This window comes from Hippopotamus amphibius, chromosome 3 (genome assembly GCF_030028045.1).
Source record: "Hippopotamus amphibius kiboko isolate mHipAmp2 chromosome 3, mHipAmp2.hap2, whole genome shotgun sequence".
In the NCBI taxonomy this organism is placed as follows: domain Eukaryota; kingdom Metazoa; phylum Chordata; class Mammalia; order Artiodactyla; family Hippopotamidae; genus Hippopotamus; species Hippopotamus amphibius.
The window spans coordinates 111,267,204-111,339,292 of record NC_080188.1 but is presented as its reverse complement, the minus strand read 5'-3'; the positions used below and the strand labels follow the sequence as shown (position 1 = coordinate 111,339,292).

The 72,089-nt window shown below is 36.5% G+C and overlaps 3 protein-coding genes and 3 pseudogenes across 3 annotated transcripts; 2 read left to right on the top strand and 4 right to left on the bottom strand.

Annotated features, from left to right (window-relative positions):
* The first annotated feature begins 7,027 nt into the window (after positions 1-7,027).
* Positions 7,028-8,332, top strand: LOC130849611 (S-phase kinase-associated protein 2-like; annotated as a pseudogene).
* Positions 8,333-33,427: 25,095 nt separating this feature from the next.
* LOC130849810 (olfactory receptor 1038-like) lies at positions 33,428-34,380 on the top strand (annotated as a pseudogene).
* Positions 34,381-37,884: 3,504 nt separating this feature from the next.
* Positions 37,885-38,824, bottom strand: LOC130850378 (olfactory receptor 5AL1-like; annotated as a pseudogene).
* A 6,422-nt stretch (positions 38,825-45,246) lies between these two features.
* Positions 45,247-46,188, bottom strand: LOC130849974 (olfactory receptor 5AL1-like). Its single transcript, XM_057729249.1, has one exon. It carries the CDS (start codon positions 46,186-46,188, stop codon positions 45,247-45,249), a length of 942 nt encoding a protein of 313 aa, XP_057585232.1.
* A 13,402-nt stretch (positions 46,189-59,590) lies between these two features.
* On the bottom strand, positions 59,591-60,550 carry LOC130849722 (olfactory receptor 5AL1-like). The gene has a single exon (XM_057728847.1). The coding sequence runs from the start codon at positions 60,539-60,541 to the stop codon at positions 59,591-59,593; it is 951 nt and encodes a 316-aa protein (XP_057584830.1). The 5' UTR covers positions 60,542-60,550.
* Positions 60,551-63,099: 2,549 nt separating this feature from the next.
* Positions 63,100-64,068, bottom strand: LOC130848667 (olfactory receptor 8U9-like). The gene has a single exon (XM_057727089.1). It carries the CDS (start codon positions 64,066-64,068, stop codon positions 63,100-63,102), a length of 969 nt encoding a protein of 322 aa, XP_057583072.1.
* Positions 64,069-72,089: the final 8,021 nt, after the last annotated feature.

The following is a 72,089-nucleotide window of genomic DNA, read 5'->3' as shown; positions in this document are numbered from 1 at the left end:
TCTCAAACTCTCCTCTCTGGTTATTTATAATTTTATGAGGTCCAAAATTGGTGGTCAGTAAAAATAATGCTTGTAAAGGTATTTACTATTTTAGATTTAGATAGTTTTATCTTATATTGAATAAAGAGAAGAAAGCAGTTTTAAATTTCTTGCTCCCATATTTTATTTTGGTGGAATGAAACTTTAATGTGCTAATTTCTTATCTGTTTGAATGGACATTTATTTTATTCTAACAAATATATATTATGCTAAAGGCAAAGTTAAGCAGTATATTCAATGTGTAGAAAAAGGAAGCCATTAAATATTTCTACTTGTGGATCAGGAAAATGTTGAATTCATATGTAATTTATTCATTTTCAAATACTGCTTTCTAAAAAAATAAATAAATACACTTGGAACACGTCTAGAATCTACATATTTTAAAATATATAGTTCTCTGTATTAAAATGTTCTACATTTTGGATCTTAATTATTTTCAACAGCTGTAATCAGGAATGTTTCTACAATCTCTTGTAAATTTTCAGTGAAACGACAGCATGCATTCCTGCTTTTGAAAGTTAACATCTTTAACTAGAGAAAAAAAATTCTCAGAGAGTAATACTCCTATCTTATGATGTTCAACTTGCATGGTGTGGTTATTGTGATTCTGTACCTCTTTACTTCTGAGGCTTATTTCAGGATGAAAGTAAAAAAAAAAAAAAAGTCTCACCATATCAAATTAGAATAAAGTGTACAAAATAGAAAGAATAGTCCCCTTTTCTCCCCAAATATGTTAACTAAAGGGAAACTTTTTGTTTTAAACAGTTTGCTGTGAACAGTCAGAAAATGTGTCCTTTTAGTTTTTCTTTCACTCTCTATTGACTCAGCTTAACACTATGACTTGGATCTAATGTGTTCTCCAAAAACAAACAACACACACACACACACACACACACACATACATAATATGCATACAGATATATACATATATATGTATATATACAAGCACACACACACTTACTAAGTACATACATAAAATCTGACATGGAAACAGTTTTCCCCCCATCCATTTACTTCCCTCTTGATGGAGTCAAAACCCACCTTGTGAGAGGTGTGTTTGAACTGACTTGTCTTCCTGAACTGGCATCTTAACACAGCTATTGATACTATAGCTCACTATTCTGGGAATAGAATAGAAGAAATGAGAAAGTATTGATTGGGCTGCCATTTGCCCACTTCCACCTGTGATAACATACTGACTCTCATCCCACTTTTGGTTTTCAATGATAAATATCACTTTGGATATTTTAGAGATAATTGGTAGAAATTTCAGTATTGAGTTACTTTTCTTTGTGCATGCACTGGAATCAGGCTTACTTTCTTATTTTTCTTCTTTGTAATAAAAGGAAAAATTGCAAAACCCAGACACTCTTATCAACAGAAACAGATCCTATTTTGTGAATTTCTTTCACCTACAAGTGTCTCTTTTTTACATTTTTTAAACCATCAAGTTTCCCCTGAGAGAAAGGCAACTCTCACACACACAAATGCTCTTCATCCTTAGGAACTGCCTTCTGAAGTTTTATCAATAGATAAAAAGTATTTTCTTCTTCTAAAGGAAGCCCAAGTCTCAGGCAGCAGTTGAAAGAGATATTTTATTTGGAGTGAGTTGAGAAAGATATTTCATTATTGTATATAGATGTCAGCTTCATCCAGTTGGAGCAGAGCCAGGCCAAGTCATCTATTTTCTTTTAAATGGGGAAAATTGTGGATGACTTGGAAAAGAAGGGTTATAGAAATGACCAACAGTCCTCTTAACCCACCTGGTAGTGGAAGAAATCTTCCCCTGAAGGTACCCCCAGAGGGTCTCCTTAGCAAGGACTCTCTTGAATAGCCAGGGTATGTGAATGTGTGAAAGAGGCCTTTATATAGTGCAGTCTCTCCTCCTTTGAGAGATAAATCCTAATGTTCCCCAGACATGACCGCACCAGGGTCATTGACCTGCCTGGGTGTAACTGTGATTAGAAAATTCCAATTAGAAAAAGATTGGCAGTGAAATTAAAACCTCTAACACCATGCACAAAAATAAACTCCAAATGGATTAAAGACCTAATAAGGCCAGACACTATAAAACTCTTAGAGGAAAACATAGGAAAAACACTCGTTGACATAAATTGCAGCAAGACCTTTTTTGACCCATCTCTTAGAGTAATGGAAATAAAAACAAAAATAAACAAATAAGACCTAATGAAACTTAAAAGCTTTTGCACAGCAAGGAAACTATAAACAAGATGAAAAGACAACCCTCAGAATGGGAGAAAATATTTGCAAATGAATCAATGGACAAAGGCCTAATCTCCAAAATATATAAACAGTTCATGCAGCTCAATACCAAAAAAACAAACAACCCAATCAAAAACTGGGCAGAAGACCTAAATAGGCATTTCTCCAAAGAAGACATACATGGCCAAGAAGACATTCATGGCCAGGAGGCACATGAAAAGCTGCTCAACATCACTAATTATTAGAGAAATGCAAATCAAAACTTCAATGAGGTATCACCTCACACTGGTGAGAATGGGCATCATCAGAAAATCTACAAACAGTAAATGCTGGAGAGGGTGTGGAGAAAAGGGAACACTCTTGCACTGTTGGTGGGAATATAATTGATACAGCCACTATAGAGAACACTACGGAGGTTCCTTAAAAATCTAAAAATAGAGTTACCATATGACCCAGCAATCCCACTACTGGGCATATACCCAGAGAACACCATAATTCAAAAAGGCACATGCACCCCAGTTTATTGTAACACTATTTACAATAGCCAGGACATGGAAGCAACCTAAATGTCCATCAACAGATGAATGGATAAAGAAGATGTGGTACATACATACAATGGACTATTACTTAGCCATAAAAAGGAGCAAAATGGGGTCATTTGTAGAGACATGGATGGACCTAGAGACTGTCATACAGTAAGTCAGAAAGAGAAAAACAAATATCGTATAGTAACGCATATGTGTGGAATCTAGAAAAATGGTACAGATCAACTGGTTTGCAAGGCAGAAATAGAGACACAGATGTACAGAACAAACATATGGACACCAAGTGGGGAAAGAGGGGTGGGGGGGATAAATTGGGAGACTGGGATTGGCATATATACACTAATATGTATAAAATAGATGACTAATGAGAAAAAGATATCAAATTGTACACTTTAAATATATGCAGTTTATTGTATATCAATTATATCTCAATAAAACTTTTTAAAAGGAAAGAAAAAAAAAAGAAAAGAGAAAGATTAGCCTAAAAAGACAAATGTAACTTGAGGTCATATTTGAAACTAGAATGATAAAATCACTAGTCCTTGATTATATATGTCCAATTCAATTGGTTGAAACAAAGCAAGAAAAAGCAAAAAACAAGTGGCAAACAATTTAAATATCACAACTATTTCTAATGCATTTTCATCATTTGTCTACATTTGTTCCTTCCATTCCCTGTGATCTTCTTAGTCAGAGGGATTCTGATTGAATAATTTGTTTTACATCTGCTGAGTATGTTTTATACCTAGAAATTGTGTTTTTCTTTTTTCTTTGCTAAGAGTGGATCTGAAAATAATAAATACCCTTTATCTACATCCTATAGAGTTAACATCTAACTTTTTAAAATCACAGGGCATTAATTTGTTGTGTGACCTGAGGCAAGAATCTAAGCTATTGTTTTTCCAAATAGCTAATTGCCCTGATATTATTAATTAAATAATCCACCTGCTTTCTTATTAATTTATAATTAGAGTTTAACAATATCACCTCATTTACTAAAATAATTCAAAAAAATCACCCAGCTTCTGTATATAATAAAAACCTTGGAGTTTTAGAAAACTTGATAGATATAGGGCATTTTTATATATCCTTTATTTTGTGAAAATAATTTTTTTCCCATAATGTAAATAAAGTTGATGCCTGAACAACACTGGTTTGAACTGCATGGATCCACTCATATGTGAATTTTTTCAATAAATACTACTACAGTACTACACCACCCAGGGTTTGTTGGCTCTTCAGATGTGGAACTGTAGATAGAAGCTTACTGTAAAGTTATAGGCAGGTTTTCCACCCTGTGGGATTGACATCCCTAACCCTGAGTTGTTTAAGGGTCAACTATGCATGTATACTGATAATAAAATTTGATATACAGAAAAATATGAAACAATGTATAATTCATAAGCTAGAGGTAACTGCTCTATAAGTTTGGGGACAATTCATTTTTCTTTTTTCCTTCATATTTTCATGCATTGTATTAAATTGTGCTCATAGAGTATATGACAATTTACTGCTTAACGATGATCATTTTTTTCCAGCAAGTCACTCATCCATCAGTTTCCATGGGGGATTTGCTCCAGGACACCTCTCCCCAATCCCTACCCCCTGGATCCCCAGACCCATGGATGCTCAAGCCCCTTATACAAAACAGCGTGGTACAGTCCTCTCTCCAGTCCAGAGATTTTACATCAGTGATTCACCAACCATGGATCCTGAATGAATCTGCAAATTCAGAAACTACAAATATTCTTTTACATACCATTTAAGATTCTTCCCAAAGTATGTTTCTAATATATCTATTATAGTTCCTAATTGAACATTTTATTATTTTTTCTAATTATTAAAATAATAATGCTATGATCAATTCTTACTCAAAATTGGTTTAGAATGATCCACTATTTTTAAGATAAAATACTAAACAAGAGAAATGTCAAGTAAGGGAATATGTCTACTTTAAAAGTTTTTACTTATTGCTGACATCTTTTTTTCAGCACCGTTCCTTGCCAAGTTGTTTGTGTTTACATGTTACCTCCAATTTGTGCCCTCCCACTTCTCTAATCATTCCAGTAAACCTTTTACTCCCCTCCCATTATACTATGTAAAGTCCATTTAACAAGGTCATGTTATTTAATCTATCAGCCATGTTTGCCATAGTTAATCATTCCTTGATTAACCTTCTCCACTTGAATGTTCACACTCTCCTGATTTTCCTCCTGGATATTCATTCTCAGTTTCATTGCCTGTTCCTCTTTATTGCCTTGACTTCTAAATGTTGGAGAGACACAAGCTCTGGTCCTTATCATTCTGTCTGTTTATATCTATACAGCTTCCTTTAGTTGTTGTTGTTGCTTATAAATTTATTTATGTATTTATTTTTGGCTATGTTATGTCTTCTTTGCTGCACACGGGCTTTCTCTAGTTGTGGCAATTGCAACTAGAGAAAGCCCGTGCTACTCTTTGATGCGGTGGGTGGGCTTCTCATCGCGGTGGCTTCTCTTGTGGAGGAGCACAGGCTCTAGGTGCACACCTTCAGTAGCTGCAGCACGTGGGTTCAATAGTTGTGGCTCATGGGCTCTAGAGTGCAGCCTCAGTAGTTGTGGCACACCGGCTTAGTTGATTCATGGCATGTGGAATCATCCTGGATCAGGGCTCAAACCCATGTCCCCTGCATTGGCAGGCAGATTCTTAACCACTGCACCATCAGGGAAGTCCAGCTTCCTTTACTTGTTAATTTCATGCAGTTTTATACAATTTAAGTGTGTATATACCAATGACTCTCAATGTAACTTTCCATCTCAATGCACTCCTCTGAATTCTAGACTCCTATATTCAACATCCTACTTGACATCTTTACTTGGGAGTTCACTAAGCATTTTAGATTTAGTGTCAGCAACTGAGTTTCTCATACCATTCCCCTCCCCATCTCAAGCCGGGGAAAACATTATAGTTGCTCCAAGCAAAATCCTGGAGTCACCCTTGACTTGGAGGAATTCAGGTTGATGCTACCTTCCAATGTATCTGACATCCAACCTCTTCTTACCAATTACAATGCTGTTCTGTGGTTTTACCTACCATCCTTTCAACTAGGTTCACTGTCTCCAAACTTTCCCTCTTCAGTTTATTTTTAAAACAGAGTAATTATTTTAAACAGTAAATTAGGTTATCTCACTCCCTGGCACAGAATCCTGCAATGGTTTCCCATTTCACCCAGAATAAAATCCAAAATTCTTACAAGGGCCCAGAAAACTGGGAATAATCTGGCTGTTGTTAGCTTTCTAAATACCACAATAACCTTAATCCCTCCCCCCCATTCCCATCCTTTCATCCAGACTGACTTTGAATACTAGGGGGCATGCCAGCCTTAGGTATTTGCATTTGTTCCGTCTGCCTGGGATACCTTTTCTTTGCCCTCTCACTCTTCCACCCAGGACACTTTCACAGTGCGAAATAAGAGAACACCGAAGCCAGATTATCTAGGCCAAAAATCTGGCTTTTCTGGTTCGTGCCATAACGATACTTCGTTACATAACATCCTGTGTCTTGTTTTCATCACCTTCACAGTGAAAATGGTAGTAGTAACTGCTTCTGGTGCTGCTTTTAGGATTAAATTAGTGTGTAAAGCATGCAAAGTATAAAGGATGAAAAGTGTGTAAAGATCTAGAGTCATGTGTGGATTGTCACAAATGCCACATCAACAGTAATTACTAGTACACTACGCCTCTTCCCTAGTTTACTTTCTTTTCCTCAATATCATTTATCAGTATACCAAATTCATACTTGGTTAGTTTCCTTGTCATTTTGTTATTTATTGTGTCGGCAGAGGTTCTAGTTTCTTATTAGCCTCTTTGTATTTATTGACAGGAACTGGAGACAATACATTTGACACCCAACAGAGCTGTGAGAGTTTCCGTTTTTCTGTAGGAACATGGATAATTACAGAGCCGCGCGGGGTTGTGGGTATCTCCAAGGCTGGCAAAGCTGCACAGAAAGGAAGGAATGGCGAGGCAGCCAGACCAGCACGCAGCGCAGAAACTACAATTCCCAGCAGGCAGCGGGGGCCACAGACTGCGGCCACAGAGTAGAGCGGGCAAAAGAATTCTGCGCGCGCCATAGGATGGAATGTTGATAGAGTTCAAGGTTCTCACTGCTGTGGGTTGGAACCGCACGCAGTGCGCAGCGCGCCAGAGCGGGAATGTGGGAGGCGGGAACCTCTGTGATTAATGCACTAATTTAAAACTCCTGAGCCTTCGGAGGCCATGCACAGGAAACACCTCCAGGAGATTCCCAAAGTAGCAAGGTTACCACCAGTTTCACGTGGGGATGGGATTCTAACGAGACTTCTAAACTGCTTTCAGGCATGGGGGTCTCCGCCCTGAAGAAGGAGGCGGTGGACAGTGAGAACATCCCCCAGGAACCGCTTTCAAACCTGGGCCACCCACAGAATCCCCCAGGAAAACCGCTGAAGAGCAAAGGGAATGACAAGCACTTTGTGATTGTCCGCAGACCGAAGCTAAATCGAGAGACCTTTCCGGGTGTTTCATGGGACTCCCTTCCAGACGAGCTGCTCTTAGGAATCTTGTGCTGTCTGTGCCTCCCTGAACTGCTGAAAGTCTCCAGTGTCTGTAAGAGATGGTATCATGTAGCGTTTGACGAGTCTCTGTCAGACCTTAAACCTCACGGGCAGAAACCTCCACCCAGATGTGGTTGGTCGGCTGCTATCCCGAGGGGTGGTTGCCTTCTGCTGCCCACGATCATTTATGGACCAGCCATTAGTTGAACATTGCAGCCCTTTTCGTGTGCAGCACATGGACCTGTCGAACTCAGTGATCGATGTGTCTACCCTCCGCGGCCTTCTATCCCACTGCTCCAAGTTGCAGAATCTCAGACTGGACGTTCTATGGCTTTCAGATCCCATTGCTGATAATCTTGCTCAGAACACAAATTTAGTGCAATTAAACCTTTCCGGGTGTTGTGGATTCTTGGAAGCTGCCCTGAAGACTTTGCTGAGCAGCTGCTTCAGATTGGATGAGCTGAACCGCTCCCGGTGCTATGACGTCACAGAAAAGCACATGCAGGTGGCTGTGGCACACGTGTCAGAGACTATCAACCAGCTGAATCTCAGCGAGTACTGAAAGGATCTGCAGAGATCAGATATCTCTACCTTAGTTGGAAGATGTCCCAGTCTTGTCCACCTAGACATAAGCGATAGTGTCATGCTGAAAAGTGACTGCTTCCCAGAAGTTTATCAACTCAACTATCTCCAACACCTATCACTCAGTCAGTGCTGTGACATAATACCTGAAACTTTACTTGAACTTGGAGAAATTCCCACACTAAAAACACTACAAGTCTTTAGACTCGTGCCAGACAGTAACCTTCAACTGTTCAAGGAAGCCATTCCTCGCGTACAGATTAATTATTCCCCTTTCACCACCATTGCCAGGCTGACCATTGGCAACAGAAAGAACCAGGAAATATGGGGCATCAAATGCCGACTGACACTGCAGAAGCCCAGTTGTCTGTGAAGTGTCTATTGCAGGATGGTGTCTCCTCTCTTCTTTGATCAGGGAAAGTAGGCAGGAAGCCCACTTGCAGAGAGCTCAGCTGTTTCTATTCTTGGTTTCCCTTGCCTTTATTTTACAAGTGTATTAGAGAACCCTTGGAGAGAGGAAACTATGAAGTGTTGCTTTTGAAAAATGACCGAAAGCTTTTATCACTGCTATACCCTGAAGAACAGAAGCTGTATGCCTCTTGAAATTTTAGGAGAGTGAGCCTATAATTTCAAGATACCTTAAAGAGCAAAATTTGAGCCACCTCTTCCAAGTTCTCTGCCTTACTAAATCTGTTTAGAATCAAGCTTAAACATCCTCACCAGCCAATCATTTTTATAGCTTACATGGCAGCTGAACTTTCTTCTATTTCATTTTTCAGGACTGCTTTATAAGACATAGGTTGCAAAAAACAAGAAGCTATTTGTATTGTAAGCTGAACAGAATGAGAATCATAGAGTAGATTTGTGGCCATCTCTTCTGAGGATAGAAAGAAAAATACACATTTCATCTTTGCCTTTAGATTTGCAATTGGATTTACGGAAACAAATAGCCCTGGGTCATTCACCTTAAAACCTAAATTAAAAGAAGCAAAAGACCGGCCAAACAGAGGTATAAAATTGGTTAGAATTTAAAGGCTCAAGAGACAGTTTTCTGTGACAGGTTAACCTGGTGTATCCTCTAATGCACATTAATGAAGTCTCCTTTATGTACTGTGCTCCCAGCATTCTAAATTCGCTGAGGAAATTTAGTTGCGGACTTCTGACTTTGTGATCAAATTATGTTAACTTAGGTTCTTTAGCTTTTAAAGTGACTTGCTTTACTTTAGAAAGGTGGTAGGAACTAGTCAGTCTGTAATTCTTGAAATGTTGGATGGAATGCTGAAATGAGGTTACCTGCTATTTTCCTTTATAGCTGAGGTTCTTGAAGTTATTTTTATATTACTCTGGAATCAAGTATTTTAAATTGTCCTTTTTTTATTTTTTTAATGGCTTGCCGCAATGACTGTTTGAAGGTTACTGGACCTAGATTTCCCTAAGAAGAACTGCATGTTCCTTTCAATCAGAAATATACACTAGAAGCAGGTGTATGTTCTGTGCAGTTTCAGAGCAGTAGGCATGGCTGGCGCCTGCATAGAAGTTAAGACTCAAGTGTTAAACCTTTTGATAGCATCAGTGTTTTGTTTTGTTTTGTTTTGTTTTGTTTTAATGATACATGGAGGAAAAAGGATTAAATTCTACTTAACAACAACAACAAAGCCACAGAACACTAATTTCTTATTTAAATTGATGACCTCACCATACGTTCAAAATGGAACAAAAAGCCCAAACTCATCATTTCTATTAACATTGCATTTTTTAAATCAGATTTTTCAAATGTTAGAAACAATGATATGAAGTGCCCTTATCTGCTCAGACCTAAGGAAGAACATTTTAAAGTAGTGTTATACAGGAAATGATGAGGTTTCTATTCCATAGTAGTTAAAAGGTGCTAAATACTACTTGAAATTATTGGTTACAGATTAGTGACAAGGGCTGGAGGTAGGATCTGGTTGGTCTCTGACTTCTGGATGCCCTCAAACATACAGTACTTCCAAACCCAAGTCCAGCCATAAGCTACTTTGCTAACATGTCAGAGTAATCTGTATTTCTGTATGTGATTTCTACTTTTATAGGCTTGTTTAAAATAAAACACATTTTTATAAAAATGAAAAAAAATTACATATAGTTTTCACTTTGCCAAGTTCATTCTTTAAAAATGGTGTTGTCTCTTTTATACATATTGAATCAGTAATTGTATATTAATCATTAGAAAAATTTAAACTTTACTAATAATTAAATAAATATACACAAAGCAGGAAACTTTTAAAATAATGAGCTTGGCATTGTTGGGAGTCAAACTGCCAAAACGTTTCTGAGATTCATTTATTGCTCAACAATAATTTACGCGTCCCCAGTTTGTGTCAGGAACTACAGATAAAGTGGGTAAAAAGAAATTTAATGTAGTTATTTTTTTCTTTGCTTTTTTCTAAATTCCTAAATCAATTTATGTGAGGCTTTTTTATTTTCTTTACCCAGTTTTTGGTACTTAATTCCTAATGCACCTATTTTCAGTCTTTCTTGCTTAAATACAAAGGAGGATGTGGCCGTGTATGGACAGTCCTCTGCCTGTGGCTTCATTTATACTCTTTTAGTCTTTATTTAAACACACTCACATATGCAATTATCCCCTGATACTTTTAAGCTGCACATTTGACTTACTCCTTAAAGTAAGTTGATTTTATCTGTTTTTCACGGAGTGACTTAGTTTTATATCTTTATTATAATGTTTGTATTGTGATGAGATTTCTGTGTCCTGTCCAATTTCTAGAAAATGATCAAACCATAGACATAAGCTATCATATTTTGGTTCATAATTTCTATCCCAAGAAGAATTAGGCAATACCTTGCCCAATTATTGCAGCTCACAGACCATCACCTACACCCAAACTGTGCACACATGGCATATGCCATCTTATATTACTGTATGTATATTTTATATATGCTGTTTCAATCCTATTTGCATTTGAGTTGGCCCTTACCTAGCTGACTCTTTCAGATTTCTTCATTCAGGGAAGGATTAAACTCATTGGTGTCCTTTAGTGCATTCTAGCAGGGCCTTCTGGCCATAGCATGTCAAAAACTTGAATTGTGGAAAAAGTAGTAGTGACACTAAATTTGAAAAAAAATCTCATCAGTGATTGTATTTCCAAATTATTTGGTATTGGTTAGTATGCAGTAACTCTCCACAAAGTTTACAAGTTCCCAAGTGCCTATTGCTTGCCCATATTATATAATATTGATGTAAAAGAAACTAGGTTAGCATTTCCATTTCTAGTCAGGCTGCAAAAGTTCAGAATTTCTGGGAAAAATAAGAAAATGTCATTTTTTTGTAGCTGCCATTCTTCACCTGCTGCTTTTAATTAACTAATTGCTGATCATTAAGTAAAGAGAAACTGAAGTCAGAGTTTACTTAAGTGTCAATGATGAAACTGTCTCTGGGTCTTATTACAAAACTCTTCACTGAAAACAGAATTCCCTACTGTAATTGCTGAAAGTGGGTTTACTTTCTAATCAGTTTCAAGAGACATTATTAAAATGATGTTTCTCAGCTTTTTCATGGGGACATATTAACAGAAACCAGTTTCAACAAACATAAAGTTTCAACTCAGTATTAATGAATTTGCAGTGTAGTTTGAGTGTGTTGAAATAACCATGTAATTCCTCAGGGATGGCTCTGTCCTCTGCCTTGAAGCACCTTCCTTTGGGAGAGGAGACTGCAGGTGGGAAGAGAAGAGGCTTTTGAGCAGGATGTTGGTTTGCAGTCAGGCTCTTCTATTATCTCCGCATGTACACTTGGGAAGGTCATAAACTCTGAGCCTCAATTAAGAAGTAAAAACACTACTTACAGCACCAGGCGACTTTGAGGAGTAAACCTTTGATGGATATTAAATTACTTCACAAACTGCAAATTGATGCTGCTGTGCTGATTACCAGTAGAATAACAATGATAGCAACAATTGTAACAGAGTCTAAGACGTATCCAGTCCTCATTACATGCCAGGGAAGGTGCTGAAAAAGTCTACATGCATTATATGATTATTCCTTACAAAACACTGTGGTGTAGAAAAATGTTCCCACATGTTAGAGAAGAGAAACTCAGATAATTTAAATAATTGGTCTCAAGTTACAGCTGATTAACTTGTTAGCGAGAATCAAGAATCAAGGTATAACTGCAGAATGGTTATATATTTCAAAATTAAGGTAATGCCAAAATTCTCAAGAATGTATTATTATAGTGTCCCTTTCAGTATGTCTAACAGAAATCTTGGATACTTGTGTTATTTGTAGTAATAGTATGATAGATATATAGGTAGAGAGATAAATACATACATATATACATACATATAACATTTTATATGTGTATATATCAAAGAAATTATTTTTCTCCCTGCAAATTAAGAACCCCACTCTAGAATCCCTTGATAACACCAACATAACCCAGAGAACAATAAACTATGAAAGTACATCTCTAAATTCTCTTATTTTTGAGGTACACACACACCATCTATATGTAATTTTTCATTTTGAATTCCATTTATTTTTCTATTATCTTTTCTACATAGCAGTCTCTTTCAAACTCACTGCTTGCTTTTCCACCATGTTAAGCCACTATCTTGTTTGAGAGAAGTCGTTGAAATGTCTCTGATTATATCTATCTGTGTGTAAGGCATTTCTATTGTTTCTATTACAGGATTTAGTCCAGACTCATGAATAGGAACGATGGCGCTCTGTGTGTCCATGGCCCTGAGTGTCTTTCTAACATCTCCTGCTTTCCCCTCCTTGTCTGCCATAAAGTTTCTCTCCTTCATTGACTGTGGCTGTACTTCCTGTACTTGCACTCTCTGGGTCACTGAAACGCTTTTCCACAGTGTTTCCTTTCTGCAAAAATGTCTCATTCCTTCTCATCTTCCCAGTACAAGCTCAAAAGTTAACACTGTGATAGAAGTTTTATTAAATTAACTCAATCTTCTGCTTACGTGACCCCCAAAAGTGCAGGGTAGGTATTCACTGACCATTTCTCGGTAAACTCTGCATCTTCCTGTGTCAGTTACATTTTTCATATGATATTATAAAATGTATTTTCCATATGTTTCTCTCTCCTTAGACCATGAGCTACCTGAGAGCAGAGACGCCGACAGAGTCGTAACGAACTCCAGTGACTTACTTAGAGTGGCAACTCAGGTTATTATTTTTAGTAAATAGTGGACTAATTTGAATGGAACCTAAAAGAAAAGCAGCAAACTATTGGGGTATTATTTTCTTTCATGCCTTTTTTATTTGAATATTTTTAATGTATGTCTTAGTTCAATACACATATAAATAATAGATCTCACACTATTGTAAAGACATTTCCTCCACAGTAGTTTTTACATTTCAAATAATAGGGGTGTCATTTAGGGGAAAATTTTTATTGTTCCGATTACTGATTTCCTTGGGTTTTGCTGATCACATTCTTTGTAAATTATGTTTTTGTTTCTTCCTTTCAAAAATCATAACTGTTAGGCCTTGTAGGAGGATGAAGAACAAGTTTCCGGAAATCAGCTTGGTTAGAAAGACTAGAAGATTCAAAAATCTTTTTAATCCAGAATGCTTATTAAAGGCTTTATAATTGCATTTTAACCAAGAACTAAATTTAATATGCCTTTTGGAATTAAGACCAATACACTCTGGTTTAAAAACCAAATCGTCCTTGCCTTTGTTTACATATATTATATCCTCCTTCTACATCTTAGTTCTAAACTCTTCATTAGTCGTGTTCAGAGGTGTCAACTTTAAAAGACAATTTCTCAATCATTTAGAAAACATTTTGAAGATTTTATTTATATATATATATAATATATATATAAATATATATAAAATTTGCTGGTGTAAAGATTTGCTGACCTCTATGATAATAATTTTAATAGAGATGAACTAATAGTTCAAAGCCCAAACTGATACTACTTATAAATTTTTATTTTTTTTAAATCTTTTTACTAAACTAGTTATTATATAATCAACTTTTTACTATGGAAATTTTCAAGTCTAAAAACATTAGAAGATTCGATATAGTAATTCCCCTCATAAAAACTGCCAGCTTCAATGTGTCCATTCATGGTCAGATATGTTTCATCCATATCTTTTATCCCATCTACTAACCCCCAAATTTATTTTGAAGTAAAGCTCAGACTTCATACCATTTCATTTATTGATGTTCTCCAGGCATGGACCACCAGGAAAAAACCTCTAGTCAAGGTGGTGTTACTGTTGCTTGTTTCAACAAGGGAGATTGCATACCTGGGAAACAGGGGCATTTCGGCAAGATGTCTTAGGGACTGGACTTCTAAGAGATTTCAACCTGTGAGGTTATTTATGGTAGGCTTCAAGGAAGCATGGTTGCCCTCCTGATTGGGTGCTTTGGGATAGAGGCAACATTTTTACGATCTGGTGTATTGATGGTTCTTATTCAGAAAGTGGGCACATTGGAGGAGGGCTAAAGTTTTAATTGGTAAGGAAGCAACAGTCTCTTGTATCAGCCTTGTGAGAAGGGTGTTTGATCGTTTTTGTGGTTTAGGCAGTACTATTGATTTCACCAGTGCTCTCGCATCATTACAGAGTGGTTCTACCTTTGTCTCACTTCATCTCCATCGCCATGTAAACTCTTCTCATATCTGTGTTCTGTAAGATTATTGGTATTCTGCAGCAGAATGCTACGACTTGGCTTTTAGTGCCAGACCAGATTCCTGCTGACAGTTGTCAAGAGATGCTTTATCCTTCCTCACATCCACACAGTTTTCATTTCAAATATAAAATTTTGATCACATGAATAAAATGTAAAGAGTTCGTATTTTAAATAGATAGTAAAGATCCACGCAGATGACAAAGCATTTCCCCATTTCTAAGATTAATAATTTTGCCCTTTCTTTCCTCCCTTCTTTTTTTCTTTCTTCCTTCCTTCCTTCCTTCCTTCCTTCCTTCCTTTCTTTCTTTCTTTCTTTCTTTCTTTCTTTCTTTCTTTCTTTCTTTCTTTCTTTCTTTTCTTTCTTTCTTTCTTTTTTCCTTTCTTTCTTTCTCTCTCTCTTTTTCTTCTTTCTTTCTTTCTTTCTTTCTTTCTTTCTTTCTTTCTTTCTTTCTTTCTTTTTCTTTCTTTCTTTCTTTCTTTCTTTCTTTCTTTCTTTCTTTCTTTCTTTTTTCTTTCTCTCTCTCTCTTTCTTTCTCTCTCTCTCTTTCTTTCTTATTGGCTCCTTTGGTCTCTGTTGCTGTGTGTGGGCTTCTCTCTAGTTGTGGAAAGGGGGGCTACTCTGCAGTGTGCAGGCTTCTCATTGCGGTGGCTTCTCTTGTCATGGAGCACAGGCTCTAGGTGCACAGGCTTCAGTAGTTGTGGCACACGGGCCCTAGAGTGCAGGCTCAGTAGTTGTGGTGCAGGAGCATAGTTGTTCTGCAGCATATGTGATCTTCCTGGACCATGGCTTGAACCTGTGTCCCCTGCATTGGCAGGCGGATTTTTAACCACTGTGCCACCAGCGAAGGCCCTTGCCCATTCTTTAAGTACTGGCTTGTTTCATTTTTCCAAAAGTTTTGGAATGTACCCACCCTTGCTTAAATACATAAGGTAATCATTCTTACCAACAAATTCCCACATTTAACTATTAAGAATAAATGGAATTAATTTCAGTGGAGTTAGAGAATTATTGATTAGATTCTTGAGAATGAAACCATATAGTTTAAATGAAGAGACAAGAACAAGCAAGGAATAGTGAGTAACTTAGGATCTAAGGACAGTATAATTTTATCACCATCTCAAGGGCTCAAGGAACATAGAGAGAATTAGGAGGTTGATGAGAGGAGAGCAGTTGATGAGAGGCTGCCTGCAGGGAGTGGACAAAGTGCTGTGACCTCCCTGTTAGTACCATCTGATCTCCTATCACAACTTTTCATTGGTTGCATCCAACTGGATCCAGTTACTGAATGTGTGTGGGAGATACAGTCAGTGTGTCTATGCTTTGGAGTAAAGCAGGGAATAGAAATGTAAATGAATGGTTACATCTCTGGAGTCTGTCACAAGCATGGCACTTACTTGGTGTGTGACCTTGAGCAAGGTGCCTGACCTCTCTGTACTTTAGTCGCCTCCCTTGTAAATAGAAATACTAATAGTACTTATATCATAGAATTTTGTTAGGATTAAGTGTGCTAATACACAGAATGCTTGGAAGAGTGCCTGGCACAATATGAGTGACCCTACATAAGTGTTTGTGGATATTCTTGTTATTAAATACTCTGATGCTCTTTTATTCACTTTTAGTTGGAAACTGGGAGGGATGTCTATATATGTTGAGTAACTTTACTTTCCTCATCTGTTTAAATGATCTTATTAAACTAGAGGATCTCAAATATTTAGACTCAGGGTGATGCAAATAATTATTTGTGAGAAATTGAGAAATTAAAAGCAAGGGTTAAAACACTACTCTTGCCATCTGATGTAAGCTGTGTTTCCATATGGCTATCACATATTTTTCAGGGTGTTATTTTTTTCATTTTTATTGGAGTATAGTTGATTTACAATGTTGTGTTAGTTTCAGGTGTGCAGCAAAGAGAATCAGTTATACATATACATATATAAACTCTTTTTTTTAAGATTCTTTTCCCATAAAGACCATTACAGAGTATTGAGTAGAGAGTTCCCTGTGCTATACAGCAGCTTCTTATTAGTTATCTATTTTATATAGAGTAGTCTGTATATGCCAGTCCCAGTCTCCCAATTTATCCCTCCCCCTTTTATCCCCTGGTAACCATAAGTTTTTTTCTACATTTGTGACTCTACTTCTGTTTTTTAAGTTCATTTGTACCCCTTTTTTTTAGATTCCATATGTAAGTGATGCCATATGATATTTGTCTTTCTATACCAGGAGAAAACCATAATTCAAAAGATATGTGCACCCCAATATTCATTGCAGCACTGTTTACATCAGCCAGAACATGGAAGCAGCTTAAATGTAATGCCCATCAACAGAGGAATGGATAAACAAGATGTGGTACATATATACAATGGACTACTATTTAGCCATCAAAAAGAACAAAATAATGCCACCTGCAGCAACATAGACTGACCTAGAGATTTTCATGAGTAAAGTAAGTCAGAGTGCTTATTTATTCAATTACAAATGAGTTTATTTAACAAGTTTTTTTTTTTTTTTTGTCTTTTATTGTTTATTTTTTTTCAATCAGGAACTGTGTTAGTAGTCAGGGACTCAGTAGTGAGCAAAATAGACATAGGCCCTGACTCATAGAGCTTACAATCTATTTGGACAGAGACCTAAAATACATAGTTACACAAAGGAGCATATAGTCATCAAATGTGATCATTCCTTCCAAGTACAGATACATGATGAAGAGACTATGTACAGGAACCCAACATAATTCAGGTTTCAGCAAAACATCCCTTAGAAAATGACAGCTGGTTTGAATTCTCAAGTAAGGACTGATAAAGAGGATGGACGGTAGGGATATTATTTAAGAGACAAGAGACAATACACCAAGTTTTGTGGCAGGAGGAAACATAAGTAGAATTGGCATAGAACTAGCATGGTTAGAACAAAAGTGGATTCTAAGGAGAGAACAAAGCAGAGTTAGAGAGGAAAACCTGGGTCAAATCATACAGAATCCTGCAAACTACTGTGTGAAATTTGACCTTTTTTCTAAGAATGTTTGGAAGTCATTGAAGCTTTTTGAATCAGTGGGGTCATTCAACAGGGTTTGCATTTCAAGAGGTTCTTTAGAGACTAGAATGCTATTTCAATAGTCTGAAATATGAAATGATGTTAGTTGAGCTTGGAGGGTGGTAGTGGAGATTGAGAGAACAGGCAACATCTAGGAGGTAAATAGATATAAAATTGGGAAAATAAGCAGGATGAAACGTTCAAGGATGAATACTATTGTGTGATTTGCATAAATGGATAGATAGTAGACCCACTCATCAAGATAAAGCACACAGGATGAAAACCAGATCTGGAGACAGAATGTGAGAATTAAAGAATTTGGTCTTTGGCATGTAGGATGTGAAGTGCTTTGAGACATCCAGCTTAAACTCAATAGTAGGAAGTTGGATATATAACTCTGGAGCTGAAGTGAAGTATCTAAGATAGAGAAGTAAATTTGAGATTCATTAATAATTGAAGTTCTGGGCATAAGAAAAATCTATAATAAAGTGAAGAAGTAAAAGAAATAACAGCAGAAAATTAGAGGCCAAAACTTAAATCAGTGAAGTAGGAGAAAAACAAAGAAAATGTGATCCTTACCAAAGTCCCAGTGACATTTTTTACAGTCCTAAAATTCATACGGAATTACAAAAGACCCTGTACAGCAAAAGCAATATAAATTCAAAAGAATGAAATTAGACCCTTGTCTTATACCACACACAGAAATCAACTCAAAATGAATTAAGATTTAAACATAAGCCCTGGAACTATAAAATTCCTAGAAGAAAACATAGGGAAAAATCTTTTGGCAATGGATTTAATTTTGAATATGACACCAAAAGTACAAGCACTAAAAATCAAAATTAGACAAATGGTGCTACATCAAACTAAAAAGCTCCTGCACAGCAAAGGGAACAATCAAGATAGTAAAAGGTAGCCAAAGGAATGGGAAAAAATATTTGACAACCATATAGCTAATAAAGAAAGCTATAATCTGAAAGCACAGATTCTTAATCACTGGTGCTCCACTGCCTAGGGCATGGGTTCAATCCCTGGTTGGGGAACTAAAATCTGCCAAGCTGTGCAGTGTGACAAAAATTATATATATTTATATATATATAATGTCCAAAATATATAAGGGACACCTACAACTCAGTAGCAACAAAACAAAACAAATAATTCAATTAAAAATGGGTTAAGGATTTGAATAGGCATTTCTCTAAAGAAGACTGCAAATGACTAACATTTATATGAACATATATGTGAAAATATACGGTCAACATTACTAATCATCAGGGAAAGACACATCAAAACCACAATCTGATGATCACCTCATACCAGTTGGTATGGCTATTATTAAAAAAAAAAAAAGGAAAGAAAGAAAGGGAAAAAAAGAAAGGAAAGAAAGTAAAGGATGCATGTTGGTGAGGCTCTCTCCATGTGTTGGTGGAGAAATTGGAATCCATGTACACAGCTGGTGGGAATATAAAATGGTTTAGCCTCTACAGAGGACAATATGGGGGCTTCCCTGGTGGTACAGTGGTTAAGAAACTGCCTGCTAATGCAGCTAATGCAAGGCACACGGATTCATTCCTTGGTCTGGGAAGATCCCACATGCCACAAAGCAACTAAGCCCATGCTCCACAACACTGAAGCCCGCTCGCCTAGAGCCCATGCTCCGCAGCAAGAGAAGCCAATGAGAAGCCCGCACATCACAACAAATATTAGCCTCCGCTCACTGCAACTGGAGAAAGCCCACGTGCAGCAAGAAAGACCCAACACAGCCAATAAATAAAAGTAAAATAAATTAAATAAAAAAGAATATAAAACAGAGTTTACTTAAGAGATTAAAAATAGACTTACTATATGGTTCAGCAATCCCATTTGAATATATATATTGAAATCATGATCTAAAAGAGATATCTGTACTTCCACGTTCCTTGCAGTATTATTCACAATAGCCAACATATGGAAACAATCTAAAAGTCCAACGCTGGATGAATGGATAAAGAAAATGTGGTATATACATACAATGAAATATCATTCAGCCTTAAAAAAGAAAGATATTCTTCCATATGTGACAACGTGGATGACCTTGAAGGATATTATGGTAAGTAAAATAAGCCAATCACAGAAGGGCAAACAATGCATTATTCTACCTATATGAAGTGTCTAAAATAGTCAGTCATAGAAACAGTAGAATGATGATTTCCAGGTACTGGGAGGAAGGGTGAATAAGTTTCGTTTAATGGAAAGAAAGTGTAAGTTATATAAGATGAACAGCTCTGGAGACCTGCTGTGAACACTTTTTATATAGCTAACAATACTTTATTCTGCACTGAAAAATTTAAGAGGGTAGATCTCATGTTAAATATTCTTACCACAGTTAAAAAAAGAAACAAAACAAGAAAATCATGGTATTGTAAATAAGTAAAGATGAGGTACAACATTTTCAAATTTCAGAGGAAATCCAACTAAGACTTGACAAATGTTTATTGTATTTACCAATAATATATGATAGTCAGATAAGCTAGAAAGGACTGGGGTCAGTGGTGTAGGGAAAAGCTGGAAGGAAAGGACAAAAGATTATGAGAAATTGGAAGCAGTAGACAACTTTTTCAAGAATTTTGGCTACTGCTATGAGTAATGTTTCACACACACACAAACACACACACACACGTGCGCGCATTTTAAAATTGGTTTGGAAATGGTTTCCTAGTTTGAAATTTGTGAAAAACAACAACAACTGGATTTCTCCATTAATAATAACACATTTCCTTTATTGTGCAGATTTACCAAGAGAAAGTCTGACATTGTGGTAGAAGCAGATCTGTTTTTCAGGTAGGTTTTTGGAGTAATTATCTGGATTTTTTTATTGTTCTGATTTGTCTTACTTTTTAAAGCAAATATCTTTTGAATATTAACTACTTACCATAAAGTTTAGTGAGTACTTTACATACATTAATTCATTCAATAGTCACTAAAACATAAAAGATGTACTATTTTTACTTGATTTTACAATTGAGGAAATTGAGACTTAAAAAGAATATGGACATTGCCCAAGTTCTCATAAATTACTCAATTTAAATTCTGGTCTTATCCTTTTCACAAAACTTGAATTCTTATTGAAGTGAATCAAGGTTTGCAGTCTCTTTATGTTTTTGGCCATAGTATAGCCTACTTTTGCCTCCATGGAAATTGTTTGATTGGTATACTTGAAGTATCATTCCTTCAGAAATACAGATAAGTAAAAGTAAACTTTAAAATCCTCAATATAATTTGACTAGCTCATCATACTTTGAGAAAAACAGGTAAGAAAATATTACAGTTTTCAGATATCTCTAGAGGTTTGAGTTTAGACTCAAGGGGATCTAGGAACTATTAAATCACTGAAACAATTTCAGAATGAGCTCATTGAGAGCCAGGACCTCAGCTCAGCCGGTGAGCTATATGAAGTTTGCATATGGAGTGAATCGCCAACCCTCCACCAGGAACTTAGCTTCCCGTTAGAAACCTCTCTCCTTGGTGAGCTGTGGTATTAAATGGAATCATAATACTTCTAACATCCTAACTGCATTTCTTACCTTCATACCCTTCGCTTTTCAGTCCTTTCTACAGGATATCTGTTTGTTCTTAAAATATTTTATCGATCTTCACCTTTCTCTCTCTCTCTCTTCCTCTCTCTTTCTCTCTCTCAAGTGACCTTATAGTGAGTTAACCAGATAACCTTCTAGAATTACCCGCCCTCCTGCAGTGGTTCCCACAAAAGAAAACTGTTTCTATATGGCAGATGGATTAGAAATACAAGAGCAGATGAGATTTCCCTTCTAAAATTCTCTTATGAGAGTGGGTCACCAAGAATGGATCTACACTTAAGTGACGGTAACAGTGTTTTTAAAGTCCATTTTTGGTCTTTGGTAACACCAAACATAAGGTAAAAATTACCCTTTTAAATAAAGAATGTGTACTCACTGTAATTTTTGCAACCTGAAGTAAAATAGAAATCTATTGGTATTTCATTCTCTAATATTGCTTCTCAAAATAATTTTTTGGCCTCAAACATGGCTCTGAATAACCAAATTCAAACCAGGGCTTCAACCTTTTTTTCATGCTACGTCATGTGACTTGTATGTGTTTTGGAATACACGGAAAAAACATGTGATAGCTGAAGAAGGGGTCCTGTCTGCTCCTCTGCAGTGCACTGCTGGTGCACGTGCCTCTGCAGGCTGGATGGTAAGTTCTTGTAAAGAAATCAAGCTTGGTGTTGCAGCAGAATGAAGGATGCTGGCTTGGAAAAGCCACCTTAGGCCCTGATAAAGCCAGAGCAGAACATGACAACACTAGATAGTGAGCAAATCAGGAAATGATTAATAAAGCAGAGAGTAGGAGAGAGGTTTCCTAATGACCATTCTTTCCTATGATTAAACCCTTTCTGTGAAAAGCACTTCTGTGCAAAAGTAATAGATTTTTACAGCTCAAACTATTTATTTGGTTATTTTATGTTACTTCCTTTTATTTTACTTCTCTAAAATTCAAATATGCACACACATAGATTGGAATTTTATTCTTGTAACCATAAGTTTCTATAGATTCTATAAATTATAGTAGTAAAATACTTCTGTTTGGATTATAATTACAATTATTCTTAATATGTTATTAAAATAACCTATATATTTCCAATTCTGAAGAATAATGATTAAACATAAATTTAACTTTTGTTTGAAAATTGTCTTATTGAGATAAGAATGTCTTCCAGAAAGGAATTATCTAAATGCTTAATTATTTAGAACTCTGAGTATCTTAATACCTTGGAACAAGGGACCATACAAATTTCAAGTGAGTGAGAAATATTTTCATTTGTAAAGTGGGAGACAGGTGGATTTTGAAAGAGGCAGACAAAAACGAACCAAAATCACAGGGCCTTTCTTAAGCAAATCAGTTTCAAAAAGGAACAGATATGGAAATGGAGGGCTTGAAAATTAATTTTATGAACACTACTCGTGTCTTCATAACCACTTGCTGACACCTTTCATATGAACCAAAATAGGCATACTCCAATATGAGTTCAGCTGGCATTAGTACTCAAAATAACTCAGCCATAGGTTAGGCGAACACAACGAAGAGAAAAATAAGTTAGAAAGCCTGGGTGAGCCCTACTTACCATTCTAACCATTGAATGTGTTCTCTAGCCTATTGATTCTCAGACATGGCTCTACTTTGGAACCAACTGGGGAACTTTAAAAGTGTTGATGCCTCCATGCTGCCCAGATGTTTTGATTAAATTGGTACTGGTTACCTGGGTATTGGGATGTTAAAAACTACATAGATGATTTCACTATGCAGTAAAATTTGAGGCAAAACTCACTCTAGGAATGATGGAATCAAGTGAGAAATGATGCTTATTTAAAAAACTTGGGGGGGGGGATAAAATACGTCAATGATTTTAAGGATTTCCTCTAAAAATTGACAGAGTATGGAAATGACTAAATAAATGGTGAGCCTTTGGGACAGTAATCGCTTCAGAACAACCTATAGAAATGAACTGGAGTCTATGAAGACACATTACTTTTAAAAAATTAGGGGAATTGATAAAATAAAATAATCTAGAGAGTTGTAAGATAGGTGCAAAATAATAAATGCTGTACTTTATGAGGGTTTTGACAGGTTTTCATAGGTAATTTTGTTTTCATGTGATTTTTAAGTTTATTGAATTTGGAATCTAAACTCCACCTTATTAGGCAACTCTGCTATCAACTGCCGAGATGAGCTCGGCAACTTGGGGCGAATGACGGGTGCTGCAAAGCATAAAGAAACACAAAGACAGACTTAAGAGAAAGATGAGACTGGGAAACTCAAGACCTCTAGGATCGAGAGCCCCGCTGATTCATCCCACATTGCTTTTACTGAGCTCTCGGCATTCAGGAAGTAAGATAGCATAAGGTTCCCAGGCTCCCAGTTACGTCCCACAATTAATGTTTTCTTTGAAATAACCAATTTTTCCTTGTACAAAGGGCATCACATGACTGGGGGCAGTGGTCCTTGCAAGAACAGCAGAACAATCAGTGTGTGTGCAAGCAGCGTTCTAACTTGCGCTGACCAGGCTTTCCTAAGTCCATACCCCTCGCTCCTCAGCTGCACAAGCAGGACATCCTGCCCCCAGTTGATCAGCCCACGTACTTTAACTACCCTTAGCCATATTTTCTGTTACATTCTCAAGTCTTCAGAAAAACATCTGAATGTTTTTCACAATGAACTTTATTTTTTCTACCATTAATTCGTTGTTTCGGTATTCCAGATAATAGTAAATATCCAGCATCGTTAATGTTCTCATTGATACATTTATCTTCTCACATGGTTCCCTCTGATTTGGCTTTACATGTTTGTGGTTTGGAACCACCACGAATCCTGAAGTTTATATAAAAGAAATGTAAAACAAATTCTAATGTACAGATGGCCTTTGTTATTTTAATTAAAATATTATGACAAATTATAAATAAACCTCTTCCTCTAACACCACTTAGTTTAGGTGATCTGCTTCATGTTCACATTGTATGGTAGTCTTCTTATTATTCTCAACTAGGGTTCCAATCATGCCTTCACAGTTGGAATTGGTATAAAAGATTTTGTGAGAAAAATCTGAGTAGATTCAAGCCACATATGTAACTAAGAGAACTCAACTCTGAATATTCTTAAATGAATCAGAGGACAATGTGGCATAGTAACTTTTTAGAAACTTGGTCTCCTATAATTTTACCTTGGCTAAACTATGGCTCTTGTGTGTGTCTTCTCTAAGCTTTAAAAATTAGGTTCATGCTAGAGAAAAATGGACATATCTGCCAGGATTATTGCACATTGAGCAGCATGGCTTGATGATTAAGAATAAGGGTTCTGGAGAGAAAAGATGGCGGTGAAGTAGAGAGACGTGGAGTGCATCCCTCTCCACAGAGGCATTGGGAATGCACAAAAGGACGCAGTCATTCCCACAGAGAACCAGCTGAACACCAGCAGACGGCCTCGGACACCAGAAAGGACCGCGGGGAGCCCGACATAGCCGGTAGGGAGGCATCTATGAGGGCTCAAAGAGGGTGAAGCGGCGGAGCTATGGCAGACGGGAGGGAGTGAGAAACATACGGAGGGTCCGCAGCGCAGCTCAGCGTTCCCGGACCGAGACAACGATCCACGGCTGAACAGAGGGTCCAGGAGCGGGAGCGTGGGAACCGGAGAGCTGGTTCAGGGTGAGAAACATTGTTGCCGGTAGGGTGACGGACCGAGAGGACAGGAGGGAGGAGGTCCTCGGAGAGGAGTGCCCGTCCCTGAGAGCTGCCCGGCCATGATGGCGGCTGGAGGCTGCAGGCTCACGGGTGCGGGGGAGGAGCCGCGCGCATAGCCTCTCCCTCTCTTTCTGCTGCTCTGCAACAGGCTGTGCAGAGACGCCCTGTGGGCCACCTAAGGCGCTCAGGGATACTCAGGGATAACAAGCACCCTCAGGCGCTCAGGCGGGGCTAGATTAAAACCCCTTGCAACGCAGGCAGCAGGGAGGCTGCCGAGGGAAAAAAAAAAAAAAAAAACAGCATCAAAAAGAAGAAAACCCCCGAGAGAGGCCCAACTCTAAGACTTTCTGTGTACGCCTGAGCCACCAGCGCCCTCTGCAACAGGCACCTCCAAGCCTGACTGAAACAACAGTGCGCCACTGCTCACTCCCTCCCAGGAGAAGGAGCCACTATTGTACCCTCTCCCTCCCCACACACCGACGCTTACAGAAGAACAATAAAGGAACCTCTGCTGGTCACAGAATAATGCAAAAAAAAAAACCCAAGGCAAGGAGGACACTTACAGCTGAGACACTAAGGAAACAGAAATAGTAGTATCACTACCTATTGAACTGGTCCATTCTGGGATCAGTTCTGGATTTTTCTTTCTTTATTTTTTTTTTTTTTTTTCTTTCTCTCTCTCTTTTTTTTTTTTTTTTTTTTTTTTTTTTGATTTATTAAATACGATCTTAGCCCTAAGGGATCTACAAGTTTTATAACATAATTTTTTAATGATATGTTTTATTCTTTTTTTTTTCCTTTTTATATACTTCTATATCTAGCTAAGTTTTTGGTAGTACGGACAAAATATCTCTCATACTTTCCTTTCATCCCTATCTTTTATACATTTCTATTCCTTTCTTCTTATTTGCATATTTCCAACCACAATACGCTCTTCTGTTCCCCTCTCTTCCAGCCATTTTAAGTTTATTTTATCTTAACATACTTATAAGCAACACTATCGGTCTGCTCAGACTCCTTGCTCTATTCTCCACATGACGCACTGTCTTGGTATTTAATATTAAGCTTTCGTCTTTATCTTAGTTCTTAGTACAGTTGTCTAATTACATTCTGAGAATCTCTATTCTCTCTGGTGGTACTCCAGCTCTTTTCTATATTTGATCCTAGCTTACAAAGTCTCCCTGGATTGATGTTTGTATGTGTAAGGTGTTATTTGTTGTTTGTTTGCTTTTGCTTTTGTCTCTGATTTGTTCTGTTTCAGTTGTCGATTTCTGCTGGGTTTCTCTTTGAGTATCTGATAGCACACTGGGGTTCTGTCAGGTCTTTCTAGAGCCTTATGTCCTAAGGGATTCAGTAATTGTGTGTCTTATACATGTATGTGTTTTCTAGACTTAATATTCTTTTAATCCAATACTTGGACATTAGTCTGAGGCTTGGACAGTCTTGTATAAACACCTCTATTGCCAGGACAAGCAACCCCAAAAGTTTGGACAACCATGAGGAAACAAAGAAACACCATGCAGGCAAAGGAGCAGGAAAAAAACCCACAAGACCAAATAAATGAGGAGGAAATAGGAAAAATGCCTGAAAAAGAATTCAGAGTAATGATAGTAAAAATGATACAAAATCTCGATAACAAAATAGGGAAAGTACAAGAAACAGTTCATAAGAACTCAGAAAAACAAACAGCAATGGATAACAAAATAACTGAAATTAAAAATACTCTAGATGCTATAACCAGCAGAATGACTGAGGCAGAAGAACGAATAAGTGAGTTGGAAGATAGAATGGGGGAAATAACTGCCACAGAGCAGGAAAAAGAAAAAAGAATAGAAAGATTAGAAGACAGTCTCAGAGACCTCAGTGATAACCTAAAACGTACCAACATTCAAATTATAGGCATCCCAGAAGAAGAAGAAAACAAGAAAGGGTCTGAGAAAATATTTGAAGAGGTTATAGTGGAAAACTTCCCCAACATGGGAAAGGAAATAATTCACCAAGTCCAAGAAGCACAGAGAGTCCCATACAGAATAAACCCAAGGAGAAATACACCAAGACACATATTAATCAAACTTATGACAATTAAACACAAAGAAAACATATGAAAAGCAGCAAGAAAAAAGCAACAAACAACATATAAGGGAAAACCCATCAGGATAACAGCTGACCTTTCTACAGAAACTCTGCAGGCCAGAAGGGAATGGCAGGATATACTGAAAGTCCTGAAAGAGAGAAACCTACAGCCAAGAATACTCTACCCAGCAAGAATCTCATTCCGATTTGAGGGAGAAATCAAAAGCTTTCCAGACAAGCCAAAGTTAAGAGAATTCAGCACCACCAAACCAGCCTTACAACAAGTGCTAAAGGAACTTCTCTAAGTAGGACACACAAGAAAAGGAAAACACCTACAAATACAAACCCAAAACAATTCAGAAAATGGTAACTGGAACACACATGTCAATAATCACTTTAAATGTAAATGGATTAAATGCTCCAACCAAAAGACACAGACTGGCTGAATGGATACAAAAACAAGACCCTTCTATATGCTGCCTACAAGAAACCCACTTCAGACCAAGGGATACATATAGACTGAGAGGAAAGGGATGGAAAAAGAGATTCCATGCAAATGGAAGTCAAAAGAAAGCTGGAGTAGCAATACTCATATCAGACACATTAGACTTGAAAGTAAAGACTATTAAAAGAGACAAGGAAGGACACTACATAATGATCAAGGGATCCATCCAAGAAGAACATATCACAATGGTAAATATCTATGCCCCCAATATAGGAGCACCTCAATACATAAGGCAAATGCTAACAGTTATAAAAGGGGACATCAACAGTAACACAATAATAGTGGGAGACTTGAACACCCCACTTACATCAATGGACAGATCATCCAAACAGAAAATCAATAAAGACACACAAGCTTTAAATGACACATTAGACCATCTCGACTTAATTGATATTTATAGGACATTCCATCCAAAAACGACAGACTACACGTTCTTCTCAAGTGCACATGGAACATTTTCCAGGATAGATCACATCTTGGGTCACAAATCAAACCTCAGCAAATTCAAGAAAATTGAAATCATATCAAGCATCTTCTCAGACCACAATGCCATGAGACTAGATATCAATTACAGGAATAAAACTGCAAAAATTACAAACACATGGAGGCTAAACAATTCACTCTTAAACAACCAAGGAATCACTACAGAAATCAAAGAGGAAATCAAAAAATATCTAGAAACAAATGACAACGAAAACACAACAACCCAAAACCTATGGGATGCAGCAAAAGCAGTTCTAAGAGGGAAGTTTATAGCAATACAGTCCTACCTTAAGAAACAAGAAAATGATCGAATACACAACCTAAGCTTACACCTCAAACAACTAGAGAAAGAAGAACAAAGAAACCCCAAAGGGAGCAGAAGGAAAGAAATCATAAAGATCAGAGCAGAAATAAATGAAAAAGAAAGGAAAGAAACCATAAGAGAAATAAATGAAACTAAAAGCTGGTTCTTTGAGAAGATGAACAAAATTGATAAACCATTAGCCAGACTCATCAAGAAAAAAAGGGAGAAGATGCAAATCAACAGAATTTGAAATGAAAAAGGAGAAGTCACAATGGACACCTCAGAAATACAAAACATCATGAGAGACTACTACAAGCAACTATATGCCAATAAATTGGATAACCTGGAAGAAATGGATACATTCTTAGAAAAATACATTCTTCCAAGACTGAACCAGGAAGAAATAGAAACCATGAACAGACCAATCACAAGTACAGAAATTGAGGCAGTGATTAAAAATCTCCCAACACACAGAAGCCCAGGACCAGATGGGTGCATGGGCGAATTCTATCAAACATTTCGAGAAGAGTTAACACCTATCCTTCTCAAACTCTTCCAAAATATTGCAGAAGGCGGAACACTCCCAAACTCATTCTACGAGGCTACCATCACCCTGATACCAAAACCAGGCAAAGACATCACAAAAAAAGAAAACTACAGATCAATATCACTGATGAATATAGATGCAAAAATCCTCAACAAAATACTAGCTAACAAACTGCAACAGCACATTAAAAAAATCATACACCATGGTCAAGTGGGGTTTATGCCTGGGATGCAAGGATTCTTCAATATACGCAAATCAATCAACGTGATACATCATATCAACAACTTGAAGCATAAAAAGCATATGATCATCTCAATAGATGCAGAAAAAGCTTTTGACAAAGTTGAACATCCATTTATGGTAAAAGCTCTCCAGAAAATGGGCATAGAAGGAAATTACCTCAACATAATTAAGGGCATATATGAAAAACCAGGAGCCAACATCGTTCTCAATGGGGAAAACCTTGAAGAATTCCCTCTAAGAACAGGAACAAGACAACGGTGTCCACTCTCACCACTATTATTCAACATAGTTTTGGAAGTTTTAGCCACAGCAATCAGCGAAGAAAAAGAAGTAAGAGGAATCCAAATTGGAAAAGAAGAAGTAAAATTGTCCCTCTTTGCAGATGACATGATATTATATATAGAAAACCCTAAAGACTCTACCAGAAAACTGCTAGCACTAATTGATGAGTTTAGTAAAGTAGCAGGATACAAAATTAATGCACAGCAATCTCTTGCATTCCTATACACGAACAACGGAAGAGCAGAAAGAGAAATTAAGGAAACTCTCCCATTCACCATTGCAACAAAAAGAATAAAATACCTAGGAATAAACCTGCCTAAGGAGGCAAAAGATCTGTATGCAGAAAACTTTAAGACATTGATGAAAGAAATCAAAGACGACACAAACAGATGGAGGGACATACCATGTTCCTGGATTGGAAGAATCAACATCGTGAAAATGACTGTACTACCCAAAGCAATTTACAGATTCAATGCAATCCCGATCAAATGACCAATGGCATTTTTCACAGAACTAGAGCAAGAAATCTTACGATTTGTATGGAAACGCAAAAGACCCCGAATAGCCAAAGCAATCTTGAGAAGGAAAAATGGAGTTGGTGGAATCAGGCTTCCTGACTTCAAAGTATACTACAAGGCCATAGTGATCAAGACAGTATGGTACTGGAACAAAAATAGAAAGGAAGATCAATGGAACAGAATAGAGAACTCAGAAGTAAGCCCAAACACATATGGGAACCTTATCTTTGACAAAGGAGGCACGAATATACAATGGAAAAAAGACAGCCTCTTCAATAAGTGGTGCTGGGAAAATTGGACAGCAACATGTAAAAAAATGAAATTAGAACACTTCCTAACACCATACACAAAAATAAACTCCAAATGGATTAAAGATCTACATGTAAGGCCAGACACTATCAAACTCCTAGAGGAAAACATAGGCAGAACACTCTATGACATACATCAAAGCAACATCCTTTTTGACCCACCTCCTAGAATCATGGACATAAAATCAAGAATAAACGAATGGGACCTCATGAAACTTAAAAGCTTTTGCACAGGGAAACAAACCATAAACAAGACTAAAAGGCAGCCCTCAGAATGGGAAAAAAATAATTGCCTATGAAACAATGGACAAAGGATTAACCTCCAAAATATACAAGCAGCTCATGCAGCTTAATACCAAAAAAGCAAATAACCCAATCCACAAATGGGCAGCAGACCTAAATAGACATTTCTCCAAAGAAGACATACAGATGGCCAACAAACACATGAAAAGATGCTCAACATCACTCATCATCAGAGAAATGCAAGTCAAAGCCACAATGAGGTATCACCTCACACCCATCAGAATGGCCATCATCACAAAGTCTGGAAACAACAAATGCTGGAGAGGGTGTGGAGAAAAGGGAACTCTCCTGCACTGTTGGTGGGACTGTAAGTTGGTACAGCCACTATGGAAAACAATTTGGAGGTTCCTTAAAAAACTACAAATAGAACTACCATATGATCCAGTAATCCCACTCCTGGGCATATACCCAAAGAAAACCATAATCCCAAAAGAAACTTGTACCATAATGTTTATTGCAGCACTATTTACTGTAGCCAGGACATGGAAGCAACCTAAATGCCCATCAACAAATGAATGGATACAGAAAATGTGGCATATATATACAATGGAATATTACTCAGCTATAAAAAGGGATGAGATGGAGCTATATGTAATGAGGTGGATAGAACTACAATCTGTCATACATAGTGAAGTAAGTCAGAAAGAGAAGGACAAATATTGTATGCTAACTCACATATACGGAATCTAAAAATGGTACTGATGAACTCAGTGACAAGACCAAGGATGCAGATACAGAGAATGGACTGGAGAACTCGAGGTATGGGAGGGGGTGGGGGTGAAGGGGAAACTGAGACGAAGCGAGAGAGTAGCACAGACATATATATACTACCAATTGTAAAATAGTCAGTGGGAAGTTGTTGTATAACAAAGGGAGTCCAACTCGAGGATGAAAGATGCCTTAGAGGACTGGGGCAGGGAGGGTGGGGGGGACTCGAGGGGGGGGAGTCAAGGAAGGGAGGGAATACGGGGATATGTGTATAAAAACAGATGATTGAACCTGGTGTACCCCCCCAAAAAAAAAATAAATAAATAAAAAATAAAAAAAAAAGAATAAGGATTCTGCAGTCAAACAAACCCAGTCACACCCAAACTATACCATCTACCCTCTGTGACCATATCCCTAAGCCTGTGTTTTTTCCATTGCTAATCAGGGATGATGGGATAGAACTTTCCTCAGAGTGTTAGCAAGAGACTATATCATAAGTGAATTCTTGTCTTGCACTAGGTAGAGTATCTGATAAATACAGACCTCAACTGCAACAGATAAATGATAATAGTAATAAATAAAATTTGAAATGTGAAGGAATTATACATGATACTTTCTTTAGGCTCCTTTCTTTGTTAATATTTTATTGTTCCACTATATGGAAAATAAAGACAGGAACAAAAGTAAAATCCAAACAGGCTACCATTGAACTTAAAGAAACTAGTGCTCTTTTTCAAGGCTGGCAGAAGTACAAATAATTGCTATTATTCTGAAGCATTCATCAAGAACTCCTAAAAATAACCCAATTCCAATCCTTTTTTTTTAATGGCTGAATAATATTCCATTGTATATATGGATGGGGGTGATGGGAGTGAGTTCCAAGAGGTAAAGGATGTATGTATACATATAGCTGATTCACTTCATTGTGCAGCAGAAATTCACACAATATTGTAAGGCAATTATACCCCAATTAAAAAAAAACATATATATATATATATATATATATACCCTCAATTACTTATATATGTTTCCACAAAACATTGTTTATAACTGATTATTTCTGGACTTCCCTGGTGGCACAGTGGTTGAGAATCTGCCTGCCAATGCAGAGTATGAAGGTTCAATCCCTGGTCCAGGAAGATCCTATGTGCAGCGGAACAACTAAGCCCGTGCTCAAAAACCACTGAGCCTACACTCTAGAGCCCACACTCTAGAGCCCATGAGCCACAGCTACTGAAGCTTGTAAGTCTAGAGCCATGGTCTGCAATAAGAAAAGTCACTGCAATGAGAAGCCCACGTACTGCAATGAAGAGTTGCCCCTGCTCGCCACAACTAATGAAAGCCCACGTGCAGCAAAGAAGACACGACACAGCCAATAAATAAATACATTTATAAAAAAAGTTTAAAAACCTGATTATTTAAGATGAGTTGCTAAAAGTGAAAGCTACTAGGGTAAGTACTTTGGATATTTTAAGTCCTTAAAATATATTGACACATATTTATGGAGAAAGATGTTTATGTATATGTAGTTGAGAATAAGTTATCTTATAGACTACTTAATTAATGCTATCTTTGGGAAACAAACTTCAAAATGTCATTAATTTTTGAATTGGAAAATAATCCTAAATCTCTTTAATTCTTATGCAAAAAAAATTGTATGTTTTCCCATAGATCTGGTTAATTTCCTTTTAGCATCCATAGCATCAAATATTTATTTTATATTTGTGAGGGAGGGGATATCAGAAAATGAGTAAGTCAAAGTAGATCATTTTGATATTTGTTGAAGCTGTGGGAACATACACAAAATGGGAAAACAGGGGAATATAAATGCATGTTCGTTTCTGAATTGTGTATTTTCTGCTGCCATATTAACATGTGCCTTGGAAATTTAGTGGCACCAAAAACACTGGAATCTTACTGTTAGTTGTCTCAAGTGCTTTCTTTCAGATACCATTGAACTTTTAATCAGCATCTTCCCATATTTTCTAAAATCACAAAGCAAAGAAGTAACGCTTCTTTGTAAAGAAAAGGAAAGCAAAAGAAGACAACTCTGAGTGTAAAAGACTCCTTTCCCTGGGTCCATAATGGCATGTCATTGGAGAGCTAAAGCGTACCTTTTGCCCACAAGATGACATGATTCAAGGCTAGAAGATACTAAGGATCATCTTCCCCAACACTGGCAGAGGCCATGAAAGGTGTCATTTTTATTCTGCAATTGACAGCAAAATCTGCAAAATCCATTGGAATGAATGGCTGAAGTTAATAGTACTTTTGTCACTGAATTTATCCTCAGGGGAATTATAGGCCGGCGAGAGCTTCAGGCCCCATGCTTTGTGGTGTTTCTGCTCATCTATCTGGTCACAGTGCTGGGCAACCTTGGGTTGATAATCTTAATCAGAATGGATGCTCGACTCCACATGCCTATGTACTATTTCCTCAGTCACTTGGCCTTTGTTGACCTTTGCTACTCCTTTGCTATCACACCAAAGATGATGGTGAGTTTTGTTGTGGAACACAACACCATTCCTTTCCATGCTTGTGCAACACAACTGGGCTGTTTTCTCACCTTCATGATCACGGACTGCTTCCTCTTAGCTTCCATGGCCTATGATCGCTATGCAGCCATCTGCAGTCCCCTGCATTATTCCATACTGATGTCAAGAAGAGTCTGCATTCACTTAGTGGCAGTTCCATACATATACAGCTTTCTGGTTGCCCTATTCCATACCATTATCACCTTCCATCTAACTTACTGTGGCCCCAATGTCATTAACCATTTCTACTGTGATGACCTCCCTCTCTTGACCTGGTTGTGCTCAGACATACACATGAAGGAAATTCTGATCTTCGCCTTTACTGGTTTTGATATGAACTGTTCCTCTTCCATTGTCCTCACCTTCTACCTCTTCATCATTGCTGCCATCCTAAGGATCCTCTCTCCTCAGGGGCGACACAAGGCCATGTCTACCTGTGGCTCCCACATGGCGACCGTTACTATTTTCTATGGCACTTTATGTACCTACAGCCCAAATCGAACCACTCCCTGGACACAGACAAAATGGCCTCTGTGTTTTACACAGTGGTGGTCCCCATGTTGAACCCACTAATCTACAGTCTGAGAAACAAAGAGGTGAAAGATGCCTCCCAGAGAGCCTTGGAAAAAGGGTGTGAAACTTTAAAGATGTTGAAATTAAGAAAATAATAATAACACTTTATTAAATACAAGAAGAGAAATAAATCAAGCTTTCTCTTTTTGACATTGCTTGCCATTTTTTACCAATCAACTGAAAATGTGATTGTGACTTCAACAGACCAAGATATTTTCTACAAGGACCCAGGCCAATTCTGGAAAGTCAGTTTGATTCAGAGTCCTATTCAGGCCATTATAACCTTTAAAGACTGTGAAATTATCTTCAAATCCAAACACAAACACACTCTCAAACACACATGCTTGTATCCCAAGCAAAGGCAACAGCATCTTTTTATTAGAACTCAGGAGTCTGGAACCAAGACTGCCCTGAGATTGAATTCTGTCCTCTTCCTTTATTAGCTGTGCAACCTGGGATGATTAACCTGAATTCTGTGTGACTCTCTTCCCAACTTTACAAAATAATGGCACCCAACTGATTTGTTCATTTTGAAGACTAAGCAGGTTAATATTTATGAAATGCTTAGAACAATATTCTGTGATATTAAGTGCTATATAAGTGCTTATTATATAAATGCTTGTTATATGTAAGTAAAAATTAGTTCATTGAGCTCTCAAAAGCTTATCAGTCTTTAAGTAAGAAGGACAAAGCCTGGTTAGGTTTCTACTACTGACAGGAACTTAATCAACTAGTTCTACTTAATCCTATAAATCAAATCTAAGGAATGTGTAAGGTTTCACATTCCTTAGATTTGGAATCTAAGGAATCTTCTGGGCCTCAATTATTTATAAATTGTCTAAGGTCACATAACTAATAATACGAACATCCTAAATGCAAATTCAAGTCTATCTGAAGTTTGTTTTCTTAAAGCTATAGATGTTACGAAAAAATGGTATTATATAATAGACTACACTTAAATGTGTAATTATCAGATTTTTAAATATAATTGGAAGAACATGGTTTATAAGCAATTGTATTTTATAAATGAATAAATTCAACGTACTTCATATTTTTTCAAATAGAAATAACTTTAGGTTACTATGCCATTTATTCCATCACCCTTATAATATTATGGCATGAAATTTAAAAAATTAGTGATTCTAAATGCACTTATTATTTTGACATTTCATAAAAAGTAATTACACTACTGATTTAATATTATATTATTTTACCATTTTGGAAGGAGATTGTGATAATTACAGTCATTATGTAAAATGCAGTTTGAGGTTTTTAATACTAAAATTTCTTGAAAAGAGGTTTTAATTTAATCTAAAACTCAATTGTTTTAGGAATACAAGATTTTCAAGAATATGTCCAGAATGTATGTATTCTGATGAATTTAATGTACCGTTTTGTGTTGCTTACTGATGAGTCCTTCATATTCCCTCAAGTATATTTCTTGTTTACATATTAGTTCAGAGAAGGCCACATCTTTTAAAATAGTTTGATCTCTTAAGAGGAGCATTGCAGTGTAATCTATGAAGAAGAATCACTAGCGATCATATATCTGTAGACTAATTGTTTCCTCAGACTTTCTTCTTGGCACTTAACTTGGTCTTTAAATAATTAAATTAAGCCTAGGATGTTGATATTATATAGGTGATAACAGAGGTGGAAGACCATTAGAGTTCATTTCTCCTGAATGTCTCAACTTACACAAGAAAATTGGGCCTCAGAGTTGTTAAGGTCCTTTCCTTAGGTTCTAAGCCAAAGCTGTTATATAATAGCAATGGGACCCAGTGATGTCAAAGTATAGAAGGAAATATGGTTAGACCTTATAGGAACTGTTAAGAATCTGACTTTGGGGAGATAATGGCAGAGTCTCAGAAACTTCCAAAATTAACATCACTAAAAGTTAAAGAAATGATAGAGGCAGAAGGGCCCCTGCCCAGATGTGGTGACTTTTCACTTACTTTTCTTATCCAGAGTATGCAAGCCACATGAAGGGTCCATTTGTTGTGCCAGATTAAGGCTAACATATCTGTCAAATTATTTTTTTATTAAATAAATAACATAAATGTAGTTTTTGATGATAATTTTGTGAATCACCATTCATTCTTTAAAAAATTTGTGTTGTATAACTATTGTTGGAACTAAAAGATAGTCATTAAAAAACTAAGCTTTAACAAAATTAAAGTCAGATCTTATTTTTTCCTCAGTTATTAGCTACATGTACACTAGTAAATTACACAAATTGTTTTGAAATTCTTTATTTTTAAAATATCCGTCTCCATAGGGTGTTATAAAAATTAACTGAGACTGTCCATTTAAAGATTTCACATAGCATCAGACACACAGAAAAACATTCAATAGATGTTAGCTCTATTTTTACTTTGAAAAGTTTGGAATTATGTAAATTCATAATTTATTAAGACAATCTTTAATAAATGTAACAAAAGTAGCTTAGTTTTTTTGTTTCAAGAAGAAAATATGTTTATCTTAATAGCAGGAATGGAAGAACCAAAAAAAAAAATTCAGTTCAAAATATACAGGCACAAAAATAAATTTTAAAGAATTAAATTGCTTTAAAGATTGCAATAAAATAATTTGTTAGCTTTTATATTTTCACTTTGTTGATTTTAAAATAAAGCATATCATGTTGGCAACTTTTTCTAAAAAGTCTATTACCTGAAACCAAATAAAGAAGATGATTTATGCAATAACAATGCCTTAAATAATGTTACTATTTAAGTGTAATAGTCAACATTTATGAAGTGCTTGCTCTGTGCTTTATATTTATATTTATAAAGCACACAGTGCCTTTATATTTATAATCTTATATAATCTTCACAATCAGCCCAAGAGAAAAAAACTATTACTGCTTTTGCAGATGAAGAAACCAAGATACAGAAATGTGAGCTACTTCACACAAGATAACAGCTATTACTTAGAAAAGCTAAAATTGTTAGCCAAGCTGTGTGAAGGAAGAGTCCACATTCCTAATCACATTTTATATAGAACAGTCAATGAATTATAATGGTGGCAAATGGCTCCAATTAACTAAACTGATAAGGTATAGGTGTCACCAAGTGCTCAATGTCAAGGTAGCTCTGCTGGTGCTATCCTGTCAGCTGAATGTAGGAAGAGGAGTGTTAGGAAGATTACCCAGAGTGTCAAAACCAAAAATCCTTGCTTTTAAGCTTTGTCTTGTTTTCCAGATTATGTATGCAGCAAACTTAAAATACAAGTTATCAAATGTTGATCTGTTTTAGTCTGACCCATATGACATGGAATTCAGATAAAGCCCCTATGCCTAATATTCTGTTTTTTTTTAATTATGAAGATGTCTGGTCAAACTAGATTAAGATTTCTCTGTCTGTCTCTCTGTGTGTGTCTGTCTCTATCTCTCTCTCCCCTTTTACAATTTAACAACTCAAACTTTACAAAATGTCTTTCATGTGGAAATCACTGAGGATGAAAGAGTGGATGAGACATATTCTGAGTAAATGTGAGCACTGGAAGTGAGGAATTTGTTGCATCACTTATCAGCATTGTGACTACAGATAAGCCACATATCCAAGTCCTCTGATCCCTCCCTGTCCAATGATTTTTTCCAGTTATTTGATAGCCAAATGAGACTTTTCTATAATTCTTTTCAGTGCATTTTTTACTTCCTGATTTCTCAAGCTATAGATCAATGGATTTAGCATGGGAATCACTACCACATAAAACACCGAAGCAAATTTACTGTGTTCAGTGAATGACTTGTCTTGGGCAGTAGGTACATTAAAATGATTGTCGCATAAAATATGGTGATGGAGGTCAGGTGGGAGACACAGGTAGAGAAGGCTTTCTGTCTGCCTTCAGCAGAATGGATCCTCAGGATGGCAAAGAGGATGAAGATATAAGAAATTATCACGATCAGTAGAGAGCAAAGAGTATTGAATCCAGCAATGATTAACAGCATCAGCTCTTTGACTTGAGTGTCAGAGCAGGCCAGAGCCACCAAGGGAACGTCATCACAGTAGAAGTGGTTGACCCTATTGGAGCCACAGAAAGACAAGTGGAATGTTGCCACCGTCTGTGCCTGACCCACGATGAATCCGTAAACATACATTCTCGCGATTATCCGACTGCAGAGCTTTTTAGGCATGAGAATGATGTAGAGTAAAGGGCTGCAGATGGCAACGTACCTGCCATAGGCCATGATTGAGAGCAAGTACTGTGCACAGACTACGAAGGTGATGAAGCAGCACACCTGGATGGCACATGCATAAAACGTTACACTTTCACTTCACACAGAAAATTCACCAAGGTGTTTGGGGTGACAGATGAAGTAAAAGAAAAATCAATAAAAGCCAGATGGCTGAGAAAAAAATACATGGGTGTGTGAAGCTGTGGACTGACTTGTATTAGCACAATCAAACCAAGATTACCCAGGATACTAGCTAAATAGATGACCAGGAAGACAGCAAAGAGAATGGCTTGAAGCTCTGGATTATCTGTGAGGCCCAAGAGGATAAACACAGACACTGCTGAATAATTGCCTTTTGCCATGGTAGAGATGAAAACTTTTTTTTAACCATAAAATGCCTAGAGTACACATTCTGAGTATTCTTGTCTCCCTTGGCAATAATCAAGCAGATGTTAGGAGCTGGTACTGACCCACTTTGATCTTATGCTGAACACGTTCCGAGGAGACTCTTCTTGTAAATTCTGGTTTCAGAACAAAGTGATTTGTTCTATGCAGAAATTCCAAAGCACAAAATTTTGTGGGGTTTTCTAAAGATAGAAAGAAGTCATTTTATTTAAAATCTTATGTAATCAAAGAATCTATATCTCATTTATTTTTAATAAAAGAAAGTAAAGATGGACCATTATTTGAGCACAAATATTTTCCCCCCAAAATTATTGAAATACTTTAAACAAACATACTAATTCTTTGAAAAGTTTTAATTAACAGGAAATAGTAAATTTAAAAAATTGATCCAGAAGAGGTAATATGAAAGGTAATGTTAAATCTCTATAATGTATAATCTCTATACCAAATATTCAGGTTAATTTTTATTTACTTTGTTCTTTTACTATGATTTCTAGTTTTCTTTAAATTATTACGTAATATTTGTGAATTAAAGGGAGAAAAAACCCTTAGAAATGTGGATAGTCTTGCTTTTTTGAAATATGCATGACATGATTAAAAATACATTAAAGTGATTCAGAAAACACATTTATCATGTATCTTCTAACATCCAAAGGCAAAGCAAGAGAAAAAAAAATTAAGATACATTTGTAGAAATAGAAGCTGGTTTCTGGCAGAATAAAAGAAAAGAGCTTTTAATGATCTTCATTTGAGCCGAAGAGAGATACATTTGATTTTTGTTTTCACTACTTTACCTCAGATCATCTTTGCATCAACCCTATAGACAGGTGACATAGCTATCATCTTCACTCCCAGATCTGGAAACTGAGTGTGAGAGCTTAAACCCTGTTCATGTTTCATGATTAGTGTGGGGTGAAGCAAAATAACTCACTAACTAGTTCTTCACTCCCTAAACTTAATTCGTAGTTTCTAGAAATGAACTCTTTTCAGAGAGGCAAGAATTTCCCCACTAACTAGACAATTCTAGAAAGGCGATCTCTAAGTCTGTCTACCTCAAGTTCATCACCTCTCAAGTGTTACATCTAACAGTTCATTCACTTGTTAATTTCTTTGCAATATAATCTAGATTTCAAATTCTTGATGAACAAAGATAGTTATTTCCCATCTTCCCTGTATCTAGAAGGATTTGGCAATTAGTAAAAGCTCCGAATATACTAGTAGAGTAATGGAACAAATAAATACAAGGTTTGTGTTTCTCCAAACCCTTTTTTACTATCCCGATTACCTTGATTTTTCCTCACTACATGCTGCCTTTGAGTAACCCACATCAAAACCAAAAAAGAGTTCAATATACCTTGTGGCAAACTCTGTGAATGCCAACCAAGCTTAACATTATTTAAGTGTGGTGAGTATATTTGGTAATATTTGTTGGTCCCTCTAGATTATTTTCCTTGTATTACATCAATTTAAACAATTTCTGAATAGAACAATGTAATGATGTCACACAAGCATGAACAATTATGTTATGGCTAATCTTTTGGGACTCAGTTTGCTTAACAAGCAAGGAACAATAGCTTGAAATTTCAGATCCTTATGCTGAACCTAAGTATAATAAAGGATTAACAACTAACAACAAAGATTATTTAAACACATGGGTAAACAAATCAGAAAATGTTTAACTGTTTTCTTAATTTACTTTTTATACTTTAGTATGAGCTTTATTAAATTTTGAATTTTAGTAAGTCACAGGACATATTAAATCAAAGTGAATTAACTTTGCTGTTGGACTTTGCAAGCCTACCAAGTAACGGTTTATCTTGCATCAAAGACCCAACCCTACATCTGAAACTCAATAATTTGCTTAGTTGTAAGGAAATAAGAATTAAAACATAAATTTATAAACCTGGAGGTACACTTAGTTGTCTCAGAAAACTGTTGTTTAAAATTTCTGTTCAAAGAAAACAATAATTTAAAATTAACTTCATTTTGTTTCTTGATGTCTGCTGGAAAGCACTTAAAGGCATGCAAATCACAGAGACATGAATATGTCTTTTCTTCAAACTCTAACAAACTCTGTTCATCCTCATTCCACACATGTATGTATAGAGTGATAAGTAGAAAGACATACAGATAGAAAATTCATAGACAATGCTTAAAGAAAGAAAAAAAGAAAGAAAGAAAAGAAAGAAAGAGAAAGAAAAAAAGAAAGAAAGAGAAAGAAAGAAAGAAAGAAAGAAAGAAAGAAAGAAAGAAAGAAAGAAAGAAAGAAAGAAAGAAAAAGAAAGAAAGAAAATGAAAGAAAGAAAGAAAGAAAGGAAAACAGTTGTCTTATTAAATGTGGATATTTTATCCTAGGAACACTGTTCTGCTTTTCATAACACCATTCTGCCTAACAGGATAAAAACAACAATTGCAGAGAATCTTAAACATAAATTGTATAGAAGTCATCTTATCTGTTGGCATTTTTATTTCTAACTAATCTGTAATGATTATCTGTGGGGTTTTCCTTAGAGACTCAACAGAAATTTGAGAAAGTTTAAAAGACATCTATTAGTGTGCACAAAGCTATAGGTGTCTGAAAATATGTTCATCAATTTTTTAAGGAAAACATTTTAAACTTTTTCCTTCTGTCAAAACCTTGAAATCTATCTTCAGGATTTCTTATTAAAACTAATTTCACTTAAAAAAATTTTTGCAGTTCTTTCTGTGATCACTGTTGTTTCAACTATTGCTGTATTAAAAAAAGCACCCCAAACTTTACTAGCCTGAAGCAATAATGATTTATTATCTCTCATGATTCTGTGGGCTAAGGACAATCTCTCTCCACATGGTGGGAGTAGTACTGCTAGGGCAGTAGGATGGCTGTAGGGTTCAAGATGATCTCAATCACATGTCTGATACTTGGTGAGGCTGATAGCTGGATATGTGATGTTTCCACATGTCTAGTTTGGGCTTTCAACAACTATGTGGTGGTTGGATTCAAACATTTAGTGTTTCCATGGAGAAAAAGGGGTTAGCCTTAGAATTTGTGCACTTCTAAGCATTTTATTGAACAAAGCAGGTCACAGGGCCTATAGCTCTGAGCTACTTGTTGGATATTTCAGAAGACTACCTGATTTGATGTTGTCTCAGAGAAAGAGTAGATTCTGCAAGTAATCCAATGATGTTGGAAGTATCTGTATTGGAAAAGAAAGATGTTTGGGTGTCTGGAAAGCCTAAATCAGCATCATTGCACAGACCTTGGAGAAAAGCCAGACCTTTTGATGAGGAAATGGAATAATTTTCTGTGTCCTAGGGCACCCTAGTAGAAACTAAGTGCCAGATGGCTAGATAGAAGTAAATACTGAGCATCTGCTGCCTATCATGGGCTGGGTATTACAGGATCTATCAATTCAAATTTCAGTCCAGCACAATAGCAATCCCTCACATGAAGTGACTCATTGACCACCTGGTAAAATGAGGTTCTGATGGTAGTAATAGATTATATGAACAAGGGGTCCAGATTTTTATATTCCCTATCTCTGCTGGACAGACTCCTGTCAGTCCATGCTGCAGTTTAATGGGTTGGCATTTCCAGCTTAGGAAGTTCCAAATAAGATTTAGGCCAAGTGCAAAGAAGGGCTTTTATGGTATGTAGGAAATAGACGCGGCCTTGAAGGGTAGTGGTGAAAGCAATTTGTCTCAATGGTACAATGTGGTCTTCTACTTCAAATTGGGAAACTGTGGCCTGAAGATGATGGCCATGCACTGATTCATAGACAGTGATAAATAGTGTTGGACAGTTGGTTAGGGAAATGGGAGTAACATGGCTCCAAGAATATGCAATTCGGAAGAAGAGAACATTAGATGAAATTGACAAAGAGGCCAAAACATGCTGAGTAGTTAATTTTTTAACTACTAAGGAGTACCCACAGCCAAAGAGGTTTGCAACAATGAGGAGGATTGGGAAACCTATCATATAGGTAGTAGGCACCCTTCCTTCTCTCTCAAAACCCCAGGGCTTATGCAATGACACCATGAACAGAGTCGGCACAGTCTCAGGAATGAAGACCATATATGTACCCAATAACACAGCTCCTTCCTACTAGTACCAATGTTGAAGGTCTAGTCTGTTAGAAGCAGAAGTCTCAAAGTCTTAAATATCACACCCCTCTTTTGAGACACAAGTCAGAAACTCATGATGCATCAATTACATCAGACCTCTTCATTATTGAAAGGGATAGCAGTTTGTCCACACTGAAATCAATAGGTTGAATAGGAATTTTTCTTCCCAAGCTTCAGTGTCCAAGGAAGTGTCAACTTTCCATACTTTAAAAGATGCCTTATTCATCAATATAGTAAACCATACAATATTGCCTCAGAAGAAGAAATACCCTGTACAGCAATGAAAGTTTGACATGGCCATGGCATATAGCGAATGGTCTTAACATGTATCTCTTCACCAACAATCAGGTGGTTTGACAGGAATCAGGACTGGCATATTGACAGCTCAGCCAAGTTACCAGCTAAGAAAGTGAACTCGCTGCATTGGATCACTGCCTTCCCTGACACACTGTAGTTTATGAATGAATGGAAATATAGGTTACAGTGTCTCCAATAGCGTGGGATCATGGATCTGGAAACAAAGAAGTGATAGTAGAATTGGCCCTTCTCATCATTGCACCCTGTGACCATATTTCTGATTTGATGCCTCCTATTCCTATAGAATTAGGCTTTCTGGATTGTAGGTTTGGGGTTAGAAAGGGTCTCTATTAGTGTTTTGAGAAACTGGAATCTGTGACTACTTCACATCAGCAAACTAGCAGGCAAAGAAAAAGTGAGACTGCTGGCTAAAGTAATCAACTCTGATTAACATAAGAAGTTAGGGGTGCCCATGCACAGTGGGGCCAGGAAAAAATGTATCTGCAACACAGGAATTCACAGGACATCTTTAGAACGTCCATGCCCAGTGACAATGTCACTGTCAATGGGAAACTGCAAAAACTATAAATTAACAAGGACAGGGCAATTGATTTCCCAGTAACCAGGCAGAATAAAGCTTACGTCACTACAGCCAGAAGTGAGCAGTGCAGTTAAAGTGCTGGCTGAATATAAGTTGCATAGTGCTTGAATGACCATGTTAAAATGTTCAGCCAAGATAGTTTGGCTGTTTCTTATAAAACTAAACACACTTTTACCATACAAATCAGCAATTTAGCCAAAAGAGTTGAAAACTTATATGTATACAAAAACATGCACAAGGATATGTATAGCAGCCTTATTCATAGTAGTTAAAATTTGGAAGCAATCAAGATGTCCTTCAATAGGGGGTGGGATAAATAAACTGCGGTACATCCAGACAATGAAATATTATTCAGAGCTAAAAAGAATGAGCTATCAAGCCATGAAAAGACACAGAGGAAACTTAAAAGCATATTACTATTTGAAAGAAGCCAATCTGCAAAGGCTGCCTACTGTATGATTCCAACTTTATGACATTCTGGAAAGTGAGAAACAAAGATAATAAGAAAGTCAGTGTTTGCCAGGAGAGGGGGCATTGGGGAAGAGATGAACAGACAGAGCATAGGATTTTTAGAGCAGTGATATACTTTTCATAATAGTACAATGATGGATTAAGTCGTTATATATTTGTCCAAACTCATAGGATATACAACACCAAGAGTGAGCCCTAAGGTAAGTTATGGCCATTGGGTGATATGATACACCAATGTAGAGTCATCTATTATAACAAATGTGTCATTCTGGTGAGTGATGTTGATAACTTGAGGCGATGCATGTGTGGCAGGTGGGGCTATAAGAGAAATCTCTGTACTTCCCTCTCGATTTTGTTGTAAACCTAAAACTGCTCTGAAAAATAAAGTCTTTTGAAAACTGTCCAACCATATAAATAAGGATACTCTAAAGTGAAGAGTAAGGCATTTTTCAGTCATTTTAAAACCAAAACTCTTTACCCAACACTTTGTTAATTTTCCCTCCAATTCAACTATGGAAGAGAATCTTACCTGGTATTTATACTATTTGCATAGCTCATGTCTCTCAAGATAGCCTAAAATTCTCAATATCATAGTGAAATAAGATAAAGTTGTGATTTTAATGTGCTTTATTCTTCACCTCTATTATTAAAGCATCTTAAGGTCAAAGAGAATGGAGGATTTTCATTTCATCTCTTTTTTTAGAATTCAACTGTTAAACAAACATTTATGAAATATCTGCTATATGTAAGTCAAAACAAGAAAATGCCTATTTTCAAGGAAATAGAGATCAGGAAACTGAGCCCCAGATGACAAAGGCTCCTACACTTACTGGCACTGTAAGGTACAAGCCTTGATTTTGTATTTCCTAATTCCATAACCAGCTTTTTTTAGTAACAACACAATCATCATTGATGACTAGAGTGCACATTCTCAATAATTTTTTTCAGAGAATTTTTTACCTCCCGATTCCTCAAGCTATAGATCAATGGGTTTAGCATGGGAATCACCACTGTGTACAATATGGAGGCAAATTTGTCTTTATCTAGTGAGTGGCTTGACTTGGGCTGCAGGTACATAAAACTGAGGGTCCCATAGTACATAGTAATAGAAAACAAGTGGGAGGCACAGGTAGAAAAGGCTTTCTGTCTTCCTACAGCGGAACGGATCCTTAAAATGGCAAAGACAATGAATACATAGGATACAAGGACAGCGATAAGAGAACACAGAACATTGAACCCAGCAATGGTTAACAACATCAGCTCTTTGACTCGGGTGTCAGAGCAGGCCAGAGCAATCAAGGGGACATCATCACAGTAGAACTGGTTGAGCACATTAGAGCCACAGAAGGACATACGGAATGTAGCCACTGTTTGTATGAGTCCCACTGTGGATCCATAAATATAAGAGCTCGTGACCATTCGAATGCAGCGTTTCCTAGGCATGAGAACTGCATAGAGTAAAGGGTGGCAGATGGCCATGTACCGATCATAAGCCATAACAGACAGCATCAATAATTCCCAAACTGAAGATGTGATAAAGCAGCACACCTGAGTGGCACATGCGTAAAAAGACACACTTTTAACTTCACGTAAAGAGTTCACAAGGGTGTTTGGAGTGATGGCGGAGCTACCGTAAAAATCCACAAAAGCCAGATGACAAAGGAAAAAATACATAGGTATGTGAAGTTGAGGACTGATTTGTATTAGCACGATCAAACCAAGATTACCCAAGGCAGTAGCTAAATAAATCAATAGGAATACACAAAAGAGAATGCCTTCAAGCTCTGGATCATCTGTGAGGCCCAAGAGGATGAACTCAGTGACTGCTGAATTATTGCCTTTTGCCATGAAATAAACAATTCTACAATAAACTCCTCCTGAGCACACACTCTGAATAATCTTGACTCTGTAAGAGATAATCAAACATGTGTGAGAAGGTAACCCTGGCTTTCCAGGATGTTATGCTACATTCAGTCAAAGTAGAATCCTGATAAGCACTCTGAATTGTGTATGATTTACTTGTGGCTTTAGTGTAAAAATATTTGATCCAGGCAGAAATCCCAAGATATGAAATCCCCTAAAAACCTGTAAAAGAAGAAAGAGTGCTTCAATTAAAATTTTATAATCAGTACAATAGCAGTCTGTGTTGTATTTTCAAAGAAAAAAAGCAATCAGAATATAAGTGGCTCTGATAGCATGTATCAAAATGATTTCTTAAGTTGTAAGTGTATCTTAGAGAATTATCATTTTATCATTTCATAAGAATATTAAAATTACCAAAATCATGTATGGAAAATATAAGTCAAAATCAAAATTCTAACAGTATGCATGTTTAGGCATCCAGTTTGGTATAATTTTAAATTTTTCTTCACTTTGCTTATCTCCATTTTCTGTTTTTTTTTTTTTTTTTCAATTCACACATAATGTTGATATTAAGGGAAACAGGATTGTGAAATTTTCTGGCTGTCTTTTGGCAAAATACACACGAGTGAACAATTCTCCAGATTGTAAAATATCTTTAAGTAATTAAGATATATCATGTTAGCTTCTATCTTCAAGTATCTAAATGATCCCAATTAAATAGCATTTGGGCAGCATTTAGAAGAACTAAATTTCACAGATGATTTCCATAAACGCAAGTTGGATTCTAAACGCTTGAAAGCTAGCAAAATTGAATTTGTCCCCCTCCTTTCTTGAACAGAGCAGAGGATTAGTTACTTTGATTTTCCTTTATCACTATATTGTCTCAGGTTACTACACACGTGCCTTACAGGTGGTCGAGAAAGGGAAAACATCATAAAATATAAAGAGCTCCTACCAGCTTAAATTTGGATTGACATCTCCTTGAAAACTGTTTCTTGGCTACTTCTTTATCTTTTCCCTCCCCATCTCCATTTCTCAACCAAACATATTAGAATAGGTATCTGCCCCCGATTATATTTATAACTTAACCAAGTATAATCCACCTTCCTTTCCCATTAAACCAAAAAATTCTCTCCCCTTGTTTATTATCACCTTCCCTTTGCTCAAATCCAATAAAGGCTCTTTTTTTGGCACCTCTGTAGCACTGAACAGTATTGAATACAACTTTGGCTTCCAGAACAAAGCAGTCTCTGAATTTATTATTTGTCAATTTGTATCTCAACTTTGGAGGCTCTGCTCCTATTATGTTGCTTTAGATGACATGTTCACGTTCTCTCCAAAACTCCCCCAACCCCTCATTTTTACACCGTCATGTTCAGTGACCTTATTCAATCCTATGTCCTCAGTAGGCATCTATATGCTGATGATGCACAAATATATATTATTATTCCAGATTCCTTTTCTCGGCTCCAGCTTTAAACGTCTAAATACCTCTCAGAAATGACCACTTAGATATTCATCAAAAGTATTACACATGGAAAAAAGAACTTGATATCTCTGCACATTGGACCTAATACTCAAGACCTGGAATATATATTTTCTCTCTCAATGAACAGTGCCATTATCCATTCAGTTTTCCAAATCAGGGAACAATTATCTTTTCCTTTCCTTTCTAGTCCTCATGCCAATGTTCAATTTCTCCCCCTACTCCTAACAATTTTATACCTTATGCAATTTTCAAATCTGGTCATTTATATTCTCTCATTAATCCAAACACAATGATTTTTTGTTTTGTTTTGTTTTGTTGTGTTGTGTTGTGCAACTGAAACTTAACTTTTATTCTTGCCTTCATTCTTTTCTATTTTTTGCTTTTCCTCACATTTCAGCTTATAAGAAGTTTTACAGAAACAAACTTTATTCTCGTTTTCTCTTGATGAAATCCTTCAATGTCTTCATTGCCCTTTGGATAAATTCCAAGTTCTTTCACATGGTTAGCATAGCTCTTGAAAACCTAGTTTCTGCATCTCAAATCAGGCTTCTCTTGGAATATTCTTCATCTAGCCTCCATGTCACAGGTATTCCAAACTGCCATGACTATTCAAATATGAAACAGAATTTATGTATGCTTTATTCTCTGCTCAGGATACTTTTTCTCTGTCATCGTTTCCTTTGCCTGACTTTCCTTCTACTAAATTTTCTTTACTCTGTTGAATGGCTTCCTCTTGGAGGATTTCATGACTTTTCAAGCCAGATTAAGCTCTCCTCATATATACTTTTTTGCCTCCACTGATTACTTTATCATAACACTTAGTGCACTATATTCCAACCAACAATTAATGTCTGTAACACATCCTAAGCTTGAAACTCTTATTTTCAAGCAATAATGTTTCTATTTTATACCCTATTAAATTATTACCACTAATTGTACCTAATATATAGAAGATGGTCAATAATTATCTCTTAAATGTTTAGGTGGAAAAAGTTATAATTAAAGTCCAAAGTCTTTCCCACAAAAATAGATTGAGTACATTTTTCTACTACCTGATATCTTTCAATATTAAATATGCAATCATTCAATTCAACAACAAACTCCTAAACAGTCCAGTGCACCTGAAAGGAATCTTTGCGAGGCCAGTAACATTTAAACTTACCTGGGTATTAATGAGACAACTTGGTATTTTGTGTATGTAGTCCCTCAGGGAGCTTTTTTTGTACTGCCTTTGTTTTAACAAGTATTGAAAAACAATATAATTATATATTCAAGGACATGCAATTATTTGATGTTTAATAATTGGGGACAAAACTTTTTCTCTTGAAATGGTAGATCACTTTTTCAGCTATGTTTAATTAAGGAATCTAGAGTAGAAGAATATTTTAATGATCTCTTTTGGGAAAACAATCTAATTAATTGCTGTGTCTGCTTTGATTATTTGCTGTATTTGCTTTGAAATCCATCACATTTGTTTTACATTAAAATTATGAAATTATTTGAAATAAATGTTCCATACGGGCCTTATATTTAGTAGCATTGGATAATTTAGTAGAAACCACTGGATAAAAGTGAATTTCCCAGTCAGTAACATCCAAACCTTCCTTCTGAGATTAGTGTCTCAAACTAATATTAAGATTGACATTTCGTTGCAACAGCAAAGATTAATTTTAAAAAAATGTTCATTTTTTCTCTTCAATCTCTAGGAGACAGAATTAATACAAATCATAGGTCAACTGACATTCCACAGAAATGGATGGACTTCTACATCCAAAACTTCCTTTAGATGTCCAGATCGGTGATACCACACACCTAAAAAGAGAAGATAACAAGAGTTTTGTTCAAATAATGGGGATTTCTAGGAATTCCCAAGCTAGTCTGAAAAATGGCTTAGAGGAGCTGGTAATGGTTGTGGGGCTTGGGGTTTTTACTGTGGTAAGTGGGTGGGGTTGGGTGAGGGTTCCTATGTGCAGGAGAAGGCTTGCATGGTTTGCATATTCTGCAAAGGATGGAAGAGCAGGTTTCTTGCTCCAGATCTGGAGTAAAAGGAGAAGGAGGTGGTGAAACTGGAAAGCTGTAAGTAGTCAAACAGCAAAAGAAGGAGTCAGGTACTTCATTACACAGCCTACCCACTCTGTGAGATCAGAGAAGAATCTTGTATTTGCACATTTGAATACATTCTTTTCTGTCCCAAATAGGAAGAATCTTTCTTTGATTCTTGTGATATATGGTAAAATTATTTGTGTAATAAAGCAAAGGGAAAGAGTTAAGGAAGAGTGAGAAACAAAATTCTCTGAGCTGGGAGTTACTGAGGTTTGGATGAAGGCACCAAGAGGATGCGACCTTGTTGCTGCACCAGGTCTTCCGTGGGCATGTACAGCCAATGGACACCAGTGCCCAGACCTCTGAGGAGCATCCGGTACCTGGAGGCTGTGATGTGAGCCTGGGCAACAGCCTGACCATGTTCCAGCCCAGGGTCTGCCACCTTGTTGACTGGGGTCCCGCAGGCCATGCCCAGGACACCCTGGTCCACTAGTGGTCTCCTGTGGGAGGAGGGGATGGTGCCCAGGCTGAGCAGGGGCAACCCTCAGAGCCCTTGGCCAACAGCCAGCCCTGTGCATGACCAATGCCCCAAAGCTGCCCTGTCTGCAGAGCCAGGAGGCACCACCCAGCTTCAGGGAGATATGGGTGTCCCAGCAAGTCATAGCCACAGGATGGTTTTAAATGAAACATTCTGAACTCCCTGAGGAAAAATAAAATACAAAAAACCTTGCTCTACATGTTATATTTTTGGTTCCTGAGCTGTTGCCAACAGCCTCGCTGTTTAGCCTGCCACTTGGAAGGCTGCACAGGGAGAGATTTGTGGCCACAAACGGTGGAAGCAAAGAGTGGTTGCTGATGAGTTTGTCTTAGAGTTTCTCCAGGTGGGCAAAGGTGGAGTCCCTGCAATTCTAATACATACTGTTGAATCTGGGTTAATGCCTTGAGGCAAGTAGAAGGTCACTGCAGAAACTTCAGGAGAAAGTCATCTGTCTTTCTCAAATACACCATGCTTTGGGGGATTTTTTCAGTGTCCTGGATCTGGGATCCTGAGGAGCATGGTTACGTTTAATAAAGCAGATTGACCTCACCCTGTTGCGTGAAGTCTTGTTGACAGCTACCTTAACTAAATATTGCATTGGGAAACGAACATGTTTGGTACCAACCTCTCTCAAGTGACTGTGAAATGGCATATTTATGGGGACATTCTCCAAAAGCCAAAGCCGTGTAGAAATGAGGGGTGGGTGTACCTGACAGATGATTCTCCAGGTTTCCCTTGTGTTTCTGAATGTCTTTTAGGCAGAGGCACTTTGTTCTGGGATATTTTTTAAGGATACTTGTACAGAAAACAGCTTTGGAAAACAGTGTCTTTCTTTGAGAGGAAGACAGTTTTGTTCACTGTCCAATTTATTAAAGATAATTTGCCCCTCCAGGGAAAATTTTCTTGAACTGCATTACATAAGGTTCAGGCTTCCTGAGCTCAGGGTTTCTCAGATGTGACACAGCCCAGCTTCTGTTTAGCACCAATCTGGGCTGCTCTGTGCCACCCCCTTGAACTTGGGGGGCAAGGGAAACAGACACAAATATGAAACTCATGGGCTTGCTTGGTTGTGAGTAATGAAGTCCTCTGTCACTGACTCAGCAGCCTATGTCTTCTTCCCAAATCTATGAAACTGTAGCCAGCTAACTAGTTAGCTGGAAGTTGAATAAAATACCACACCCTTCACATTCTTTGACAGTTATGTAATTCCATTCAAAGGTGGCCATACAAGACAATGGAGAAGAGAAATCCTCTAAGGGAGCTTAATTTCAAGCAACACATTTGGATGTTGACTTTTCTTGAATGAGAGCTATCCAAAAGTAGGACTGTACAGTAATTCAGGCATATTGGATAATAGTTTGGCTTGATGACCAGGGATTCGGAGGTAGCAAATAAAAAACTGGGCACAAGCAGCTCTGGGGACATGGTATGTGGAGCGTTTTCTCTGAAAGTACAGTATGGGAGAGTGTGTCTATGCAGTGCTCACCTCAGGACATCCTTACCAGAGAAGCCTCTCAATAATCAGATAAGTGTGAACATAATGCTGGAGGTGTGGTCGGTTTTTATCCTCAGCCACCTCTGCCCTTATACAGCGTGCTCCTGGATAAGGTCATCATGGAAGGATGGACGGTGGTCATTTCTGGCTCAATAATACAGACTTGCACTCTGTATCACTGATTACTATACATACACTGCTGGGTACCCAACCTGTTAACAGCAAAAAATAACAACCTCTGTTCAATTTGACAATATTCCACAGAGGGACCAGCCAGCCGGGCCTCTGGTGGCAGATTTATTATATCAGCAACTTGAAATATTGGAGAAGCAGTAATTTGCCATTACTAGAATAGACACAATGTGGTTATAGATTTCCCTTTCCTGTTCGTTATGCTTCTGCTAAAGCAATGTACTTATGCGAATACTTTCTTAACTATTAATATACCTCAAGCAACATTGCTTCTGAAGAGGATATTTATTTTATAGAAAATGAAGTATAAAGTAATACACAAACATAAAATCTACTTGTCTTACCTGAAGTAGCTGATATGACAGACTTTTGCAATGGCCTGTTGAAGGCTGAATAAAAGTGGCAAATGTATAATAATTTTAATAATGTAATTTTTCTCTTGGCCAGAATACATAGGTCTAAAAATCAGAAGTCTTCTTTTACCCATTTACATTTGCCTCCTTTACCCATAACTCTGTGCTCTGCTGGTTATTGGTTTTTATATACAAAGGAAGATTGATCCAAATAGGGGAACAACAGCGTTTCCATTTAACTTATGTATGGATTTCTTGTCAATAAATGGACTGTGCTGGCATGTCTGTTGTAAACTAAGTATTACTGTGGTAAACAAAAAATGTCATCCCAAAGACGTCCACATCCTCATCCCAGGAACCTGAAAATGTGTTAGGTTACATAGCATGAGGAAGTTGGCAGATATAATTAAGATTATGGATTCTGAGTTGAGGACATTATGTTATATTATTTGAAATCCTCATAAGTGAGAAATGGTATTTCTCAGTGTTTTATATTTGAGTGATTGAGTGATACTCTCAGTTAGATGGTTCCCCCCTTCTCCCTTTACATACAGATTTGGCATTTTTGACACCTAAACATCTACAAGAAGAACATTATACATTTTTAGTAGAATGATAATTTTAATAATTTGGGATTGAATCAAACCACCAATGAGGTGAATGTTCATGGAGCTCATTGGATTAACTCTCATTTTAAAAGTAAGAAAACTGACTCTTTAATGAGGCCCAGAGAATTTAGATCCCATAAGTAGGCCATGGAGTCGAAAACAGACTTTTTGAGTGTAAAAAAGAAATTTCTGAAAAAAAGTTTTAAGCTATCAAAAATGTTTACAAAATGAGGGTTAAAGAAATTAAAAGAGAACTTCTCCATTCTTTAGTCAATGGCACTTAGGTTATTTCCATACATTGATTATTATTAATAATGCTGCAATGAACATAGGGGTGCAGATATCTTGTTGAAGTAATATTTTTGTTATCTTTGGATTAAAACCCAGAAGTAGAATAGCTAGATTATATATCAATTCTATATACAATGGAATATTTATTACTCAGCCATTAAAAAAAAAAAAGATGAAATCTTGCCACTTGCAACTCCATGGATGTACCTGGAGGGTATTATGCTAGGTGAAATAAGTCAGATAGAATAAGACAAATATCATATGCCTCCACTCATATGTGGAACCTAGCCAACAAAAAAACAAACAAAAAGCAAAATAAATGAACAAGCCAAAGAAAAACACACACAGAGATACAGTGAAGAGAGTAGTGGTTACCAGAAAGAAAAGAGGGAAGGGAGAAATGGGTAAAGGGGGCAAACTCTTCGGTGATGGATGGAAACTAAACTTTTGGTGGCGAGTATGCTGTGCTGTATACAAATGTTGAAATATAATGTTGTACACCTGAAACTTGTATAATGTTATAAATAAATGTTACCTCAATAAGTTAGATAAATAAATAAAGGAATAAATAAAGGAGACTTGTCACTTCTTTTTTATACTAATGGAAATTGTGTCTTTAAGCAAAAAGCTATATTGTAAAACATTGTTGAAATTTATTTAGCATTATATTTCTTTTTTATGGTTCATTGCCATGGGCTTATAATATCATGAGATACGTTTGAGAAAACCTGTTCTAGGAGGAAATAACACTGGTGACGCTGGCGTAGTAGAAGGTGGCTGTGTCTGATGTGGAAGCGACCAGGAAGCTGACGGATGGTGGAGATGATTTAAGCATTCTCTCCTAGGGCCAGGGGACACTTCAGGCACAATAAAAATGATATGGCTGACTGAGAGGTTCATTTCTGTCTGTCGTGCCTGTAAAGTACTTGACCTTCAAATGCGAAGCAATGAAACTGAGCCAGATTCATTCTTACTCAAAGAGTTAAATCCTTGAAAAGGGACGTTGATATATTTCAGTACTTTGGCTGAAATTTTATGGCTGATTGTAAAGTTATTAACACAGATCCATCATTTAAAACATTGTTACACCAAATTGTGATTTCAAGTTTTCTAAAAAGGTATGGTATATTGTTTTAGTTGGTAACAAATGAAAAATACAACCTTAGTAATAAGCTATTATAAAACAAAAGGCAATTGTGTTAAACTAAGCTTTAGGGAAGATTGGTGAATGGTTTTATTTATTTCTTGAGGAAAGATATATTGCTTTTAAGTATTATTTGTAAGAAATTATAGCTTTTTAAAAGTTACAAAGGATTTGGAATTGGGACACCAATGTTAAAAAGTGTTGTTCAAATAAAATATGAAATTGAAATTAAATAATAAATGCTAAGGGACTTGTTTTTTCATTTTAACTTTTTTATTTTGAATTAATTTCAGAATTACAAAAAAGATGCTCTATTCACAACAGCCAAGACATGGAAACAACCTAAATGTCCATCAATAGGTGAATGAATAAATATGACATGGTGCATATATGCAATGGAATACTACTCAGCCATAAAAAAGAACCAAATAATGCCATTTTCAGCAACATGGATGCAACTAGAGATTGTCATGCTAAGTGAAGTAAATCAGAAGACAAAGACAAATACCATATGCTATCACACATGGAATCTAAAACATGGCACAAATGAACCTATCTACAAAACAGAAACAGACTCACGGACATAGAGAACAGACTTGTGGTTGCCTTGGAGGGATGGAGTGGGAGGTTGTGGTTAGTAGATGTAAGTTATTATATATGGAATGGATAAACAAGGTCCTAGCAGAGAGAACTATACTCAGTGTCCTATGATAAACCATAATGGAAAAGATTATAAAAAGAAAAAACAAACAAACAAACAAATGCTAACATTTTACAAAGACTTCTGGTACATTCTTTACCCAGATTCCTAAAATACTAATATTTTACCACATTTTTTTCCTTGAATTGTTTGATAATCAGTTAAAGACATGACTCCTCTTTACTCTTATTGACTTATTTTTATGACATTTATTGTCTTCTCTCTAATGTTAGAAACAGTACATGTTCTTTGCAGACAATTAGAAATATATAAAAACATAAAGTAAAAATCACCTATAATCCCCATCCCCAGAGGTAGCCTTCACTTACTGCTTTTTCTCCCAGTGCCCACTTATTTATTTTAGTTGAAGTATAATGGATCTACTACACTATATTAGTTCCAGCTGCACAACATAGTGATTTAATATTTTATATACTACAAAATGATCACCATGATATGTCCAGTGCCATCTGTTATTATACAAAGATATTACAGGTCACTGTTACAAAGTAATTGATTCTATTCCCCTTGCTATGCATTTCATCTAGTGACTTATTTTGTAACTGGAAGTTTGTACCTATTAATGGTCCTCACCTAATTCACCATGTCACCACCCCTCAATCCTTTCAAAGCTATTTGTTTGTTCTCTGTTTTGTTGTTTGTTCATTTGTTTTTTAGATTCCACATATAAATGAAAATGCATGGTATTTGTCTTTTGCTGTCTGACTTATTTCACTTAGCATAATACCCCCTAGGTTTATCCATGTTGTCACAAATGGTAGGATTTTATTCTCTCTCTCTCTCTTTTTTTCTTTTATGGCTGAGTAAAATTCCATCTTCTTTATAGATGGAAACATAGGTTGCTTCCATCATGTTATTAATTTTGGGGGGAACTTTTACTCTTTTAATAGTGGCTGCATCAACTTACATTCCTATAACAGTGCACAAGGGTTTTCCTCTCTCTATGTGTTGCCAACAGGTGTTATTTGTTACATTTTTGATAATAGTCATTCTGACATGTGTGAGGTAATATCTCATTATAGTTTTGATTTGCATTTCCCTGCAAACTCATTTTACAAGTTCCATATTGCCTTCATACAAAAACCAGATGAAGACACTAGAAAAAAGAGAAAATTACTGGACAATATCCATGATGAACATAGATGCAAAAATCTTCAACAAAATGTCTATTCGGAAAGGAAAAAGTAAAACTGTCACTATCTGCAGATGACGTGAATCTCTATGTAAAAAATCCTTAAGATGTTATGATAAAACTATTAGAACTTATCAGTGAATTAAATAATGTTGCAGGATACAAAGTTAAGACAAAAATCTGTTGCATTTCTATACACTAATAATGAACTATCAGAAAGAAAAGATAAGAAAACAATCCCATTTACAATTCTAACCAAGGAGGTAAAAGACCTGTGCTCAGAAAACCATAACACATTAATGAAAGAAATTAAAGAAAAAATAAACAAATGGAAAGATATACTGTGCTCATGGATTGGAAGAATCAGTATTATTAAGAGGACTATACTCTCCAAGGCAATCTACAGATTCAGTGCAATCTACTCATATAGTTATAAGTGTATATTTACTGAAAGCAAGGAAATTCTTAAATGACCACAGAACTTCAATAAAAACCAGAAAATTAACATTATTGTTGGATCCGCAGGCCTTATTCTATACTGAAGGACTTGGCTCACTTGGTAAAATTCAAGTTGCTCTTTTAATCTTTTTAAGTTAGATTTTCCATCAGTGTTGATGCCAATATCCCTGCAAGGTCTTCAGAATCAACAATTCTTTTCAGATTCATCTTACTGGGAGAGAGAGAGAGAGTGTGTGTGTGTGTGTGTGTGTGTGTGTGTGTATTCTATACCATGCTAAAGATTTAAAGCTGCTTTAGTTATCTAAAGTAGATACAGTATTTCCCCTACATACAAACAAGTTCCATTCTGAGAGCAGGTTCACAAGTCCAATTTGTTCATAAGTCCAACAAAGTTAGCCTAGGTGCCCAACTAACACAATCAGCTATATAACATTGTAATAGGCTTATAATACTTTCGCACAAATAATACATAAAAAAACCCCACAAAGCATAAAGAAAGCATTGTTAATCTCACAGCGCACCACCTTGAAAAGTACAGTAGTAAGTCCGACAGCTGGCATACAGGAACTGACATCGAGTGAACAGGCAAGAAGAGTCACTGACTGGAGGAGGAAGAGGAGGTGGGAGGTGGTAGAGCTGAAGCATCATCAGCAACAGGAGACAGAGGGCAGGCTGCAATTTCACTCACACCTGACATTGATGGCACAGGTTCTGGTTCCTTGCTGGATTCAACTCTTTCTACCCTCTTGAAAAAATGATGCAGTGATTGCTGGGCAGTAGCTCTTTTTTCTCGCCATAGATGACATGGTACCACTGGACTGCATTCTCAACAGCTGCTGCAACCTTTGTGTACCATTCTACATTTGAGTCCTGTGCCTTAGAAACTAACAGTGACTCCTCAAAGAATATTCCCTTGCCATTTCCTGCATCATGAATCTCTTCCGTTCTTCAGTTACTTCTTCTTCCTGTTGCCTCTCTTCCTCCTTTCTCTGGGCCTCAAATTCCATCAGGTCTTCATTAGTAAGCTCCTTGTGCTGCACAGCAAGGGGCACAATGATGTCATCCTCTTGCAGATCTAGCTCCAGCTTCACATGGAGGGACACTAATTTGCTAAAGGCCTCTTTGGATTCCTCATCCATCTTCTCAAATCCACAAAAATTGTAAACAAACTGAGGGCAAATGTTCTTCCACACCCCATTCATGGTGACAGCTTATGCCAAGCAAAGTCAACATTTTGTGTGACCTTGTAGATGTTATAGTCCTTCCAAAATTGTTGCAAGTTTGTTCCTGATTTGTCACTCACTTTCACTGCTTGATGAAAAATGTGATGTAAATAATATTTCTTGAAAGTTGCTATAACTCCCTGGTCTATAGGTTGGAGAAGAGACATAGTATTTGGTGGCAGATGTGCTACTTTGATGTTGGGATGAAAGTCACCCATGAATGGGGGGTGGCCTGGAGCATTGCTGAGCACAAAGAATGCTGAATGGGATGTCCTTCTGTAAGCAATATTTCTCTACCTCCTGTATAAAATGGTGGAAAAATCAGTCCTGGAAAATGACCTTTGTAACTCAAGCTTTGGGGTTACTCTTAGTCTCAGGTTCTCTGAATGATAAACTAAGAGAGGCTTCAGCCTCATATCACTAGAAGCATTGCCACCAAACAACAAAGTTAGCCTGTCTTTTGCTGCTTTATAACCTGGCACCAACTTATCCCCCTTATTGATATAACTTCAGTCTGCCATTCTCTTCCAGTACAGTCCTGCCTCATCCACATTAAAAACTGCTTGGGTAAATATGCGTCTTCATCCATAATTTCTCAAAATGTTTCAGGAAATTCCCAGGCAGCTTATCATAGCTGAAATTTCTGCCTCGCCACTTACTTTTATGTTGTGAAGGTTGGCTCTAGCCTTGAACTGATGAAACCAGCCACAGCTGGGCATTAAAAGATGTGCCCTATGATTCTTCACTGTGTTTTTCCTTCATGTCTTCATAAAGGCTTTTATCTTCCTCTTGAATCAGCATTAAGTTGAGCAGGACTCCACGCTGATACTGGTCCTACCTCCACACACTGAGAAGTCTCTCCACCTCCTCCATCACTTTTCCATGCTTCTTTGATATTACTGTCTACATCACCAAACAGCAGACTTCACATGTTCTGTGATCTTGTCCTTGTTCTTTAGAATTGTGTCCATGGTTGAACCGATTAATGTTATAAGAATGAACACCATCTACCATCTTTTTGCCTCGCTCCACTCTCTCAATTATTTTGACTTTTGATTCCATCTTTATCGCTTGGCGCTTCTTAGCAGTATCAGCTAAATCACTGCTGTTTTCATGCTTGCTTCCAGACATCCTGAGCTTGAAGTAAAAATGCTGTACTACTGTACTCTATACAGGACTGTACAGTAAAGTACACAAAAGCATAACCACTTGTAGAGGATGCACGCATGTGACAATGTACGCCAAATGTGAACTAACTTACATGATTGGACATCTGAGCACATGTTCACATCTTTAAAGGTATGCAACTTGAAGGTTCATATGTAGGGGACTTACAGGATGATTTTTACAAATGCAAGATTCATAAATTGAAGCATTCAAGTCAGAACTCCTCTATGGGAAAAAAAATTCAGTGATCTATGAAACAAAAATTAATCCACTATTGACAGTTGAATTTCATTCATTCTCAAATCCTTCAATATTATCAGGAGTTATAATTTTTGTAATAATAGAATATGAAATTAAAAACTAAATGCATCCTCTGTATTTATAACTTTTTTTAATATTATCACATTAGAAAGCATGTTACTGAAGCTATGCTAATGCAGAAAAACTACTGGAAGTCTGTTTTTTGCTGTACTTTGTTTTTTTCTGTTTTTGCCTCCTAACTCTGAAGGCTTTCAGTTAGACCATAGATCATTTATTTTATAGTAGAACACACCTTTTCCATAATTCTCTTCAAAGCATTTTTGACTTCCTTGTTCCTCAGGCTGTATATTAGAGGATTTAGCATGGGAATGACCACTATATAGAAAACAGAAGCTATTTTATCAGTATCCAGAGAATGGCTTGATTCTGGCTGCATATACATGAAGATGATCGTACCATAAAATATAGTGATGGAAGTCAGGTGGGAAGCACAAGTAGAAAATACCTTTTTCCTGCCTTCAGTTGTATTAATCCTTAGAATAGCAAACAGAATGAATATGTAGGAGATGAGGATGATCAGAAGAGAGAAGAAGGTATTGAAACCAGCAAGTGTGAACAGTAACAGTTCTTTGATATTTTTGTAACGGGTTTTATGACAGGCCAGACCAACCAGGGGGACATCATCACAGTAGAAGTGATTTATTATATTTGAATTACAGAAAGATAAGTGGAATGTAAGAATTGTTTGTAGGAGTCCCACAGAAAAGCCATACAGATATGTGCTAACCACCATTTGAATACAGACCCTTCTGTTCATGACAATGGAATAGAGTAAAGGGTTACAAATGGCTGCATACCTATCATAGGCCATGACTACGAGCATATACATTTCACAAACCACAAAGGTGATAAAGCAACACAGCTGAGTGGCACAAGCAGGGAAGGATATTCTTTTAGTTTCTTGGAGGAAGTTCACCAGAGTGTTAGGAGTGACCGAGGAGGTATAGCAAAAATCAACCAAAGCTAGGTGGCTAAGGAAAAAATACATAGCTGTGTGAAGCTGAGGACTGATACAAATTAGCATAATTAATCCAAGATTACCTATGACACTAATTAAGTAGATCACTAAGAAGATCCCAAAAAGAATAGCTTGAAGTTCTGGACTGTCTGTGAGTCCCAAGAGGATGAATTCAATCACTTCTGAATTATTGCCTTTGGCCATGAATTGTGTGTAGAAGCATATTAGAGTGTCATCTCCACAACATCCATTCTGGACCATCTTCCACTTTGTGGATTAAGGATTTCACTCATGCTTATTTGATGGTGACCATACTGGGAAGATAATCCTCACTGGTCCAGGGGCCACCCTCAGAAGTCAGTGCTGCCTGCTTCTGATTTGAAGGGATTCACTCCAGGCAGAAATTCCAACATGCTCAGTAGTCTGGATGATTGTTAAAGAGGACAGAATGTCTTGAATTAAAATGTAGGATCTCAGGTACACAAAAGTCCAGTATCATGGGTAGTATGGCATGATAATATTTCAACAGAGATGGCCACATATTTCAGAGTACTATATTAAAATGAAATACTAGACATTTCAACTCATAATTAACAGTCATGACTCTGACTAAACATTATTCTTAATGTACTAGCCAATGCAATGAAGGAAAGGGTGAAATATGGTTATGTATAAGGTAGGAAAGTGTATCTAAACCAATATGTTTAGTGGAAAGATATTATTCATTTTTTATGATATGATAATGTCTTCTGTTACAATGCTCTGTAATGAAAATTTTACCATTATAAAAGTGTAACTTTAAAGAAATGTGAAAATATAGTTTTCAAGATTCCATTTAAAATGATAAACAAAAACACTTAAACATAAAGCTTAATTTAATATTGAACTTAGCAATATTATATTGCTATGTTGGTCTTATATATTCATGTCATTTATGCTTAAGTTGAATACCTTCATAGTTTCACATTATATCTTAGTAGAATGACATTCAGGAAAGAAATTTATCCATTATCTTGTCTTGAGCTCATGACAATAGATTTAGAAGCTGTTATTGGTTTTGCCTTCACATTACTGAAGAAACTGATGCATATGGAAGTGGAAGACATTGTCTGCGATCTTTTGACTCAGGGAATGTCAGACCCAACATTCACTTTCAGGCTCTTAGACACCAAGGAATCTATGCTCTTTAATTGAAGAGCTGTGGCACAGTGAATGCTCCAGCCTGCCAAGACAGGGGGTTGTGAATTGAAGGACATTAATGACAAGCGTTCAGTATGTAGAATACAGGCTCAAAACCTGCTGCAGGAGCCACAGAAATGTTCAAATAGTAGGTAACTGTGTTTAAAGAAAAGACACTTTTGAGAACTGTGGATTAAGCCAGCCCTTTGTCTCTATGATCCACAAACATATATATTGAACCTCCTCTCTCTGGTTATTTGTAGAATCTTCATAGTACTAATGAAAGTACCTAGTCTTTCATTATTAATCATTCAAATGGCGTATAATAAGTATATATTAATATATATTAAAAAGATATGCATGAGTTGAAAACTCAAAACCAACTTCTGTGTAACTGAAAATTGTAAAATTATCATTACACTTATTTGAAATTATACATTCATATCTATATATCTATATCTATGCATCTATCTAACTATGCATATCATAGTTATCTGTTGTGTATGGTAATCCTCATATATAAGTTGCTTTCTCAAGATTTTTAGTAGAGTTGGGACTAGAGCTCAGGTGTTTAGGAAGAGAGATGATATACAAGTGCCTACCACTTATTATTACCCTTTTGTGTGTTTAATATTTTAGAAAACTCCAAATTTTGTAACATTGTCCTTCTTTAATTGACAAATAAATTGGTGAGAGCCCACACATATTTCAGTGCCATTTTTGACTACAAGGCACATGTTGTTTTCACTAGGCTGCATTGCCTAATGCGTCCGTTATGTTATAAGCTATACCTTAATCAGTAATGATCCACTTACTCAAGAATTGCCCAGTATAACTGCATCAATTCTTGCTACTGGAAAATGACCTATGATGTTTCAGTTATTTTGAGTATATTTGTTAATATAAAATACTCCTGGGATTCTATTCTTGAATTACAATTCTTTTTTAGATAATTTGACAAAATATAATGAGGTCTCATAGGATTAAAAAAATAGCATTTCACTTGAGAGTTAGTTTTTGAAGACCAGACCAGACTACAGGCCATGTTAAATCAATGATACAGGTATAGTTAGGATATAGTACTATTTTCCTCAATAAAGACAATTTGTTAAATGTATAAATACGAAACGGTTTTATATTGTCATATTTGTCCAAGAAACTAACAAATCAAGAAAAAAATATACTATGTATCTTTGCTTTTCACATGGGATATTGTTAATGAAGTTGGAGAATCCTGAACTGGGGATTTTGAACAGGTGGAGAGGCCAAACCTTTGTCCTGTAACTAGTTATATATCTAGATAACGGCTTGTTATGAAATTCTTCATCTGGAAACAGGAAAATTGGTATAAATTCTTATGAAGCAGAGAATTAATTATTTCTAATGCATTTTCATTGGAAAATGAATCAATGGGCTTAAATTATTATGGTTACTTTTACATCTGAAATCTCATTCTAAGTAAAAATCTTTACAGAGATGTATTACACAGTGAACAGACATATAGAAATCCCACATTAAGCATAAGCATTCTGGTAGATTTTTAAAAGGAAAAAATCAGACCATGAAGAAAATTCCATTTCTATTCATTCAAGCCACTTTCTTAACTTCATGAACATAAAAGCCTCGTTTCTCTTGATGATGACTTTTTTCAGGGCATCTTTCACCTCCTTATTTCTGAGGCTGTATATTAAAGGGTTCAACATGGGAATGATCACTGCGTAGGAGACAGAGGCCATCTTATCTATGTCCAGGGAATGATTAGAGCTTGGCTGTAAGTACATAAAGATGAGGGTCCCATAGAATATGGTGACTGCCAGCATGTGGGTGCCACAGGTGGAGAAAGCCTTGCATCTTCCCTCAGCTGAGCGCATTCTCAGGATGGCAGAGATAATGTACATGTAGGAGACAGAGACAACCAGAAGGGAAGAAGTGAACATGATACCAGCACAGGCAAAGTTCCACAGCTGCTTGGAGTGAGGGTCTGAGCATGTCAGCCTGAGGAGAGGCATGTCATCACAATAGAAATGATTAATAATATTGGAATGGCAGTAGGAGAGGCGAAAGGTGAGGATGGTATGAAATAGGGCAACCAGGAAGCTGTAGGTATAGGGGACAGCTACAAGCTGAATGCAGATTCCCGGGGACATTACAACCATATAGAGGAGAGGGTTGCAAATGGCCACATATCGGTCATAGGCCATGGATGCCAGTAGCAAACACTCGGCTGTCATGAAGGCCAGGAAACAGCCTAATTGAGCAGCACATGCATTGAAGGAGATAATGTTTTGTTTGTACAAGAAATTCCCAAGCATTTTGGGTGTAATGACAGAAGAGTAACAGAAATCAACCAAAGCCAGGTTGCTAAGAAAGAAGTACATTTGTGTGTGGAGTCTTGCATCTGTTCTAATGACCAAGATGATACCCAGGTTGCCTGCTGCTGTGAAGAGGTAAATGGACAAGAACAGCACAAAGAGGGGCATCTTCAACACCTGACGATCTGTGAGGCCCATGAGAATAAATTCTGTCACCTGAGTGCAGTTGATCTGGGTCATGTGTCTTTAGTATGTCCGGATGAAGAGGGGAAAATTAAATCCAGTTGAATTAATGTAAGTCTTAATATACTTTAAAGCAAGTTTGGCTGTTAACATGAAAAGGCTAACTTTAAGACTATTAGCATAGTTGGATTCTGGGTTTAGAACAGAGTAAATGGAGATATTTCATGGGAAAGGCATATTTCTCTCCCCAAATCAATGGTATTTATAAAATTAAATGGGTAGGATAGGATTCAGTCCATACTGACTCTTTGCTTACAATACTTGTGCCTCATATTATTTAAAATTTAACATTACCTTTTTCAAAACATTAAAACTATTGCTTTTATCAAAAAAAATCTTAACCCTCTGCAGGGACATCACTCTGACAGACTTGCCTATGTGATACAAACTCTACCTTGTTGCAATGCTGACTGACATAACATGAGTGATGCATCTATTCTATACTCATTACTTATTGCTGAGGTGCATATCAAAGAAATGATTTCAGTGAGCCCAGACTCTTGCATCTTCCCAAACACAGAATAACACTAAATACCTTAACTTATCTAGTTTTCTTTTATTAACAGTAATCTTTTGTTCCTACAATCTGCACTTTGTTGCAAAACTCCTATATATCCTAGCTCCCCCCTTGCCTCCTTGCAGTTTTCTCAGGGTTACTTGAGATGTTGCCTCCCAAGCTTGAAGTCCTCAGCTTGTCCTCCAAATAAAACATAACTCTTAACTTTTAGGGTGTGAATATTTTTTTAGTTGACATACTGAAATAAATAACAGAGGCAATCTCCTTCTTAAAAAGTAAATGTAGGCATATATCTGGAGAAAACCATAATTCGAAAAGCCATATGCACCCCAATGTTCATTGCAGCACTATTTACAATAGCCAGGACATGGAAACAACCTAAATATTCATCAATAGATTAATGGATAAGGAAGATGTGGTACATATGTATAATGAAATATTACTCAGCCATAAAAAGAAATGAAATTGGGTCACGGAGAGATGTGGATAGACCTAGAGTCTGTCATACAGAGTGAAGTAAGTCAGAAACAGAAAAACAAATATTGTATATTAACATACACATATGGAATCTAGAAAAATGATACAGATGAATTTATTTACAAAACAAAACAGAAATAGAGTCACAGATGCAGAAAAAATACTTGTTTTCCAAGGGGAAAAGAGGGGGAGGGATAAATTGGGAGATTGGGATTGACATAAACACATATAAACACATATAAAATAGATAACCTAACAAGGACCTACTGTGTAGCACAGGGAACTCTACTCAATACTCTTTAATGACCCATATGGGAAAATAATCTAAAAGAGAGTGGATGTATGTATATGTATAACTGATTCTCTTTCCTGTACAGCAGTAACTAACACAACATTGTAAATCAACTCTACTCCAATAAAAATTAATTTAGAAAAATAAATATAAAATTTCCATCTGAGTTCACTTATGCTATTATATGGATGAGAAAAAATACAATAGAGTTTCTGTAATGAACAGTTTCTTTTCTAATAACAGATAACTATTGAAACATGCCATTTCATTGAGGTTTATGCCAAGTAGAATATAGACCCTTGAGTAAACTTGGGAGACCTATATTTGAATGACTCTGCCACTCTCTAGTTACATTAATTTTAGTGTGTCAAAAATTTAGTTTGTTCCTCAGTTTTCTAATCTACAAATATATAGATTAGAAATAAGTGGTGCTATTTTATTTTTAAAAATACTGTAAATGTTAAAATAAAAACAAAATTATGTGCCTGCACATAGCAGACACAAATAGATTTTAAATAGAAGATATTATGTTAAAATTGCTCTCTTGATATATTAAGAGGTAAATGTACATAATAGTCAACATAATCACTTTTAAAATTCACTGGCAGTGGGGTAGACAGTGTTTATTTACCAGGGTAAGATACTGGAACGTGTAGATTATTGAACAAGTAAACCACAGAAAAGCCTTAAATGTTGGATGCAGATAGCCATAGTTAAAGATTTATATACAATATGCATTTTAAATGCATATTTAGACAGAGTCTTATTTTTATTTTTAGCTTCTCAAATATAGTCTCAGGAAAGAATAAATTAAAGAAAGAAATATAGAGCCTACTTGATGTATTTTCAGGTATGACAGGAAATAGATGAAAGAATATATCAGGAGAAGGTAGATTTCTTCATAAAGCATTTACATCAAAATAAAAAAATAATTTTAAGTGTGTGTATATGAATGATTTTATAACTTTCTGTCAGAAAAGGAGAATCTCTGATGATATTGATCAGAGAAAAGTAATGACATGAGATGAGTAAGTCAACAAAATGCTTAAAAACCTAGTTAGTGGTCCCACAAATACATAAATTCCATTTTGAATAGTTGAACAAGTATTTGATTGGAAGTTTGGTTTAAAATCTCAGGATACCAGCTAAGGCTTCAGTGTTTAGCAACTGTAAGAACTTCAGTATCCCATTTCATCTTATCTTGAAGATAGCACATACATATATATGTGAATATATTTGAAATAATGTTATTTATATGATTTTTTATGATCTCACTCATGATATTTTATATTTGAATTCCACTCACATCTCTTCTGCCACAGCCAACACACAATAATCTAGTTAGAATAACTCTTTTGAGGTCCTCAGTTACAATATGACTTCACATGCTTCCCTACTTCCTATATGCTTTTTTTCTGTGCTCATCTCTACCAGATGAATGGTGAATAAAGTGTTGGAGGAAAACCTCTTATTTACTCTTCAACACCTATCAGAATTCCATCTTTCCTATAAAGAACCCCCTAATTTTCAATTCCCATGATTTCTTACCCACCAGTTTTCATTTTTGTGTTCTAGAAACATTGTATACATAACTCATTTACACATCACCTATGATTTCCCATCTGCATCCATAGTTCTTCTTTTGATACATTTTAGACTCCATGGGTGGAAGCCATGACTTTTTCACTCAACCCCTAATGTAGCCACTTCTAGATGCTTGATAATGGGGACTGGAAGATTACATTTTGCAATAGTATTTCAGTTTATTCCCCCTGCTCATAATTAACATTATTTATATAAGGTATATTAAGGGACACAATGATGAAAATGTTAACGTGGTCACCTCTCATTCTGGGTAAAATGACTAGCTTTTGCTAAAATGAGAAGGACAGTTTTGACACCGTTTACAATGGAATCAATTAAGTGCCTGACTTGACCAAGTGGTTGAATACATTCTGCCTTGGAGATCTGAATTTTTTTTTTTTATTCCAAACTAATAAAAATATATTTTATATAATAGCGCACATATACATAACTAAAATAAGATTGGAGGAAACACTCTTTACCCTTGTTTCCATAATGCCACCAAAAATGTTTTATTCTAAAATCTATTCTAGTTCATTTTTAAAATATTCATTTTTATTCCAATTTTGAAATATAGTCTTCAAAACTATACCTGGGTAGAAAGTGTTCCTACTCCTCCTCCAAGTGGATTTGGGCAGCAACAAATTACAGGGTTTTGTCAGTGACCTACCCCAAGGGATTTTACTTAGAATATGATGCAAATAAGATCATCAGAAAGATTACAGTCCACACCCCATGGGAATCCCAAGGCAGGCTAGAGATCAATTAGCATTATTCTTGTGTTTTGAGGAACTTATGTCTACAGCTCTGCCTAGGACATTATTGCCTTAAGATTTCCTAGTTTTTGAGCTGCTATTATTTATTTGTTGTTGTTTTAATTGTTCATATGGTGGTTGTTGTTCAACAAAAGGATTTAAATCTGTCCTTGGAAGAAAGATGAGAATTACCTTGTGAACTTTCTAACAACATATCTTTCAGAGAACTAAATATCTAATTCTCCCAAGAATCTATTTCTGAACATCCTTGGCCTACTCTTTGAAATGCTCATGAATGTTCATTTCCTCTTCTAGGTTGTCTCTATTTACTATTACTTGATTTCCTTGATGACCTAAGGAGCACTCTCCCAGATAGTTTTCTTAGCCTTTCTGTGTCCACAGTGAAGGTGTGCAGAAAGAATATTGTTTTAAAACCTATTTGGAAACAATGTATCTGCTATGAACTGAGTTGTATCCTCCCCAAATTCATAAAATGAAGTCCTACCCCACAATGGGATGGTATTTGCAGACGGTCCTTTGGGAGGTAGTTAAGGTTAGATAAGGTCATGAGAATGGGGCCTTCGTGATGGAATTAGTGGCCTTATAAGGAGAGGCACTAGTTTGCTCATTCTCTCTCTCTATGCAGGCACACGTAGACAAAAATATGCAGGCACATGTAGACACACACACACAGTAGAGGTCATGTGAGCACACAGTGAGGTAGCAGCCACCTACAGTCAAGGAAGAAAGCTCCTCCAAGGAACCAAATTGGCTTCAGTATAGTGGCTGCATGGGAGTGGGGGTTGTTAGTATCTAATATTCTCTGTACACGATGCATTAACACATGTGGCTCACACATCCTCTTTCATCCCTTTCTTCCCTAATCCCTGCTTCTTATTCACCGAGAGTCACAGAAGTTTCATATTATACATTGTGAATCTCCACAATAAATACAAGGGTGAGTCCAAAAGTATCCGCACTCTGGTTATATTAAAACTTCTGTAAATTCTACAGACAGTGTGCAGATACTTTTTGACTCATCCTTGTAAAAGTATTAAGGTTTTTCATGAAAAAATAATATGATCATTGACAGGAAAAAATAGCAAATCCTTACATATCACAGCTTGACATGATCACAATTTGTCAGTATCAGTCAGGATCTATGTATTAGCATGAACTATGCTTAAGATATTATGTAATTATTTTGTGACTGTGCAGTACTTAATTATGTTTTAAATGGCAAACTTACTTAATACAGATGGAAAAATGTTCTGGTCTCATTTATGTCTTGCTTATAAAATGGCTTGACGTACTTGGTATGTGCATGTTGGAAAATTAACTAAGTACAAATCTTCTATAGAAATCCATACCTACAAATAAATTAGATTGAATTCAAATGACAATAAAGAGGACTTATTAACCACAATTTGTTAGGATTGTTTTTTTATAATATTATTTTAACATTAGTTTTATATATATCATATAAAGAAAGTTTTATCTTTCCATTTCTCAATTTTAGGAGAAAGTGTTCAGTTGACCAAAGTTTTGGGAGGGGAGAGTATTTGACTTTGAGATGCATTAAGGGAATTTGTAAGGTGAAGGAACTGTTGTGCATGTTACCTAGAAGTTGGTTACTTGACTCTATGCATTTGTCACAAATTCATAGAACTGCATATTGCAAAGACTAAATTTTATATGTAAATTAATAAAAAAGTTAACTAGATTGTCAGCCAATGCCAGGAAGAAAAGCACACTATGAGAAATGTATGTAACCATACTATAAATGTATGACATAATCACACTCAAGTGAGGGGATTTACTGACCCAAGTAATTTGGAAAATGGTGCTTTGATTAGACACTGTAAAATTACAGACAAAAGGAACTGAACATACACTTTGTATTCTAGTTTATAAACTTGTTTCTCATGGGGGTTCAAGTTAATTCTGAAATTGGTATACATGTATATTGGGGTTGAACAAGGAATTAAATGGCTTTTAAGTAATAGAACCTAGATTCCTCACTGTTGGAGAGAAACTTTACAGATAAGCATGTAAATGAGATAACATACAACTGAGGCAAGAACTTTACAGATGAACATGCAATGGAAGCAGTGCCCCTTCCAGTTCTCCCCTGGAAAATAGTACTCAACATTGGGTTTTTCACTTGTATTGAGGGAGTAGGTTTTTTTTTTTTTTTTTTCTTTGTTTTTTTCTCCCTAGATCTTCATCTGAAAGCCCAGGAGAACTTGAAAGATGGTTTCATGGCATCTCCATTGAGAAAGTACCATTGGGACTCATTTGTCTCACCTTCAGTTCTGAGTTGTCACAGGAGAGTGATCTGTGAGAACTTGGTAATTGAGCCTCTATAAATAAAATAAATGTGTTAATATAGTTATTTAGAAACTTCTTTGTGGGATAGATTATGACAAAAATGATGACAAATGATAATCATGGAAACCTTGAATCCCCAAACACATCATTAAAATCAATCTCATTGCAATAACATATTTTAAATCAGACCCACGCAGCACAGCAATTTTCACAATTTCATATTTTCCCTAGCAGCATTATTAAAGAAAAGTTACACTTAACAGCTTGAAAAGAATAACCATTTTTCCAAGCAGTGTGCACTATCTAGATCTCAAATTTTCCAAGAGACAAGGTTTCTTGGGAATTTCCTGGTGGTCCAGTGGTTAGGACTCTGGGCTCTCACTGCCAAGGGTCCAGGTTCAATCCCTGGTGGGGAACTAAAATCCCAAAAGCCAAGTGGTGCAGCCATAAAAAAGAAAAAAAAATATGATTTAAAAAAAAAGGTTTTTTTCAACTTTAGATTTTATAATTTTTAACTAGTATAAGCCCTGGTGTACTTCACATCCTCATGAATGATACTACATTTAATAAAATTTACAGTTGGAGGAACAAGTGGACATTAATGCTGTAAGGAATGGAGGAGATTCAGGCTTGGGTCAGGAGTAGCACTGGTGAGAGATATTTCCCTTGGCAAATTAGAATTCCTACAATGCTTATAAAAAATTGAAACTCAGAAAATGACTGAACAGCATGGGACCATAGATCATATTTAGTCCCGTAGTTTTCAGACAGTGCTTTGAAAGTAATCTGGTTTTGTGGAGATGACTCAAATTATTTCTGAGTGACCTGAAGGAAGATGTCTAGAAAATGTGCTTAGAAGAATGGCAGTACTTTGTGCCCATCACCTCATTCTACCAGAGTAGTTTTAGTTATTATTGTTTATTATTATTAATAGCATGAAAAATTCTGAGCAAAATCATTCTGTAAAAAAATAAAATCATACATCTAATACAACCCTATTGTTTACCAGTGAGAAAACTTACATCTTAAAAGGGAAAGAATGAATTTCCAAAAGTAATTCAGTTAGTGGTTCTAGCAGAAGTCAAGTCCCTTCTTCCTGACATCCACCTCTATTCACTTGTCATTCTTCTCCCAGAAAAAGAAGGACCTGGAATTTTGTAGCTAAGAGCAAACTAGGTCTGACTACATAGCCCAAAGAATTCTTCAGACTTTGACTTTTTCAAAGTGTTGTTTTTAAAATGTCTGAGTCCCTTTTGTGATGAGAAGAGGTGCTGGAAGTAATCAAGTTCCATTCAGCAGGCTGAGAAAAGTTGATGAATGCCAAAGAAGTTTAATGTTTCAGAATACATTTATTTGAAAATGACATTTTTTTCTGGAAAATTACACAAATAATGTATTGTAAAAAATTATACTACCATCTTAAGTTGGGTTTACTGAAAAAGAAATGCTGAGTCAATGATTGGTGTAAATGTGATTTATTAGGAATTGTTCCCAAGAATAGTTATTGGGTTGTATGGGAAGTGGAGCCTGGTAAGAAAGTTAGCCAAGGAAGGGTGTAGTATCCAAGTCCCATGATAAGAATTTTGTTTAAATTCTGTGGAAGAGTTCTGGAGAGAGGGTAGCTCAAACTTCAGAATTGACCTGAGTGGGCAGAGGAGATTGAATATTTACAGCTGGCCCTTGAACAACCCTTAACTCATAAATGTTAATCTGTGTATAACTTATAGTTGGCCTTCTGTATCAGGGATTCCTCTATATCCTTGGATTAAAGCAATCAGACCTTGTAGTACTAAAGTATTTACTCTTGAAAAATATCCACTTGTAGGTGGACCTGTGCAGTTCAAACCTGTGTTGTCCAAGGGCCAGCTGTATATTCCTGTGCATGCCAGTCATTAGCCACGGGCTATCCCCTGTGGGATGTAAATTTCCAGTACCTTCTGGTTTACCTGCCACGCAGGCATGACAGCTTCAGGAAACCTGATGCAGTTCTCCAACAAAGAAATGTAGGCACTTACTCTTAAGAGTGAAAACACACCAGGAGCTGAATACTAATATGGTAAAC

Bases quoted from the DNA above. Each gene is read 5' to 3' on its own strand.
- LOC130849974 (XM_057729249.1), bottom strand. From the start codon at position 46,188: ATGGCAAAAGGCAATAATTCAGCAGTCACTGAGTTCATCCTCTTGGGC.
- LOC130849722 (XM_057728847.1), bottom strand. From the start codon at position 60,541: ATGGCCAAAGGCAATAATTCAGAAGTGATTGAATTCATCCTCTTGGGA.
- LOC130848667 (XM_057727089.1), bottom strand. From the start codon at position 64,068: ATGACCCAGATCAACTGCACTCAGGTGACAGAATTTATTCTCATGGGC.